Source organism: Mesoplodon bidens (assembly GCF_964165515.1).
Source record: "Mesoplodon bidens genome assembly, chromosome: 5".
Classification (NCBI taxonomy): domain Eukaryota; kingdom Metazoa; phylum Chordata; class Mammalia; order Artiodactyla; family Ziphiidae; genus Mesoplodon; species Mesoplodon bidens.
The window spans coordinates 106,187,835-106,259,923 of record NC_138161.1 but is presented as its reverse complement, the minus strand read 5'-3'; the positions used below and the strand labels follow the sequence as shown (position 1 = coordinate 106,259,923).

The 72,089-nt window shown below is 36.0% G+C and overlaps 1 pseudogene across 1 annotated transcript; it reads left to right on the top strand.

Moving 5' to 3' along the window:
• Positions 1-18,688: 18,688 nt before the first annotated feature.
• Positions 18,689-19,839, top strand: LOC308617960 (pleckstrin homology domain-containing family A member 3-like; annotated as a pseudogene). Its single transcript has 2 exons — positions 18,689-18,815; positions 18,935-19,839. The product of its transcript is annotated as a pleckstrin homology domain-containing family A member 3-like (transcript).
• The last annotated feature ends 52,250 nt before the right edge of the window (positions 19,840-72,089 follow it).

Here is a 72,089-nt window from a genome sequence, read left to right as displayed (position 1 = left end):
GTTTGGTTAAATGTCTGTTAACTATAGATGCTTAATAATATTTATCAACTCACTAGTAACTAATCTGACTAAAAAAAGTGTCTATGGATGAATACAGCATAGAAGTTTAAGCCTAGAGATTTTGAATATATCTGCCTGGATATAAACCCCAGCTTTACCACTCTTGGCCAAATTACTTATGTACTCTCTGCCTAAGGTACTTCTTGCATAAAATCAATATCTATGGCATAATATATTTTTAAGTGAATATGGTATAGAATATATAGCTAATTTCATTTATACATATATTTTTCTAACAATACTGTGCATGTACATAAAAATATATGTATCTGTGTACATATGTACATAGTGTCGTTACAAAATAAAATTCATATATTTATATAAATATGTATATGAGTTCATATATATTTACACATAAAAAATATACCTACATATATATGAGTTCATATGTATATGTGTGTGTGTGTGTGTGTGAAATACTTTGAACAGTAAGTACCTGTTTCATGGTAAATAATAGAAGTGTTAATATCATCACTAATATTCCCATTGTTAATGACTGTCTATGCTTTTAGCTAAGGTCACCATCTCCATTTGTACTTTAATGAACATCCACAGTAGCCTACTCCAGTTTATTCTGTTTTCCCTTTCCCACATCATCAGTTTTCCCCTCTCTACTGGATTTTCCTATCAATATTCAAACTTACCAAAATTTGTCCCACTTTACACAAAGTGTCATAGCAGTGGAGGACAAGGTGTTTTTATTATTCCAATAAGTGATGTTGGGACAGTTGGAAATCTATATTAAAGTAATTTTGCCCTGTACCTCATACTTACCAATTCCAGATGGATTGTAGACATATATGTGAAAGATAAAACAATATATGTTATATAGGAAAACAGGAGAATACCTTCATTACTCTGGGATGGGCAAAGATTTTTAAAGTAGAACACAATAAGATTCTAATCATAAAAATAAAAACTTGAAAAATGGATCTTTATTAAAATTTAGGCCTTCTGCTCATGAAGAGACATTGATAGAATGAAAAGGAAAGCCACAGAGTTCAATAAGATGTAACTCATATAACAACAAAGTTTATATTCAAATATATGATGAATTCCTACAATTCAGTAAGAAGAAAACAATAAAAATACTGGATAAGCACTTCAGAGGAGGATATTCAAACAGCCAATAAAGCTCTCAAATTGTGATCAGATAAAAGGAAATTAGAATCAAAATAAAATACTACTTCAAAAAGAGTCATGTACCACAACGTTCATTGCAACTCTATTTACAATAGCCAGGACATGGAAGCAACCTAAGTGTCCATTGACAGATGAATGGATAAAGAAGATGTGGCACATATATACAATGGAATATTACTCAGCCATAAAAAGAAGTGAAATTGAGTTATTTGTAGTGAGGTGGATGGACCTAGAGTGTGCCATACAGAGTGAAGTAAGTCAGAAAGAGAAAAACAAATACCATATGCTAACACATATATATGGAATCTAAAAAAAAAAGGTTCTGAAGAACTTAGGGGCAGGACAGGAATAAAGACACAGACGTAGAGAATGGACTTGAGGACATGGGGAGTGGGAAGGGTAAGCTGTGACGAAGTGAGAGAGTGGCATGGGCATATATACACTACCAAATGTAAAATAGATAGCTAGTGGCAAGCAGCCATATAGCACAGGGACATAAGCTAGGTGTTTTGTGACCACTTAGAGGGGTGGGATAGGGCGGGTGGAAGGGAGACGCAAAAGTGGAGAGATATGGGGATATATGTATAGCTGATTCACTTTGCTAAAAGCAGAAACTAACACACCATTGTAAAGCAATTATACTCCAATAAAGATGTTAAATTTTTTTAAATTAAAAAATAAGAATACTTCACACTGACCAACATAGGTAAAAATAAAAAGATAGACAATGCCAACTGTTGGTAAAGATGTGGAGCAACTGGAATTCTCATACACTACCAATGGGAATATATAGATACAACTACTTAAATAACTCTTTGTTAGTATTGATTAAAGCTGAACTTACATATACCTTATATCCAGTGATTATAACATACTATCTTTTACATTTTTATTTTGTTAATGTCTATTTTCTCTGATAGAACCATGAGGACAGGGGATTTTATATGTTATGTTTGCTGCTGAAACCTAAGTGTCTAGAACATAGCCTGGCCCACTGTATATGCTTAATAAATGACTTTCAATTCCTTTAGTAGCATCTGAATGGGAAGCTTTTTATTTGCTACACATTACCTTTTGCCCTTATGATTATTCTTCTGTGATTTTTCAGGACAAAGAAGTTGGTTCTAGCTAAAAATGTGATAAAATGAATAACTATATTGTATATAATAACAGTATAAAATGAATAACTATAACAATCTATAATAATTCTGATTTAAATAACCTCTTAGTCTCTCAAAACAAAAATGATAAAACATAGCATTTTTAATCTCTCAAGTCTTTTAAAGTAACTCTAGATCATAATTTTATTTTTATAGCACCTCAGTAATGTGAAGTGGACAGTGAAATTTTTTTATTATCATTAAATACAACTGTGACCTAGGTAATTGATTCCGGAGAATTTTAAAACTGAGTGGGTTTAAAGCATCATGAGAATGGTGTTGGGTAGATTGATTAATTGATTTAACTTTGCAGCCTCAGAGAGAAGATGCTAAAACTGTAGAAGGAGAGATTTATATCAGAAATTAGAAAGCCTAAAGCAATTAAGCCCTAACATAGACTTTTGTTATGGTTATGAAAATTTCCCTGAGAGTTTTTAAGAAAACAGCAAACAAATATTTGTAGAACAGCTGCAATGTAGATAAATTTAAGCTACTTTCCCCCAAAATTTAGGGCTAGAAAATATGAATTTTGGAGTTTCTTTGGTTTAGAATTCTATGATTTTGTATCTGACATAGCAGTCAATCCTTTACACAGCAGAATGGAAAATTTATCCTAGCAATTTTCATAAAATAACACAAATATTATTTTTTAAGTATTTGAAATTCCCTGAATACAAGTGTGTTTAGTATTATCTTAAATATGAATTTAATTCTGGTATATAATTGCATGTATTTTAAAATATAATTACATTCAATAATTTGCTAGCCCTAATTTCAATGAAATATTTACCAGCTTTGTGATGTAGATGATAATTAGTGGATAAATATACTTATTACTGAGAGACATTATGAGGTTATTTGTAGCTCCCTTAAGCATTCATTTCTGGATCCAGATAATGAGGAAAATGGCAATGACTATCTTATAGGGTAGTTTTGATGGTTACATCAGATCCTGTTGGTATAGCAGTTAGTGCTAGGTGTGGTACATAGCAGCATACAATGTTAGTTATTATTATTGTTGCAAATATTCATAGTTAGTATTTTAAATACTTTTCTTAATGACCAGGGCATATACTGTACATATAATGGACTATGTTTTGCAAGAAAAAATTCATGAAATCTGAAAAAGTATAAAATGAAAATGTCATATTTTAATAATGTTTACTAGCCCTAAACATACCGAGAATATAAATATGTTTTTTTTTTAAAAAGTGTTCTCCCTCCCCTAGGGAGCATTTATGATTCTGACATATAAAGATTTTAACACATTTGCCTAAAAATTGTTGCCAGTGTAATAGACTATAGTAACTAAAAATTAAATTGAAGCCACACACTAGAAAATACTCATTTTCTAAGAGGATAGTTAATATATCTTCGTTTTTTGCACAGGCTCCGGACGCGCAGGCTCAGCGGCCATGGCTCACGGGCCCAGCCGCTCTGCGGCATGTGGGATCTTCCTGGACCAGGGCATGAACCCATGTCCCCTGCGTCGGCAGGCGGACTCTCAACCACTGTGCCACCAGGTAAGCCCAATATATCTTCTTAAGGACAATTTTTGAAAACAATAAAAATCTCAAGAACATTATAGATATAAATTTTAAAACTGGTTTTATACCTAACAACTGTACCTATATTTATGGAAAGAATTGACCACATAATATTTAATAAACAAAACAACATAAGAATTACTGTATTATTGGTTTAATTTGCTCACAAATTGCTTTCACATTAGCTACAGGATATTTAACTATTTGATATGAAAAACAAGCAAGCATAATAGAGTCGCTTGAAAATTACATCTGATTCTCTCAATTTAAAAGCAAAGTTTTTTTCACTCTTACTTTTACTAATTTTCATTAGTTTAACCTGGAGAGAAAGTAGTTACAATGATTCAATATCATCTGATCTATAGAAGGCTTTCCATTTCCTAGGGAATAAGACATGAGTCTATCATAAATAAAACTGATGGACACAGTCGCAGTTCCTTAGCAATTAGTGGGGATGGGCACAGGGAGGGGAATAATTTGCCCCAAAATCAAATTTAGTTTTCAAACCTGTATTTATGATTTTGAAAAGAGCCAAGAACAGAAAAAATTTAAATAGTTATTAGGGGTTTTATGGAAACGGAATAAATGAATCGTTTCAATGGTAAGCCAAATATAAGTATAAAAAAAGATAACTTCGCACTAACAGGAAACCCTTAGATCTTAAAATAATACATTTCAAAATGAACCCATTTTTGAAAAACAATAACAAAGCCAATCAAAAATGATTTTCCCTTTCTAAGGCCTCTTAGAGTTTTAAGGCATTGCTTCTCTATTGGCTTTTTTCTTTTTTTGAATCTTTAATTTGACATTCAACTTTATAGTAGGTATAGAAGAATGTTCTACTTTTATTATTAAAGTACGGTTTAAAATCTTAAATATCCAGGCAGCTCCTTCTCTCTGTAAATTATTCTAATAATATATAACAATTTTATTTTGCTTGATTTATTTAAATAACATAAATTATTTATTCAGTGTCTATGCGACAGTCACTATATTAGGTGCTGTGGAAAAATAGAAGAATTAGATATGGTCATTGGCCTGAAGGAAACTCACAACCAAGGGGGAAGAAATGAATATAAAAATAAATTATATACATATAAATATCTGAATATATACATACGTAAATACATGACGAGACAGAGATGAAAGAAAAGAGGAAAACAGTGAAGTTGAAAAGAAGTTTATTAAGAAATAATACTTCAAACAGTGTCCTATAAAATATAGAAAAAAACTGAAGGAAGCAGTCAGAATTCTGGGGGATTTGGCCAATTCTAGGGATGAGAGATCTTATCACTAAGTTGGGGCATTATAAGGTGTGAGAAGTGAGGGGAAGGTCAGGACTGGTTGAAAACTATTTAAGGGATGCATACAATTCACTAGGGAACAAGAGAGGAAAAAAAATTCTGGTAACTAAAATAGCATAAGAAAAACATGATTTCCTTAAAGAAAATTAAGGCATATAAGAAACCTAGTACCATAATTTATTTTTTTTGCATTCTAAAAACTTCAAAAAAGAAAAAAAAACAACAAGCAAATGCTATTAGAAGAGTAGGGATTGAACATTTTTAAAAGTTGCATATTTTTTTAAAATCCCTTTGATTTTTTTTCAAAGTGATGCCCATAGGCTGGAAGGAGTCTTTCCCTAACATTTGCAGGGCTGGGGCAAGAGTACAGTGGAGCTCTACATATCATACAGGGAAATGTTCTACACTGAACTAGAAGACTAGGTAGAAATTTAGAATTAGCTACTTGCTGGAAAAGTGGCAATGCATGAAGAGCTGGCCCTGGCCCCTGAAGAGTCGACCACTCCCTTTTTCTTCACCCCAAATTTCATTGACTTGTCCTTTGAGCATCTGTGCACAAAGGTGGAAACTCCAACTCACACAACCAACTTCTCTTTATGTAGCTACAAAAAGGCACTTAGTAGTGTGATTCATCTTTGGGAAAAAGGACATGAGGAGGAGGCCCAAATAACCTTAGACAGTTTGGACAAAGAATTCCAAGGTCTTGTGTGCCCAGATCATGGTTTAGAAGTTGGAGTGTGTTTCTGGTTAGTTGTGTCTCCTAGGTCCCTCAGATTCCTCACCCTGTGGGAGGGGCATGGTTGGAGGAGGGCCAGAGTGGATGATCTCTAAAGCAGTACTACTCATAGAACAGTACTCCAACTGACACCATGAACTACTTGTTACTGTTCCATGATGAGATAATTTGCTTCACTAGAATGTAAATGAACTACATCACTAAGCATGTTATTTATTTTTGCTAACATTTTTCTTTAGACGGCTAGGTAAAGAAACCAATATTAATTTACATTCTGACACAAGCTTCTTATCCTGTCATGGATCCACTCATGAAGTGGTACTGCTCTAAAGTATGAGGCTAAAACTGGGACCACTCTTGACCAAGTCTAGAGAGTTACAAGAGACCAATACAAGCAAACAACTGATTTTTTGATGCACAACATATTCTAATGTAGGATTAACTAGCTCCACTGTCCAAGACAGTTCTGTCAGAGGCGAAGTCACTAATGAACTCACATTATATTCTTCCCAGTAACAGTATCAATTTAATTGGATTTAAAATATAAAACATGAATATTTTGGACACTAAATTTTTATTCCATAAAGTCAGTCCTAAGTTTGTATTCTGTCTTCTTCCAAGATTAGTGTTACTAGTTATAATTAAATGCAATGATTATATGAAAAGGATTTTGGTAATCTAATGTAAAACCATAGATGTGAAGAAATGAAAGTTTTCAACTCAATCTAATTACTTATAGCCAAATAACAAAAGTGATGAATTATGAGACTACTGTAGACTACCTGAACTCTGTAACTAGAAGTTTTTATTTCAGTACTATAGAAAAGATCAGATTGGAGGTATAATAGTTGGTCCAATATCTTCTAATTTAAAGAGATCAGAAGTATTAGCATTCAAATTTATAGAGTTGATTAATTAGGAGTTATCTCCCAATAACTAGAGTTCTTCTCTTAGGAATCACTTTAAGAGAATAATTTAATATATTTGTTTCTTTGTTTTAAACATGTAAGTAAATATTTCACAGAGAGGCTGGCTATCAAAGAAATTTAACCTCAAAAATAGTTCCTTGATGATTAATCAAAAAATGTATTTAATCTCAGAAATTGCAAGTTCCATCAGAAAATGGATTTAATTTACACACATTTATTTTACATACTTTTTAGAATACAGTGTTTTACAATAACAATACTATTGAAATGTTAGATTTAATAGATTATTATTTTAAAAAGAGAATTCCATCAGCAAAGTGAATGTAAGGAGATAATTTTGAAAGAAGTAATTTGAGCTCAACAGCTGTAGAGTACAATTCATTCTTACATGGGCTCAAGTGTACAGATCCAGGAAAGAACAATTAGGACCTCTTTAAATCCAATTTCTAACTCCTGGCCCTAAAACTCATTTGGCTCCAGGGATGATCCAGATGTTCAGGTTCATTTTAGCTCAAGACTGAATGAAATCTAAGAATAGAATTCAAGAATGCCCAGACTACAAGAGGTCATGAAGATTGGCTTGTTGATCACTTTCTTTTCATAGATATGGAAACTGAGTTCTGGCAAGAGTAGGTGACTTTTTCAAGACTCACAGAAAAATGAGGTCATGATTTTCTTTCCTAAATCAGGATTCACCCTTTACCACTGCTGCCCCTAAAACTAATTTTATTAATTACCTTCCTTTAGCTACCCAAGCTTACTGAGAATAATAACTTGTGATTAAGTAAGAAGCTCATTCTGTCTAGGATGGACCATCTAGTTTTGGATACATAGCTACATCATTTATTCATTCATTCAGCCAAATACATGCTGAATAACTTCTACATTCAAAGCAGAGCTGGGCATGAGGAATCACAGAGAGAGGATTAAAGCATGTACAGTACCCCTACTATCATCAAAAGTAGTAGTGACTGCTACTAGATAATAAGCTTTTGATAACAGTAAGGGTACTGAACATACTTTAATCCTCTCTCGGCTATTGGCAACAACATGGATGGGCCTAGAGGTTGTTATGCTTAATGAAATAAGTCAGACAAAGTAAGACAAATACTCTATGTTATCATCACTTATACTTGAAATCTAAAAAATAAAACAAACAAACATATATAACAAAACAGAAACAGACTCATATATACAGAGAACAAACTAGTGGTTACCAGTAGGGAGAAGGAAGGGGAGGGGGCAAGATATGGGTATGCGATTAAGAGATATAAACTACTATGTATAAAATAAATAAGCCACAAGGATATATTGCACAGTACAGGGAAATATAGCCATTATTTTATAATAACTTTAAAGGTAGTATAATCTATAAAAATCTTGAATCCCTATGTGGTATAATTGAAACTAATATTCAGTATAATATTGTAAATCAATTATACTTCAATTTAAAGAAAGAGAAATAGATGTAAATATCCAATGTGATTTTTATTCTAATACAAAAAATGTTATCTTCTTTGAAGGATCAGTTCATAGGTTATTAGAGGAAGTAAAGAGCATATCCAATGGCAGGGTGGTGAGGATAAAACTTCAAAGTGGAACTGGTGACTGGGACTCAAAGGGTTTCCATGAGAAAGAGTGGAGATGGAGGTGAGTTGCCAAGGAAAGCTGGCAGCTGAAGGATGGAGCAGAATTGAGTATAAGATGAAGATATCAAGCCTGGCTGAGAAGCAAAGTTGATAAAAACCTAACCAAGAGAAGGAAAAGGAAAGGAACCGGTTCACCACAGCTACAACCCAGGAGTGTCAGAGCTGAAATAATGTCAGAGTGAAATAGCTTCTTGGTCCAAACCATGTTTATTTGGGAAAGACTGGCAGGCTCAATAGTCTATTCTGGGTATATATGTTTAGAGTGGGGAGGCAGCGTTCAATGACTGCTGTAAAGACCTATACTTCTATTTTCTATCTGACAGGGTCAAACTATACAGTGCTTATCAAATGTAGACAGGTACCACTTGAGTTCTATTCTATTGAGATTTTTTTATGAGGTTTTCAAAGAAATTCATTGTAATATCTCGAAGATGGAACTCTAGGGATGGCAACAATCTATTAAATGATTTTATCTCTTCATCTTAATCATAGAGAATTTTTGAAAATATATAGAAAAAGGTAACAATCATCCAAAATTCAACAAAAAGGACCCAAAGTAACTATTGCTAAAATTTTGGTTTCATGTGTGAATGTGTGTGCATGTAGATATATATATTATATATATATATATATATATATATATATATATATATATATATACACATATATATATATATAGGATCTGATTAAATGATCCCTTTTAGAAAATGATACTGTTATATTGTATGCCTTGGAAACTCAAGAAGCTACACTTCACTAGTAGTCAAAGAAATACACTTAAAAGAATAAGAAACTATATTTCATTTAATAAATTAGAAATGTCTAACAATTAATGACAATATCCAGTGTTGGTAAAGGTTTAAGGATATGGGCACACATTGGTAGAAGTGTAATCGTTTTAACATCTGGTAGTGCAATCAGTCTATATCCATCAAAAGCTTTTGAGATAGTTTTTACTGTGACCTAGGAATGTATAAAAAGGAAGTGACATGAACATATATGAAGTTTTATGAATAAACATATTAACTAAAGTAATATTTCAAATACTACATGATTTTAAACAACATAATTTTCAATACTAATTAAGTAAGTGATGATGTGTCTCCATGATGTAAGATACAGCTATGGACCATCAGGAAGTGCAGTATGATGTAATTATGGTGTAAAATGTTAATGAAGTTTGTTGAACTTTAAAGGTTCTAAAACTGCTGTGTGTGTGTGTGTGTGTTACATCAAATCTTTTAGGACATACATATGTATTATTTGGTTGTGAAACAATTTTATTAAAATGATAAGAATTAAAATGTTATCTCAGAGATAAAGATGAAACTTTTAGTAATGTGGATAAACTACAGTTAATGTGAGACTACTCTTTAAGAATAAGAAGAGAAACCATGTGTGCAATACTCTAACCCTGCATTTTTGTCTACTATTTCTTCGTGTGTGTGTATTTATACAAGTTTCTATATTGGTGGATGAGTTTTTTAAAGGTACTTTTATTTTGGAGGCAGAATCAAAGCTGAACTCAGCTGCCCTTTTGCCAACTGCAAAGCAAATAGCAAACAAAAAGTCTTGCTGTATGGGGTTTCCATCTCTGTTCACATAAACTGTACTTCTATTGAAAAGTATATTCTATTTTCCCAAACTTAGAATCTGGGTTGGACTTGCCACTTACATTGATCAATAGAATACAACGGAATTGACCCTTTGGGACTTCTGAGCCCAGGCCTTAATAGTAGTTGTTGGATCTTCTGCTTCTGCTCAGGGAGAACCCAGACACAATATAAGATGTCCAGGTTATACATGCGAATTGAAGGAAAAGCCACATGAAGAAGAACTGAGGGCTCAGACATGTGTGGGAGCCTGGCTGATACCACAAGAAAAGAGAAGCCTAGTCCTCCCAACCATCCCAGCTGAGTGAGGCAATCTGGAACATTCTAACTGACCTGATGTTCTAGCCGAATGTAACTGAAGAGAGACCTGTCACTACGCAGAAGAGATAAGCTATCCTTAATGAGGATGTTTGAATATCTGACTGGCAGAGAAAAATGGTTGTCATTTTAAGTCACTAAGCTTTAAGTTGTTAATTATGCAGCATAGTTAACTGAACAGTTAACTATGGGTAGTTAAGTAAATTAGTGTGCTGTAAGAAACATAAGTAGTATCTAGGAAACTAACTCTAAACCAGGTAACTAGCATCCAGGAACATAATTCAGTAGCTAGAATTTGTCATTGAAGAGCTCTTTCAAAGACAGATTCTCTTGACATGGAAATGAATCAACATTTTCTATGTGTGTTACTTCTATATATGCTATTTCTTATAAGAGGATTTTACCTGTAAACGAATGTCTTATATGCTATTTCTTTTAACATTTTGCTTGTATGATTTTGTCATGTTTATTAATAACATAAAACATGTCCTATGGTTATGTTATATTCTCTGCATGGGATATAAGGTAAGTCATTTAACAAACTAAGGTGACATTTGGCTCTAATCGCAATTTATGGCAGGCTGAACATGCAGGGTTCATGAGAAAGAGGTTTGGATTGGAGAAAAATCCTGCTTCTCCCAGTGATTTGAAGGTGTAAGCAAGTACTTGGGCAAGATACTTACTCTTTCCCAGTCTTGGAGTCCTCATCTCTAAACAGAGGGGAGAAACCTGTTGGCATCTAAATTCCTATCTAATCAAACATTAAAAGTCTGGATTTAAAGTACTAAGGCACACATTTTAGATTGAACATGTATTTTACTTTCTTCTCTTAAACATGTTTCATAATGTAATGAAGGATTACAAATATAGTCCTTAGATTTCTAAAAAATTAATTTCTATGATTTTATGGGGTAACAGTGGGAGAGAAGACTGTCATGACTGAGATTTGGTGATTAATATTAATTCTTTTTATCTAGAAATTATTTCTAAAAGCTAGAATTATATGAGTAAACCCACTTTATAGGGCATCAAGGTTCTGCTTTATTTTGTAGGAGTATTTCAGTGCAACACAGACAAAATATTTTTTTAATTACCATAAGCACTTTTAAAAGATGAAAATTAAGCTGGGCACGTGCAGGAAAGAATGGTTAGGATGACAATGTACTTGAAATTATTAGGTGAAAGAATTGGAATATTTAATCCAGAAAAGAGATTGGGGAAGGATAGATTATTCTTTGTAGCTCTTAGAGGAAGAACAAGAATGGATGGGTGGAATTAAAGGGAGAAAAATTTGACTCTTTTATGTGGAAGAACTTCTTAAGAATTCCCTCATAAAGAAGTCGATTAAGCAGAGATTATACAATCATTTGAGAGTCTTCCAGGTAACTTCAAGAACTGGTTTCTGGTTATTCTAAGACTCTAGGAGACTAGTCTGTATGCATAAAGATACTTCTGATTTTAAAAAGAAGTTTAGGTAGAAATTTCTCCTCCTGGGCCTTGAGCAGTGAAAGGACAAAGGCTCAGGCTGCACTGTGGTGATGGTTTATAAGGCAAATCTCTTCAGAGACGGTAGCACCAACTCCCAGGCAAAGAGTCCCATTACAGGTCTGAAGCATTCACAAGGTTAGCCAACCTTCAAAGACAAGAACACATTTCTCTAAATGCTCCTGCACCAAAATTACATCAATGTGTTCTTTAACTGTTGTATTTTAAAACCCATGATTTTCTTGCAGTGGGTGCCTCCAAGCCATTGGAGACCTTGAGGATGAGGATGTGCCAAAGCCAATTGTGGCCTGGGCACATGTGCCAGCTGGATGGCCATGCTTAACTTTGGGTTTCTTATTTTCCTTCTTCCTGCAGCTTTGAGTAACAAACACTTTCTTGGTTTTCTTGAGTCACAAATACAGGACTCTGAAATGAAGTCATCTTTAGAACTCGGCTGTCATAGTGTACCTCTGAGGGAAACTAAATTTGTTTTCCTTTCTAAGCTATTTGACCAAAATTATTTTCCATCTCAGCGCCTCTGTTAAGGAAGTCAGAGCTCCCTTTCTGATCCTTCAAAGTTCTAAAAAAGAATAAAAGCTTTTCTTTGCCTACTTCATAGCTTGGATGTATGTCTTATTAATGTTATAAATGCCTGCCATGTCCATGTACTTTCAGATTCCTGGATAAACTGCTGATGCACTGAAACACAAGCTATAATTATATATAAGAAATTACCAGTATCAAAGTTTTATTAACATTCTGGCTTTCAGACTGGAATTTTAGTCCTTTTAATTTTCCTATATTCCCTGTCAAAAAATAGTAGAGACAAAAGCTGAAGAATTTAGCTTTGTAAAAATTTCCCCAGTTGACCTAGAATCATAGAACCTAAGGTAAGAAGGACAAACCTTTAAAATCATTTATTACAAATCCCCCAATTAATTGTTGAGAAGATATTTGCCTTGAGGTGTTGAATAATTGAGCATAGAAGGTAAGTATCATTATTCCTTTCCCAAGGCTCTTCCAAGCACAACCTACTTATTCATAAGACATGTACTCAGCCTCTGCAGAACTCCTAAGGCTGTGACTAAGTGCTTGGCCAGTATAATGAGAAAGGCTCTTTTTACAGCAGAAAGAGCCCAGAAGTAAGACTTACTGGTTGAACTAGATACCAAATATAGTGTTATGTATAAAATATCCAAATTTAAGCTTTCTCTCCCAAAATTTCAAATGGGAAAAATATCAAAAAATAAAATTATGGTGTATCCATAGCATGTAAGATGGGAAGAATGTTGTTTATAGCACATTTAAATGAAGGAAAAAATACAAGAAAATCTTGTTATATATATCATGAGTAAGGGTAGCAAGACAACTGTGAATGTAAGACAGACATGAGGTTCATTTCTATGTGTGGATTTAAGAAATCAGTTTTACATTTAAAGACATTTAAATAATTAGCAGCTTCATTTTGTGTTTTCTGAATATTCTATATAATATAAATTGCTTTCTAACATTCAAGTTTTATTTAATAATATTTTGGTGGTTTTCTTTCTACTGATTGAGATACAAATCATTGTTTTGATACACTTTTATGGCAAAGTTGAAACACTGATAGGGATTTTCAGTTGTTTACCTTAGGCCACCAATATGTGCGTTTAAGGAAATATGTATTTTTTGTCTTTGAAGGACAAGTTCAATTCACCACACATTTATTTAGTGCTACTTTATAATGGGCTATCTATGTTTAAGGGCTTAGACCTTCATAGTTAGGATTATGAAAAGAAAAAGGATGTAGGGACTTCCCTGGTGGTGCAGTGGTTAAGAATACTCCTGCCAGTGCAGGGGACAGAGGTTCGAGACCTGGTCCGGGAGGATCTCACATGCCATAGAGCAACTAAGCCCGTGAGCCACAACTACTGAGCCTGAACTCTGGACCCCACGCACCACCACTACTGAGCCTGCGCTCTAGAGTGCGCGAGCCACAACTACTGAAGCCTGCGTGCCTAGAGCCCATGCTCTGCAACAAGAGAAGCCACTGCAATGAGAAGCCCATGCACTGCAATGAAGAGTAGCCCCCACTCGTCACAAATAGAGAAAGCCCGCACATAGCAATGAAGACCCAACACAGCCAAATATAAACAAATAAATAAATTTATAAAATAAAATAAACTTACTAAAAAAAAAGAAAAAAGATGTAGTAACGTATATGCAGAACAATGTGATCATGTGCACACAGACTGAAAACTGCAAGAGTCAGGGATTTGTGAGTGGTATCTTGTGCCAAAAATCTTGTGCCAAAAATCTGGAGAGTGTCACAGGGAGGCCATATGGTGATGAAAAATCTAGAAAACTGAGTGAAGGGCTTGGATTTTATCCTGCCCTATGAAGTCTACTTCCCATCTTCCAATTTTTTTCAAAAATTGAGATTACAATATTAATACATTAAAAGAGTGTTAGGAAAAATAAACTTCTGAGGTAGATAGCCTGGGTTCAAAGCTCAGCTCCTATACTTCGTATGTAAGTTTGGACAAATGGTTTATCTTTCCATGTCTCAGGTTAGATATTTGTCAAATTGGGATCATAATATTATAGACTTCATTCAGTTTTTATGGAGTATAAATGAATGAATGAGTATAAAGTATTCATATTGAGTAAGTGCTCAATACATCTTGGGTATTATTATTAACATTGCATCTACTAGTATTTGGTATAACAAAACCCCATAATTTATATTTCAGTGAATCTTTGTCTTATCTCTGGAAAGATACTCCTTAAGGTGAAATATGTTTGATTTCAATACTATCCTCTTTAGAGACATATATTATTTTAAATGAATTTGTACCTATAGAGATAAGGTTCCACTCTGAAAAAGAGGATAGGAACCAACCTGATTAGGTCAGAATCTTGGCTCTACTAAATTCTAAGCATTTGACAATAGAAAATAATTTGAATTTAAATAGTTTAAATTCTCAGGGAATTGTTTCCTGAGCAGTAAAATGGGGATAATATTTCTTTTCCACAGTTATAGTTTTATAGAGGACTATCATTGACTGGGACTAGAAAAGTAAGTAGAAAGCAGACCAGGCAAGGTCTTGCAGATGGTGTTAAGGAATTTGGTCTTTGCCCTACAGGCAATGGGAAACTATATGAAGATTTTTAGTAGGAAAGAGAAATGATCAAATGTTAGTTTTTAAAAGATCAAACTGACAGCAATGTGGGGAATATATTGGAGGAAAATAAGAGTAGGTGGAAGAAGCCCTATCAGAGTTTATTACAAGTGAAAAATAACAATATCCTAGTTTAAGGTGTGGGTACTAGAAATGGAGAGAGATGTGTAGAATGAGACCTATCTTGGAGATAGCATTAACTGGAGAAGCTAGTTTGGGAGGATAGGGCATGGCAGGAATCAAAGATGACAAGCAGGTTTTGCCTTGAACATATGGATAGAAGGGGGTGCCATTGACTTGGCAGCACTGAGCAGCACTGAATGAAGAGCAAACACTATTGGAGAAAGAGGAAGATCACGAGTTAGTTTTAAATATCTGTTGAGTTTAAGGTGTCCGTGAAGCACCTAAATATAGATGTGAAGTAGACAGTTGAATAAATGACCTGTATCTCAAAGGAGAGGTGTGGCTTAATGGTATAGATTTGGTATCCATTAGAATATAGGTGCTCATTGAAATCAAAGGAGTGGAATAGATGCCATAGTCCTAGATGGAGACTGACGAGTAGAGGACAAGAAGACCTAGGACAGATCCCTGAGAAAATTCTTACAGCTCAGTATGGGAAGATGAGCCTTCAAGCAAGACTAAGATTATTTAGCCAGAAAAAAAGGAAAATTAAAATTCTTCAAGGTTTAGAAGCTAAAAGAACAGAATATTTTAAAGAGGAGAAAGCAAATGACTGTTTTGGAGATAATTAAGTGATCTAATAAGCTAAGGAACAAAAAAGTTTCTCCTGGATTTGGTGAAGTAGATGACATTGATAATAATGATGAAAGCAGTTTTGGTGGAATGTAACGGGAAAATCAGAGGGATGAGTAATTGTCTTGCAGGGTTAAGATCAATGATTGTGAATTCATAAGGAAAAATTTTTTTAGTACCTTGGGTACAAGCACAGAAAAATCAAATAGTCATTAATTTGGAGAATGCAGTTTGTTGAAAATGTGAAATGAAAAGAGAAAGGGGGCAGTGATTTTAGGGAAGAGAGTAGTTGCAATAATGACCATGGACTCTAACCTGGATAGAAGAAGAGTAAAGAGCTGACAGATGAGGGAAAGCAGAGGATTTAATAAATCAATGATTCCACTGAGGTTGAAGTTCAGCTGTACTGAGGGTAAATGATCCAATAAGATGGAATTTATAGAAGACTGTGGTCAGAATCTGAGATATTTTAATTATTGTTCTGAAAGGTAGAATAGTTTATGTGCTGACAAAAGAAGGTTTGCATTTTGGGAACTAGCTGTTTCTTTGTTATCAAAAGTGGGCCTCAGGCCTTGATATCAAGTACTCAATTATGCCTCCAAAGGCAGGGTAGGATTATGATTGGTTGAGAGCTAATGTCCCAGAGGAGACTCTAAGTAGAGAGCAATGGGGCCCTAAACTATACATAGAAAATTTGAATAACTGTGTCTGGAGCTTAAAAGAGAGGTCTGAGTTAACAGTACAGTTCTGATGTTTGTACAGGTAGTCAAAAGATCAAAAGGAATCATTTCAGGGTAAGAAAACCTATATTTTTTTTAGATTTCAATATATGTTGCATTTTAGGACACAGAATGTAATATTTTTTCTATTATAAACAAAATACATATTCAATATATTATAAATCACTGATCAGCCAAAAGAGGAAAATGAAAATAAACTATAATCCCACCATAAAATACTTACTTGACAATAGGTCTCTCTCTTAGAGGTATATGCATACCTATTTAATTTTAATAGAGGCTGGCTTGTATTGCAAATATTATTGTGTAATATTTTTTCACTAAGGTATATATCATTAATACTTTTCAGGTCACTACATATCTATATACCTCATAATTTTTAATACTCCACAAAGCAATACCTATTTGTCCAGCCCCAGACACAATAAAATATTCAAAGGATGTATTCTAGTTTTTACTTCCAAGTTGAAAAAGAGAAGCTTTCAAAACACTAACTAGATGTGTGATTTGTCTCTTCTCTCAAAGCCATAGTGTTGAAAGGATTGGATTAGTGGATCTGTAAAATTTCTTATAGCTCTATAATTTCTGTTCTGTTCTATTTTATTCTCTTCTGTTTTAAAACACTAACTGGTAACATCCTAGTAAATTCAGTATGTGGTCAATGTGTTCATCTGATTATACTTAGAAGAAAACTGGGACAGAGAATGTTAAGTGGCTAACACTGATTTCTTGGGAGAATAAGAGCCAGGGTTAGGAACAGAACCCCAAATGCCTGGCTCCAGTATGCTGTGTTCTCAGCTACTCAGCAGAACCAGGAAAGTAACCCCACCCTGCCACTCCGAAATACTGACTTACCCAATTTGAACCTCCGAGGTTTTTGAGGTTTCGGCATCACTAACCTTTATGGGCAAAAGCCTGCTTTCCAATCCCAGTGTGGCTTCCTTCTGGACATCCCCCCTTTCTAGGCCAGGATTCCAGCTCAGCATTGGCAATAAACCTCTGTACTCTGGATCCTGGAGTCGTATCTTGCCTTGTTGTCAGATCCCATTTTAATCTTTAGTGACTCTTCTGTTGGGTCACTCCACTGAATCTGATTCCAATATTATATTCATTTTGACTTTTATTTTGCAGACAGTTTTTGTCACAGTGTAATTTGTTTGGGGGCAGATTGGAGTGTGATTATAGACTAACATTACATTAGTCAGTGCAAGCCTTGGCATTTACAGCTGCTTCTCTTTTGTGGTAACCTTTTAAAGTTAAGTTTCATTAAACTTTTATGAATATATAATATTTATGTATGATCAACAGTAAAGGGAAAATGCTCTGTGGAATTCATGAGCAAAATCTGAACTCAAATTAGGGAAGACTGTCAATTTTCCTGATTAACATTTAAACCAATATTAAGATTGAAAGGATATCAGGAGTCTTCAGTGAATGAATCTAATTGGGAAGATTGTTTTATCCACGGTGGCACTTGACACTTAACAATCCTTATTTTGTGAAGTACATCAAGGTAGCTATTCCATAATCTTCCTGGCTTATGGAGGAAATATAAGTTCATTTGAAAAATCATCATATCTGTACGACATGTTCTGTTATTTGTACACAGGTAATACATGCTCATAAATAAGCTGGCAACTTTGTACAGAGTTGCCAAAAAATTGTTAAAGCCTTGCTTAAAATTTGGGTGAACAAAAACACCTAAGCAATTGCTCTTAGGATGTTTGCTGATGGATATTCAAGAAGCCTTTAAAGTATGGTAAACATTTCCCCTTTTGTTTATTTATTTTTAACATCTTTATTGGAGTATAATTGCTTTACAATGGTTAGTTTCTGCTGTATCACAAAGTGAATCAGCTATATGTATACATATATCCCCATATCCCCTCCCTCTTGCATCTCCCTCCCACCCTCCCTATCCCACCCCTCTAGGTGGTCACAAAGCACCAAGCTGATCTCCCTGTGCTATGCGGCTGCTTCCCACTAGCTATCTATTTTACGTTTGGTAGTGTATATATGTCCATGCCACTCTCTCACTTTGTCACAGCTTACCCTTCCCCCTCCCCATATCCCCTTTTAAAAATATGAAGACAAAGGGGGCGCAGAAGGGAGCAGCCGGGCGGTGGAAGCGCGAGCGGGAGGCCCCCAAGCACCAGGCGGCGGCCGCCGTCTCGGCATCTGAGGGCCGCCACGCCCCGGCAGCGCGCGCGGGCTGAGGGATGCTCGGTGCCGGCTGGGGGGCGCCGGGGGAGGGGCTGCCCTGGCCCCGCGTTTCCCCCTTCACCGCGGCCGGTGCCGGGCCAGGAGCATGCGCGGCGCCGGGTCCTGAGGCACGGAGGGAGTTCTGTACAAGTGGACCAACTATCTCACAGGTTGGCAGCCTCGTTGGTTTGTTTTAGATAATGGAATCCTGTCCTACTATGATTCACAAGATGATGTTTTCAAAGGGAACGAAGGAAGTATAAAGATGGCAGTTTGTGAAATTAAAGTCCATTCAGCAGACAACACAAGAATGGAATTAATCATTCCAGGAGAGCAGCATTTCTACATGAAGGCAGTGAATGCAGCTGAAAGACAAAGGTGGCTGGTTGTCTGGGGAGCTCCAAAGCCTGTTTGTCTGATACTAGGACTAAAAAAGAAAAAGAAATAAGTGAAACCAGTGAATCTCTGAAAACCAAAATGTCTGACCTTCGCCTCTACAGTGACCTCCTAATGAAGCAAGTTCATATGATCCGAGAATTTGTTCACCATGATGAGAATCATTCATCTCCCAGCATAGTGAACATGAATGAAGCCTCTTCTCTACTTAGGGCGACGTGTAATATCACAACGCTTGAGGAATGTGTGAAGATAGCGAATGCCAAGTTTAAACACGGGATGTTTCAGCTGTGCCATCTGGATCCCTTAGTTTCTCCTGTGTCAACTTCTCCTGTTCAAATGATGAAGTGTCCTGTCAGCCACCCTGGTTCTTGCAGTTCAGAGAGGAGTAGCCACTCTATAAAAGAAACTGTGTCTACACTTCACCGACTCTCCCAGCGGCGCCGAAGAACCTACACAGGTACAGACTCTTGTAATGATGTTCCTCTCAAAGACCCAGAGAGACCTGTTCACTGTTCAAGAAATACACTTAATGGAGATTTGGCATCAGCAACCATTACTGAAGAAAGCAGACTTATGGCCAAAAAAAAAAAAAAAAATTGAATCAGAAGTTCCTCTTCCATCCTTCTCTTCCTGAGGAAACGGAAGTGTCCACCTTCCTCTAAGTATTGCTCTGCAAAAGCTGCTGTAATTAAACTATGTCATAGGGAGTAATTTTTCCCTTAGGATTACTCTGCACTTTATAGAATATTGTAAAACAAACAAATAAAAAACAACCCACATACTTTGAAGTATTTTATCTTTATATAGTTTATTTGCAAGAGTATTTTCCTAATAACTTCACAGTATGAATGTGCATCTTTTTGTTTTTTGAACAAATGATGGTGTAACATTTTGACATCTGTAAGGACAAATATAGATATTTTTCTAAAAAACTGTGAGGGACTGACATCTTAGTCAGTGTGTACTGTAGCTTATAAACATGAAATCTTATAAACTTAAGGTTTCAGTTTGACAGAAGTGTGATATACGTAACTTGTGCCATGGACCAAATGGTCACTTTACCCAAGCTGAAACAGTTACGGTCGCAGCTTGATGGTGTTTGTTTTATATTCCTTTAAGCGAAAAGGAAACATTTAATATTCGAAATATTTTTACCCCAAATACCATGACATTGAGGATTTTTTAAAAACCAGATTGTGCTGTCCTTTGTATATGAAGTTGGCACTACTTATTTGTCAATACCAAATATTGGGTTAAAGTATTTAATTTTTACTTATTTATTTTTCTGTTGTATCAAAAAAAAGATTTCATCCTAACTTTTATGACCTACCAAATTTAAGATGTGTATACCTTGCTATTTACATTGTTCTAGAAAAGAGGTTAATATTGTAGTGACCTTGCTCACTTCCATCAGATAAATAAATGACTTGCAATGAAAGAGGATTTTAGTGCTTTTTTCCAACAATAGACATAAGCTGCTGTTGTAAGGTATTAATGTTTGCAGCTCTTTAGAATATCTAGACATTTTTTTATTTATGAATGTTTATAAAAAAGGAATCTGTCAAAGTGACTGCCCTACGTAACTTGAGAATGGCATTATTTAATTAAAGAACAAATAGCAGTTTTTGGTAGTGCCTGTCCATACCTATTGTCAGTGTTTGCCTTGTAAACTGTTTTTTCAGTTCACTTTGGAGTGATGGTTTTGTCCAAGGTTTTGGATGAGGAACACTTTAAAACAAACTGGTTTGGTGTTTTTAAGTTAATCATATATTTAATAAATATGTGGTTTTTGCATTCAGAAAAAATGAAGAAAAAATGTAATAAACTACTATTTTTTTTCCAGGGAAATTTCTTACTAAATTTTTTTCTTAAAAGATAAAAATGTTGGGAGCTTCCTTGGTGGTGCAGTGGTTGAGGGTCCGCCTGCCGATGAGGGGGACGCAGGTTCGTGTCCTGGTCCGGGAAGATCCCACATACCACGGAGCGGCTGGGGCAGTGAGCCATGGCCGCTGAGCCTGCTCGTCCGGAGCCTGTGCTCCACAATGGGAGAGGCCACAACAGTGAGAGGCCCGCATACCGCAAAAAAAAAAAAAAAAAAAAAAGGATAGAGAGAGGTTAACTTAGATCAAATAAACCAAAATAATTTTTAAAAGAAAATACTATTATGTTCAACTATAAAGGGAATTTTTCATATTGTGTGTGTGTGTGTGTGTGTGTGTGTGTTTTAATACACAGAACAAGGAATGTGTAAAATACTCAGAAGTAGTACTTCTATAAAGCCAATCAGAACTGATTAAACAGACAGGCATTACTTTGAGAAGAGCTAAAAATTATGTTATAGATGGATTTTTAATGACATGAAAAAATGTTCATGGCATAAAATCTAATAAAAATATTATAAAACAATATGTACAATACACACCTGTTTTAATTAAAATAAAGATGTGTGTGACTCTAAACCAAAGACCTAAGAGATGTATATCAAACAGCTTTACTAACAATAAAGCTAAAATTTGTATCTCTACCACTTTGTATCTATGCTCATATGTAATATTCTTTTCAAGTAAAGTTGTTGACTGATTTTGATACCAGGGTTATGCTGTCTCATAAAAATAGATGTGGAATGCACACTATTTCTCTAGTTTCTAAAGGAGCTTGTATAATCTTGGATTTTTTTTCCGTTAAATATTTGGTAGAATTCACCAATGAATCTGTCTGGGCCTGGAGTTCTCTATGTGAGGAATTTTATTATTATAAATTTAATTTATTTAACACACAGGGCTCTTCAGATTTTCTGATTCTTCTTATATTAGTTTTGGTAATTTGTGAAGCGAAATAAATCACATCTTGAGCAGGAGAGGAAGAGGGAACGAGAAGGAAGTGAAAAAGACAGGTACTCCTGTGATCCTTGTGAGGTGAGGTGTAAGGAGAGGCTAGAAATGTGAATTTGTTATCAAGTTAGTTATCTGCAGGTGGCACATATTCCTTGTGTACTGAGAAAAGACATGAAAAATGCCTAATCTGAAATGAGTTAAAGTACTTCCAATGACTTAAGAGTTTAATAGCTTCTGCATCTCTGATTTCCAAGATTGAATTCAACAATTACATGTCTTAAAAATAAAAATGGAATTTAATCTATAAAGAGAAGATCATATTACTTGCAACAAAGCATAATGATTCTACAAACCATCTATCTCAGTAAAACTGTCAAAAAAGTTAATTTGCATGTCCACTTTCACTAAATTAAGTTGTGTTTTAACATTTTATATGCTCTTCATAAGTGTGAAGTTTTACTTTTAGATACTGGCCAAGTAAACCAAACCAAACCAAGTACATCTATATATCTATCTATCTATCTATCTATATATATATATATATATATATTTATAGATCTTTATTATAGTATAATTGCTTCACAATACTGTGTTAGTTTCTGTTGCACAACAAAGCGAATCAGCCATATGCATACATGTGTCCCCATATCCCCTCCCTTTGAGCCTCCCTCCCATCCTCCCTATCCCACCTCTCTAGGTCATCGCAAACCACCGAGCCGATCTCCCTGTGCTATGATGCTGCTTCCCACCAGGCAACTATTTTACATTCGGTAGTGTATATATGTCCATGCCGCTCTCTCACTTCGCCCCAGCTTCTCCCTCCCACCCCATGTCCTCAAGTCCATTCTCTATGTCTACCTCTTTATTCCTGCCCTGCAACTAGGTTCATTAATATCATATTTTTTGTTTGTTTTTTTAGATTCCTTATATATGTGTTAGCATACAGTGTTTGTTTTTCTCTTTCTGACTTACTTCACCCTGTATGACAGACTCTAAGTCCATCCACCTCATTACAAATAACTCAGTTTCGTTTCTTTTTATGGCTGAGTAATATTGCATTGTATGTATGTGCCACATCTTCTTTATCCATTCACCTGTTGATGGACATTTAGGTTGGTTCTATGTCCTGCCTACTGTAAATAGTGTTGAAATGAACATTGTGCTACATGCATCGTTTTGAATTATGGTTTTCTCAGGGTATATGCCCAGTAGTGGGATTGCTGGGTCATATGGTAGTTCTACTTTTAGTTTTATAAGGGCACTCCATTCTGTTTTCCATAGTGGTTGTATCAATTTATATTCCCACCAACAGTGCAGGAGTGTTCCCTTTTCTCCACACCCTCTCCAGCATTTATTGTTTCTAGATTTTTTGATAATGGCCATTCTGACTAGTGTGAGGTGATACCTCGTTCTAGTTTTGATTTGCATTTCTCTAATAATAGACCAATGGTACAGGATAGAGTGCTCAGAGATAAACTCATGCACATATGGGCACCTAATTTATGACAAAGGAGGCAAGAACATACAATGGAGAAAAGACAGCCTCTTCAATAAGTGGTGCTGGGAAAACTGGAGAGCTACATGTAAAAGAATGAAATTAGAACACTACCTAACCCCACTTAACACCATACACAAAAATAAACTCCAAATGGATTAAAGGCTTAAATGTAAGACCAGACATTATAAAACTCTTAGAGGAAAACAGGGAAAACACTCTTTGACATAAATCACAGCAAGATCTTTTCTGACCTACATCCTAGAGTAATGGAAAGAAAAACAAAAATAAACAAATGGGACTTAATTAAACTTAAAAGCTTTTGCACAGCAAAGGAAATAAACAAGACAAAAAGACAGTCCTCAGAATGGGCGAAAATATTTGCAAATGAAACGACAGACAAAGGATTAATCTCCAAAATATACAAACAGCCCATGGAGCTCAATATCAAAAAACAAACAATCCAGCTGAAAAATGGGTGGAAGACCTAAATAGACATTTCACCAAGGAAGACATACAGATGGCCAAGAGGCACATGAAAAGATGCTCAACAGTACATCTGTTTTTTTTTTTTTTTTTTTTTTTTTTTTTTTGCGGTAAGCGGGCTTCTCACTGTTGTGACCTCTCCCGTTGTGGAGCAAAGGCTCCGGACGTGCAGGCACAGTGGCCATGGCTCACGGGACTAGCTGCTCCGTGGCATGGGGGATCTTCCTGGACCGGGGCACGAACCCGTGTCCCCTGCATCGGCAGGCGGACTCTCAACCACTGCGCCACCAGGGAAGCCCAGTACATCTATTTTTAAGAGGATTTGTCATATCTTAGAGTTCACCTGAATCCTACTAAGAATTATGGCAGAGGTGGGATGGGGAGGAGTAGCAATTTAGAAATTTGAGTGATGAGATCAAATAGAACATATTAGATTATATGTTAGTCCTGAAATTTGGATATAAACTTATGCAAAGGAAAAGTCACACATAAACATTTGTCATTTAAAAAAAATTCAAGTGCTCTGCAATGCTGTAAGTGTTATAGACATTTTTACAACCTCAACAGAAAATATTATAATAATCAAACAAATGGAAAATGCAAGTCTGGATCAATATGCAAAACTAATGGAAGCCATAAAGTTTTAGAGGAAGCATTTATGACTATCACAGTTTATTTGAACAGTATGTGTCTTGGCGCCCAGAGAACAATCCTCCTAGTCTCCTCCAGCATCAAGGTTCCTAGGTCAAAAATCAGAATTCTTACTTGAATGACAGTTTGACAATTTTGTATTTATCAAAAGGAATGAAATCTAAAGCGACTATGAAAGAATAGTTTGCATGTTCTCATTGAACAAACATTTGTAAATTGACCTCTGCTTATGTAAATTACCAAGTTGAGGGGTGGTAATAGGTTGGACAACTTTTATGCCAATTTAAAAATTCCCACCATCTTTTGGCTCTGGCTATCGCTGTGACAACCAGCAGTCTTCAGATATATCTTAACGGTTCCTCATTTCTTGCTTTTTGTCCTAGGGCTTCTCTTATGTCTTAATACAGGATGCTGTGGGAGCTGACACAGCCTTTCTGGAACAGCTAGAGAGATAATATATTGCTTGATATGTGGTAGACAGGAGTCAGGGGATAAAAATTCCTCTCTCAAATGTCCTTAGACTGACAGTTCTGAGACATATTCTTAGTCTTCAGAAACTCTGCAGGGAAATTTAGTTCTGGTTGTTCATAGCAGAACCAAGTCAATAATGCACCTTTGGATTAGTCTTCCTTTCTTTCCCAGTTTACTCTTGCAGTTCCACGACTCTGGTTCCCTAGGATCACTTCACACATGTAAGACTGTCTCAAGCTCTGCTTTTTGGGAGAACCAAAACTAAACATTATTTTAAAATGTGGAAGTTTCCCTTCCTACCACAAGAAACTCATGTGCTACATATATTTTTAGTTTGGCTCAAGCACAAGAAATACTGCTAGTATTATATCATGCAAAATAATTTTATGGAAAATAATCACTAACTGTATCACAAAACTTGTCCTTAAAGCAAGTGGCAGAGTTGGAATTCAAAGTCAGATTTGCTTACATCATCATTTATGTCTCAATAAGAGTAAGAGGATGTGCTCAAATAAGGCAATCAAGGAGAGTTGGATAAAGACATGTTTATCAAGGTATAGGTAGGGTTAAGGAAATCCAAAGAGGGATGGTAAACTGACCCTGGGGTCAGGAGAAGCAAAGAGTCATTATTACTCCTGAACTGAAGAGGAGAGAGGAGGAAGTAATCAACAGAATGTGGAGATAGTAGCTCTATGGAGAGGGCTACCTTTCAAAATCTGCCACTTTGAACACAAGAAAGCAACCAAGCCACTGCAACCTAGCAAGGAGGGATCTAGGGGAGCAAGTACCACACCACCCACCACACACTGGAGAGACAAGTCCACTGGGAAAGTAAGTAAAATCCTGTCCTAGCCATAATCCAGAGCTCCAATGGGATAAGACATTGTGGTCAAAACAGACTGGTTAGTGGGGAACAAATTCTGATAATGCTTGACCCACTAACCTGGAGCAGGGATGCACTATGAAGGACAAGGGAGTGTTATGGAGGCCAGCAGCCGCTGACAAAGCCAAAGAGGGCTTTGTTACTTCATCCTTGGTGACGCTGATGAAATAGAAAAGAAAGCAGGACTAACAACAGACAGAGGAATAATTTAACAGTGATTAGAGTCTGGGGCCCCAGAGAACCACAGATAGAAGAAGACTCCCCTCCAGAGTAGAATCAAAACCTATTTGATTCTGAGAATGCAAAGAACTTCTCACACCTCCAAAATAGGGACAGGAGGGTACTGTCCATGTTAAGATTGCTCAGGAGGATTTTTGAATTAACACAGAATAATGGTTGTTTTATGTCTCCTATTCTTCCCCTTTCTGAATCAGAGCTTGTGGAGTGGTTTTTCTGTCCCTGATTTTAACACTGTGTAATGCGTGTGGAAGGGAACAGATAACTAGTTTTATTACTTATTGTATGCTGGAACAGGAATCATGTTCAAATCTGAAGAAGAGGACAGCAAATCACCTGAAGATACTGGACTTTGAGAAGTGACGGGTATGTCTTTGGGATATTTCTCAGGGGGATATCAGCATGAAGAGAAGGAGAAAGTGGATATTTCGTGAGTACAATTATGGACTCTGGCACGACTGTCCCAATGCTGACCAATGTCTGTGTTTTCTTTTTGCTTAGTCCACAGCTAGACTACATTTCCCAGCTTTACTACAGAGACTTGTGGCCAAACAATAGGTCTCATCAATAAATGTGATTGTATGTAATGACTGCCATCCCTGAGGAATAAAGAGCTTTTTCCACACATGCTCTCTTTTCTTTGTCTGAAGCCTAGATACAAAGATCGTGTGAAGGACTCTGAAGCCCTATGTAATCAGAGGGGTTTGAGTTTGAAAATCATTTTGCAGAATGTAAGTTAATTGGCTATAAAGTGAGAAAGAAGGAGGTTTCTATTTTGGAAATTTACTGACTGGAGTTCTTTTTATTGGTGACAGTCAGCTTTATATGATTAATATAAAGAAAAAACATTCAATTTAATGTTATATAAAATAAAATAATTAAAACGCAATAAGTTAGAAGAAAATAAAGAAAACAAATCATTGCAGAAATTTTAAGATGTTTCTTTGAGGTAAAAAAAGTAAAATGAAACATTTATGACAAGGAAAGAAACTCACTAAAAATAATAACAGAATAAAAGGAGTATAGCTCTAGATGAAGCAGAGATTAACAATTAAGAAAACAAAATGAACAACTGTGTGTGCCAATTTTGAAATTTTAAATAAGTGAACAACTTCCTAGAGAAATAAAACTTATAAAAACTGGATCAAATCAAAAGAAGAAAATTGACATATTACTGTTAAATAATCACATGTTTACATGCACACTCTCACACACCCAGCTATTTTTCGAGTTGAACCATACCAAAGATTCAAGGGACAGAATTACAAAGTTTTCCAGAAAACAAAATATCAGAGATTGTTCCACAGCTTTATGAGACCAGTATAACTGTAATGCCCAAACAAGATTTGGATATAACAAGAGAGGAAAAATAACAAGTTAATCTCATTTCTGAACATATATTCCAAAAAAAGAGAAAAAAATATAAAGCAATATATTAAAAAAAAAACACATTATGGCAAGATTGTGCTTATCCAGCAATGTACACTGAATTCAATTTGGAAAAAAAATCATTACAAAAATATATTAAAGGGGAAAAACCATATAATAATCTCAGTATATTTAGAAATGTTTTGTTAAAATTTAATATTCATCAATGATGAATACTATGGTACACTAGGAAGGAGCTTAGGCTGAAAACAGGAAACTACAAAATACTTTCCATAAATGTCTAAGATACAGTCTTTTCAAAACTAAGATTAAGACAAAGGTTAACACTTCTAGTCAATGTTGTAGTGGGGAAGAAAAAAAAGAATAAAGATATGTGGACTGAAAAAGAAGAAAACCAGCATTTTAAGCACAAATGAAACACCATTTACATGAAAATCAAGAAAAAAAAACTATGTTTTTTGTAAATTGTTCAAATGATTAATAGAAAGAAGTAAGGTAGTTAGATATATGATAAAAATTCTGCTCCTGGGTATGTACCCCAAAGAAATTCTCAGAATACAAGGGTATGATATTAGGAATTACTGAAGCAGTATTTGTGTTGGGTGTTAGAGTATTGGAGACATCATGAGTCACTCATCCTTGAGAGTTGTAGATAGTAATGTAAGTGGAAAGACATGTGGGATATTATGAAACAACTGGAAGCAATTTATAGATGCAATGTAACAAAATTTGTGGAATGCAACTAATGCAGCACTGAAAGAGAAATTTGTAATCTTTAAATACTTATATTAACAATGAATACAATTTTAAAATTAATACTCTAAGCTTTTACCTTCAGAACCTAGAAACCCAAATATAAGAGGAAGAAAATAATAAAAAGTGGAAGCCAGTGAAATAGAAAGTAAACTAACAAAAAAGAAAACACATTCACATGTTAATAATTTGAAAAGATCATCAGTTTGGATAAAACCATAGTTCTGTAGATCAAGACAAAAGAGAAAAAGCACAAACTATCAATGTTAGGAATGAAAGAGAGAACATCCTTACTGATCTTACAAACATTAAAACACGATAAGGCAATTTTGTTGATAACTCTGTGCCAATACGTTTGACAATTTAGATGGAAATTTTTTTAAATAAATTTATTTATTTATTTACTTTTGGCCATGTTAGGTTTTCGTTTCTGCGTGCAAGCTTTCTCTAGTTGCAGAGAGAGGGGTTACTCTTCATAGCGGTGTGGAACACGGGCTCTAGGCAGATGGGCTTCAATAGTTGTGGCACGCCAGCTTAGTAGTTGTGGCTCATAGGCTCTAGAGCACAGGCTCAGTAGTTGTGGTGCATTAGCTTAGTTGTTCCGCGTCATGTGGGATCTTCCCAGACCAGGCTTGAACCCGTGTCCCCTGCATTAGCAGGTGGATTCTTAACCACTGAGACACCAGGGAAGTCCCATTAGATGGAAAATTTATTGAAAGACACAAACTATCAAAACATACCCACAAAGAAATAGAAAATCTTGATAAGCATGTATCTCTTAAACAATGTGTATTCATCACTGCAAACCTACCCAACATCAAAACTCGAGGTGCAGATAGTTATGGTGATGAATTCTATTAAATATTTGGGAAAACGGTAATACCATTATTACATAAACTCTTTCAGAAAACAGAAGGGAAGTATCTTTCAACTTTTTTTTGAAGCCAGAATAATCATGATACCAAAACAAGACAAGCACATTAAAAGACAGTTTAATTTATAGACCAATATAATTCATGGGCATAGATCCAAATATCCTTAACAAATTTTAGCAGAGAGAATCCAGAAATACATCAAAGAAATCAGAAGTGTTGCTTTTTGGGGTGTTACTATGGAGAAGAATCTAGGAAGCCACATAAGCAAATGTTCTAGAGGGATGGAAATGTTCCATATCTTAGGTGTGTGGGTTATCTAGATGTATGCATTTGTCAGAACTCATTGAACTCTATACTTAAGATCATTGTATTTATTATAAAGGAAAAAATAGTAATTTACAATGGAGAAATCTGGCAGACACCTCCTTAACCAAGTTATCAATATTAACATCACCAGTAAGAAGATATAGTGATACCATGCACTGAGAACATAACATTATTTCTGTGTATTATCTTTTTAAATCTATAATCTCAATCTAATGATGAGTAAACATCAGACAAACCTAAATCGAGAAACATTTTGCAAAATGACAGACTAGAACTCATCCAAAATGCCAACATCATAAAAGACAAGGAAAGAAGGAGAAAGGGAGGAACTGCCACAGATTAGAGGAGAGTAAGGAGACACAACAACTAAGTGCAATATAAGAACTGAAATTGGATCCTGGAAAAGAAAAAGAACATTAGGCAAAAGACTGGTTAAATTTGAGAAAGGCTTGCATTTAGTTAATAGCAGCGTAACAATGTTAATTCCTGGTTTTGACAATTGTGCTATGTTATTGAAGATGTTATCGTAGGTGAGGGGGAGGAATAAATTAGGAGTTTGGGATTAACATATATACACTACTATATATAAAATAGTTAATCAACAAGGATGTATTGTATAGCAGAAGGAACTCTACTCAGTATTCTGAAATAACCTATATGGGAAAAGAATCTGAAAAAGAATGTATATATATATATATATATATATATATATATATATATATATATATATGAATCACTTTGCTGTACACCTGAAACTAACACAGCATTGTAAATCAACTCTACACCAATAAATTTTTTTTAAAAAGTTAGAAAGATGTTACCACAGGAAACTGGTTGAAACTTATACATGAACTCTGTACTATTATTTCAACTTTTCTGCAAGTCTAAGATTATTTCAAAACAAAAAGTTTAAAACAATTAGTATATATTGAAAAGCTATACAGAAAGAAAGGATACAGGAGACCCATGGGGAAAAAATGCACAGATGAAAAATAGATCTATGAATAAAGGAGAAACTGTTATATAAAAACAGTATCATTTAGATCAGTGGAGAAGGGATGAAAAATTCAAAACAGTAATTTGCACCATATGCCTTTTAAGTGCAATCCAGAGACCACAGCCCAACTAACTTGTCTATTGGATTCTCATATTCTGGGCCACTAGTCACCTACCTTAATCACCCCAGGGTCGGGTACCAGAAAACTAGAGACCCGAGAGCCAATGGAATTATTCAAACTACTCAATCCTAAAAATGTTTAACCTGCCTTGCCTGTTCCTTCCCATGGAAACCACAGTAAAGTTGACATCCATAAGTATAACAAACTATATTTTCAATGACAGTTATCTCTGTTAGCCTTACCATTTCTAAATAATAATAAAACCTATTTTAAAACAACATGATACTATTATACATACATGCATTCTCCAGCTTAATTCCTACATGCAGACTCTGAGGAAAGTAATGAAATCCACTCCATATTTCATAAATAAAGAAATAGGAGCTTATAGAGATGAAGTAACTTCCCCAGAATTACATAGCAGTTAAGAGGCAAGAATCCAAGAATTAAACTCAGATCTACATAAAGTTAAAGTTCACATTCAGTATTTAGGGGATATGAATGGGATTTGCCCAAAATTGTACCAGTGCTCTTTTAGTTTAGGGGTTAGAGGAAACATCAGCTCTCAATGACATTTATGTAATGTCATCAAAGTTTAAAGATATCCCTCCATAATTTTGCTGTTTCCACTCTTTTTATGCTTAGTTTCTGGAATCACTGTTGCTTTTTCCTTGTTATCTGTATCCTTTCAAGGGTATTTTCATGGAGAGTTAAAGGGGGGTGGTTCTCAGATTCCATTACTCTTTATAATCCCTGTGATCCGTTTTTTACTTTTAAAATTTGGTTAATATGCCTGTGTTAGAATACACATGCACATCTAAATTAATTTCCCATATCTCCTAGCTCAGAACCCAAGAGAGGGGTTATGCACAGTCATTTGATCCATACCTTGATGTCACTAGCTGGAAGATATTAGATTATTTGTGGCCAAAAATCAGAGAGCTGTGTTAAGTCAACCTTCTGATATGCAGGCTATTATGACCTGAATCAACTGCACAATCAATCACCACATCACTAAGAAGGGACAATTAGACATTGCTTGTCTCCAAACACGATGCAGGATACATGGCACCACTTAAGAACTATTCTTTCAAAAACAAACAAAACATCTAATCCCAAATTTTAGCATACTTGTAGGGCCAATAATTAGTATATTAAGAATACTAAGGGACTTCCCTGGTGGTGCAGTGATAAAGAATCTGCCTGCCAGTGCAGGGGACACGGGTTCGGGTCCTTGTCCGGGAAGATCCTATATGACGCTGAGCAAATAAGCCCGTGTGCCACAACTATGGAGACTGCACTCTAGAGCCCACGAGCCACAACTAATGAGCCCACATGATACAACTACTGAAGTCCGTGTGCCTAGAGCCCATGCTCCACAACAAGAGAAGCCACCGCAGTGAGAAGCCTGCGCACTGCAATGAAGAGTAGCCCCCGCTCACTGCAACTAGAGAAAGCCCGCACCCCAAAGAAGACCCAACACAGCCATAAATTTAAAAAAAAGAATACTAAGGATAGAGAAACAAATAAACCAACATCACAAAGCAAACAGCAAAGAAAATTTAGAATGTTGGAAGTATTAGAGGGCATGTGATACGTTGTCTTTAGAAGATCAACAATATGTAATAGTATGGCTGTTTTAGATAAAAAGAGATGTAAGCAACATAACCATCTGGCAAGTGTGGACCTTACTTGGTTCCTATTTGAAAAAAATCAATTGTAAGAACATATTTCAAGACAATTGAAGAAATATGGTTATACAGGAAAATATCCAGATAATTTTTTTAAGGATATAAATACTGACTGATACAGGGTGAAATAACAAAGTTGGGGTTTTGCTTTAAAATAATTAAGACAAAAAAAAGATAGTATAGGTGAAACAAATGTAGCAAATCCTTAAAGAGTCACAACATGTTACAGTATAAAATCCTAAATAGGCTTTTAATGTTTCTCTTACAAAGATTGGGATAGAAGGATATTTAATCCAGAATTCACAGTTGATGAACTAGAATCCACTTCTTTTCCCCCAATATGAAGGGACAGTATAATTTAAAAAGTGTGTCCATTTTAACATTTTCTCACCTTTAGAAAATCTGGTATATAGTTCCTGAGGTTAGATTTTCTATCTGAGTTGGGAAAATGTAAACTTTGAAGAGAAAAATAATAACCTGATCAATTCCATGTATTTTTGTTTTTATAAACAATATTTGGCAAGTATTGGGAGCATGTAACAGATAATGTCCCTATTATATAATACCATAGCTTTATAATATATGATAATACAGTGACATTCAAATATTCAAATGTCAATAAAATGACCTTCAAATATTAATTGAAATAAATAATCAATGTGAAAGAAATAGAGTGAATAAAATGAAGAGTGCTGTCTACCTTAAACTCATTTCTTTTTCAGAGCATTTCTCCAACTTTAGGAAATAACAGATCTCTAAATTCCCTATGTCTTGTTTTCTATAATTATTTAATTCCAGTATCCTAAGAGGATTTCTGAAGGTTTTCACAAACAAATGGGTAATATTTTTTCAAAGAATTTGGTGAACAATTGTACAGAGTGATGTACAGAAAATAAACCACAGATTTGCCTCCTTTGGCATTTGTAGCTAAGGAGCATAAAGTCCTATTGCTCTAACCTCATTGTGGAGATCAAATAATGAGTGGAAGGGATAAATGATAAGCTTCAGGCTACAAGGATAGAGAACTGGTAATTTTTTTTTTTTCGGTACGTGGGCCTCTCACTGTTGTGGCCTCTCCCATTGCGGAGCACAGGCTCCGGACATGCAGGCTCAGTGGCAGGCAGACTCTCAACCACTGTGCCACCAGGGAAGCCCTGAGAACTGGTAAAATTTAAGTGTTCTATTTAGTACAGTTATCCTAGAATGTAAGGGATATATGAAATGTGAACATATGTGTACTTGATAGACAGTGATTTATAATAGAATAAAGCTTTCCAGTAAGAAGGAATATCCTAAAAAAAAAAAAAGCTAGGCAAGTACATTATCCACATGTTCTTGGAAGAATAGCTTTACTTGCACATAGCGTTCATATAAGGAAGCAGGAAATAATAATTTAGAAAAACATGGCATGGCCATATGGGGAAAACCTCAATTTTTCTTAAGAAAAGTGTATAATTCCCAATGTAGAAACACCATGGATTCCCTGGAAAGAAAATAGAGGTGATGCTCATCATAATATGAATTTGAAATTGGACTTGGTAATTAACCACAAGCAACAAGAGAAAAGGGAAGTTGAAATGACTCTAAGATTTTGAGGTAATCACAACAGCAACAAAAATCATAGCTTGTACCTAACTTTAAAAAAGAACAGCTTTCCTCCATTTACTTATCAAACATTATTGTGCTAAACAACCTCTGCTTTGAAATGTAAATATTGATATTTTATACTTTTCTTCTGTACTAAATAGTGGGAAAGAAAAAACAGTGCAGTTCATGTTTTCTTGCTGTTTTATTTTTTAGGTTTTTTTTTTTTTTTTAGTCAGAGGTTTTCCAAATATTTTTTGAAGGAATATGTAAAAATCCTGGAACATCAACTATCCAGATCTGGGTGCAGACATAGCAGATAGTTTCATTTCTTCCAATAATGACAAAAAAACCCACTAAATATTATGTTCATTTCTGTCTTTAATCTGGTATATGTCTTAAACAAAACTACTTAAAATCTGTGAGATTCATTTACTTCTATGGGGCTAATAATGGCTTAAGTTTATTTAAGGGATAAGTGAGACTTTATATATACACTGGCATAAGTCTAAGTAGCTTAGAGTCCAAACCAGAGTAGGTATAGCCTTCCAACCCACAGTAGATACTGTGCTAATGATAGAAGTGATGAAGTTGTAAAAGGGAGGTCAATGTGAGAAAATGTAAATGAAGTCAAAATTAAGCAAGTGGAATTTTCCTTCAGAAACCAAGCAAAGAGCAAGAGAGCTTTTGTACTAATAATCAAGAAAAATTTGCTGAACACTCTCCTCTTCCAGGAATGAAAATAAAATAATTTTAAAGGGCATGAGTGGCAGAAATGCAATTCATTAAATGAAAGTAGCATCAATGTAATGAACTGGAAAAGAGAAAGAAAGTGAAAAGGAGAAAGACTATGGAGTATCAGCAAGAATAGGATGATGAGAACTATTTTACACAATTCTCTAGGAAGACCAGGAATTCCATATTCAATAGATCTATCTGTAAACTCTATTCCCTCTCCCTACAAGACCAAACTTGAATGAGGAGAAAAAACAAACAAACAAGACTTAACTGAAATCTGTGAAACTCTTGATGTGAGTTTTCCATTACAGATTTCCTGAAATTTCACCTGGTTGTCCATTTGGACACCAGAGCCTTTTCTCAGAAAGAAAGACCAGAGACTAAACTCATTTGCAATGACTTCTGGCTTTTCCATTGACTATTGAGAACTATCACTAAAGAAAACAAACCTGATATTCAAGGAAGTCCATGATTATTCTCCAGTATGTGTTTCAGGAGGCATGTTCTCAGCTAACCTAAGCTCTTTCTTCTGAACCTTCTTTCCAATGAAAAAGGCAGCTCACTTACACTGCAAATCTGAATAATCTATTTGTGTAAAAACATCTGGGGCCTCAAGCATCATAGCTAACGATTTTAAATGGCAAGCCAGAGTTCTTGCAAATTAAAATATCGTGAGGGTACAACACATTTGGGCTAATAACTTGGAGACGTTTTGACCCTGCATTTATATGAGTATCTGAACAATGATTGCTTAATCATCACAAATTTTTATCAATAGCTGAGAAATAATTGTAGAATACAGATGAACAGTACTCACACAATTAGTAGCTGTGCCATGTTAGCAAGTGATCTAAACTCTCAGGGCTTTAATTGAATTGTCTTTAAAATGAAGACAGTTTATATTGTTGAAACTTTAATGCAATAGTTCCAAACAAAATTCCTTCCATATTTATATGTTATATTTGGATTTAGATATTACTATTCACTTAATTCAGAAGAGGAAGCTAGAGAAGAGATATATAAAAATAAATTGTTTGCATTAATAATATTATGGCATATAAATTGTTTGGAGTGGGAGCTGGATGTTATCATGTCAAAAAGCAAAAACTGTTGATTAGAAGTTATTTTGCTCACTCACTTTGCCTTTTTTGAGAGAGTTAATGACAGACATTAGCTTGCTCCAGGACACATAGCTGATATCAGAGATCAGGGATTCAGACTTAGAATCCAGTGGTCTTCCCACTTCTGAATAAAGTTCTTTAATTTTAACTTGGTCTTTAATTCAATCATCTAAGATGGTATCCTTGATCTGTAGCATCTCTGGCAGGGGCTACTGTGTTTGTCCTCAATTATTAATAGAACTTCAGGGTCTGCTGCTTACATATCATTCCTGGCTTCTCCTAATTTTATTTCTGATACCTGTGAAAATAATCATACTGCCTAAAATTTATTTAGAAAATATTTTAATTTCATAATTAAATGCTCCACATAATTGCTCTATGAGGAAGGTAAGGAAGATATTATCACTTCTGTTTCACTGAAGTTAAATGATTTTCCCCATGTTGCAGAGAGAACAAGTTTCCTGTTTCTAATTCTAGAGTGATTTTCAACACCCCGAACAGCTGCAGGGACAACAAGATGGATGACCTGCTTCCAACAACCTGACACGTAACCTCTCTGCCACCACAAACGGGCAAAAATTACAGAAAAGTTGGCAGCCTGAAATATATAGCCCCTTCTCTAAAGAACATAAACATAATTATATAATAAATTACACACTCACTTAAAAATCTCATTAAGGTGTTTTGAAATAATTTTACTATTTCCAAATAATGTCTGGTATAGCAGAGGATGGGGAAGGAGAGAGGTGATAAGCTCTTGGGTTCTCAGTCAGACAAATTCATCACAGAAGAACCAAATATATCTCTTTCCCCTTTGGGAGCTCCTTATCTATCAAATGATGCTAATTCAACTTGACTAATAACTTCATTCTCAAAGTATGTTGGTGAAGAATGGTAGTCCTCATGAAAGAGAGACAGAAAGGACACTGACTGCTGCTTTATACTCACTAAGTATGTTGTTTAACTTATTTAGTGGATAAGTAAGGATATTCAAGTTAATTCATATCTCAGAACTCTAATTTTGTTTTCTAAATGAATTAAGATTTGTGATAGATTTTACTTTATTTAAAAAAAATACTAAAAGTATACTCCTAACAATCAGTTTAAAACTTGAAAGTATATGTTGTCTTGTAAAAAGAATTTCACTTTTCTATTCATTTTTATTATTATTCCAGAAAGACTGTATCTGTATTTATTGTGGAACCAAAATTGTCAGGGGCTTCTCTTTCATATAATTTAATTTTCTCTGCTCATTCCCTTATGAACTATATGGTTACTCCTACACAAACATTGAAATAACGTGAAAAGATAATTTTGGTATTGAAAAAGTATATAACTGCACACAATCTGCCAGATCTCCTTGATTTTAATATGAGAGTTATTATGGATTGGGTTTTTCTAAATCAATGCCCTCCTAAATAGTTCATTGGCAGGAGAAGTTATAAAAAAAAACTAAATCAATTTCCTTGAAGATGCCACTTATTATGAATATGAGACTTCTTGAGGTTGAGTCATCCTGTTTTAATATCAGTGTACTTTTTATTTTTATTGTATTAATTTGGAAATATCATGATATTAGAGTGGTTCAATAGATTCCTGACCCTTCTTGGTGAGCATTTGACAAATTCTCATTAGAAGGATAAATGAATGAATGAATAAATCAATGGCTGAATAAAATCTTTACAATTATTTTTCTTTGAAGAAAAAAGTAACTTTTTACTGTGAGAGAAAAAGTTCATATAATGTTTATTGTTCTGCCTTTTTTTGTTATTATTTTTGCTTTTCCAAAAAAATAAGAATATAAGTTATGTCATAAGTCCAGATGTCTGAATTTATTCTAGGAATAGACTTTAAAAGCATTTTAGTTTTTCTCTTTTTTATTTCTCAAGTTAGTAAAACTTACAATCTACTGTTTAAAGTCAATCTGATACATTTTAGTAGTGTCAAAGAACATACAGAACAAAGACCCAAAAGGCACATAGAACTACATAGTTCATCTCTGGGACCTATGACAACGTGGGAAAACATAGTTTAAAACAGTGCCTTGTTTCTGGCAAGAAGAATTAGAAGCAAATTCTCCCCACACAAGTTCACCTGCATCACCATCTGTTTGGAAGAAAAGCACCTCCTGAGGAAAAAAACAGAGATTGAACTCTGACAGCCTGAACCATATCAGTGCTGTACCTACCACCATAGCGTTTCAAGGACATTCACCCATGACCGATGTGCTGGGGCAGCCCTGAAAAAGAACAAAGGGAAGGTGGAACAGAGCACAGGGAAGTCTCGGTAAAGGAAAAAGGCCACAGCTAGTCAGCACTAAGCAGAAAGATCAAAGGAGTATTGGGTTTGCATTTAGGAGAGTGCTCATAGAGAAAAAATTTCTGTCCCAGACACATTTGCAGCATATATGTTTGCTGAAGAATGATAGCTGTGTATGTAATTTTGAAAGACCTGAGAGTTGTAACACATCAATACTGAAGCACTTGCCTGAGCTTTGCTGGGAGACATTTAGGCAGGCAAACTGCTGAAATGTTCCCCTCCTGTCACCAGAGCAACATTGGCTTCAGCAAACTGATAAGTATTTGCACTGAGAAAGCAAGAAGCAGAAGTCAGCATGAGGGGCATTGCACAACCGGAACTCCTGGAATCACGTGTGGGCAATTGATCTGTGCTCGAAGACTAGCTGCTGAACTCATGGTCATCAGAGGAAGTGAGTTCCTGATTCACTGGCAGGTACAACTAATAGTGCAAAATGACCAAGACTTACATAAACATTCTTGAGTTTCATGGAACATGTACTAAGGAGAAGTCTGTGGAATACTGGATTTCTTATAAGTAGACCATACAAAACCTCAGTCATGGTAAAGTAGGCATTAACATACATGGGGCAGCATTAGTACTTGTGAAGCATGATTCATTCAGATTATATAGAGATATTAAGAGAAAATGGTAAATGACAAAGAAGAGTTATTATATCTTGGCCATATAAAAAGACTTTAGATGCAGTTGGCACTGAACCAAGGACACGCCCCCCTTAAAAAAAACAGTTAATTGACAGGCAGAGGTGAAGGAGACATATTTAGGCTGAAGTCTTAAATAAGCAAAGGTATAGAAATGGAAAGTGGAAAGGATATTTGTCAATGTCCAAAAATATTTGTGATTATCACAACTGGTGGGGTGGGATGGGAGAGTGTGATCTTGGTATCTTCTGAATAGAGGCCAGGGATGCTGCTAAAAATCCTTCAGTGCATAGGACAGTCCCCAACAATAATAAGTATCTGACCCAGAATGTCAGTAGTGCTGGAGTTTGGAAACCTTGTCCTAATGCATTCCCTTCCACTGGTATAATAAAATATGCTAGCTCATCAATGGGGCAGTTTTAATAATTGCACTTTTACTATATACCAGGGCTCTCTGTACACCACTTACCACCAGTGATGAGGGCATTATTGTGAGCTGGGTGGTGAGTCCTCACCATCTAGCTTTAAGATCCCATACTGGTGTCTACTTTTTCTGACCACTTCTGATGCCAAATGTTGCAGCCTGGGTTCCCCGGGAAGCATACTCTGACATATGGGTTATACAGAGATTAGTGTGCAGGAAGTTTATAAAGGAGTGTTCTTGAGATCAACCCCTGTGGAAGGGAAGGAAAGGAAGCAGGATTGGGCTGAGAGAGAAGCTAAACTCTGACAGTCTCCACAGAGGTTTCAGCCAAAATGCTTAAAGTTTGAAATTGAGATGAATGTTCAGAGCTGTCCTGAGATGAGGTGAGGAGAGAGGACTTTTATACTGCATGTAATTAGTTATTGGAAACACACTACTTAAGGAAGAGCACATGACTTTGGACTAGGTGACTCTTTTCAGACTAGACAACCTCTTTAAGGAGTTAACAGCTGAAGATTTTCTTCTGGCAGTATTTCCAGAAGTTGGAGGAGTGAGTTCCGTTTTCTTGAAGGGAGAATTAGGTTGTAAATCACTGTATCAGTGACTGTAGTCTTTGTCCTAGGTACATTATTAAAAGATGTTCTTTTCCTGTAAGTTTGTTTAAAGATAATTAAAAAACGTTAAAATAACAACCTTTGCTTCCTCAGTCTTCTTTTTCCTTTCCTAAATGCGATTCATTCAATACTGAATTCCTGCATTATGTTTACTCTTCTCTCTCTTGCTAAGGGGAGGGAGGGACCCATCTGAAAATTCCAACCATGTCTGATTAATCTCAAACTTATATTTCCATCTGTGATATCATGAGATCTTAAAACCCTTGGAATTTCCTAAATAATGGGACTGATCAAGGTGTCTTTTTTCATGTCAGATCTTTAGACTCCCACCTAAGAATGAGAGCTGGTTGCCAGAAGAACCAACCATATGATTAAAGGGTTGAAACTTTCAGTCTCACCCCACCCACACCTCCATCTCCAGAGAAGGGGAGAGGCTGAAGATTGAGTTCAGTTGCCAATGGCTAATGATTTAATCAGTCATGCTTATATAGTGACGCCTGAATAAAACCCCACAAGGACAGGAATCCGAGAGCTTCCAGGTTAGAGAACACATAGAGATTGGGGAGAGTGGTGCCTGGAGAGGGTATGGAAGTGCCACACTCTTTCTCCATACTTTGTCCTATGCATCTCTTCCATTTGGCTGTTCCTGAGTTATATTCTTTTATAATAAACTGGTGATATAATAACATGTTACTCTGAGTTCTGTGAGCTGCTCTAGCAAATTAATTGAACTCAGGGCAGGAGTCTTGGGAACCTCTGATTTACAGCTAGGTAGTCAGAAGTATAGGTAACCACCTGAACTTGCAACTGACATCTGAAGTTGGGGGCAGGGGGTGGAAGAGCAGGTGGCAGTCTTGTAGAACTGAACCCTTAACCTGTGGAACCTGATGTGATCTCCGGTTGTCAGAATTGAGTTAAATTTTGGGATACCCAGCTAGTGTCCTGAGGATTGCTTGTTGGGTGGTGAAGTACTCCCACCCACTAACCTTCTGCCCCTCAACACACTGACATTTGTACCAGAACCAATTTACTACCTTTGAACACTCTCTTATATCTCCAATTGCACTGAATCTTTTTATACTAGTGAAAGAAAGAAAGAAAAGGCAGCCCCAGACATTCAGAAGCTTGCCCGGCACTCACAACCAGCCATGTTATTCTATTAAATATAAACAATTTTACTTATCATAACCCCCAGAGAAGGTTACATTCAGACCATGATAAAATGAGAAAAAGTATGGTTACTTCATAATTATGTATAAGCACAAACAAAAGTAAGGTGACTGGGCCACCCACAAAATACCAAATTTCCTCTTTCTTGGCCTAAATGAATAATTGCTGTTTCTTTACCAATCACAACTGTATCATCATTCTAGTCTCTTTTCTATATAGATATGACTTATTAAGGTACAATAAAAGAACTGCTCTTCTTACTAAAAATCCCCACTTCTTCTTACCCTCTCCCAAGTCTTCCTCCAAATCAAAGCCTAAATCCTACACTTTAAGATTTTTTTCTACTACCCTCTTGAGGCAAACCATGATTCCTCATGGTTGTATTCTCCTCCATTGTGATAAGTAATAGAACCAACTTGTTCAATACAAGTATGTTCCTAGTGGTCTTTGGCTGAAGAGAAATGACAATGGATAATTTGCTTATGTCCACTGATGCCAAAACCTAAACTGATAATATAAGTCCTTAAGAAGAGGAACATTTTTATGTCAGAAAGACCACTGAAAGTAGATTCAGAAAATCTGGCTTTAGATTCCAAGAATATATCCAAAAAACCAAAAATACTAACTTGAATAGATATCTGCACCCCCATGATCATAGCAGCATTATCTACAATATTCAAGACATGGAAAAAACACAAGTGTCCACTGATAGATGAATGGATAAAGAAGTTGTGATATGTATGTGTATATATATATATATATATATATATATATATATATATATATATATATATATATATACACATACATATATATATATATACTCACACAATGGAATATTATTCAGATATAAAAAAATGAGGAAATCCTACTGTACAACAGCGGTGGTATGCATATGTTCAAAAGGAATCATTTCCCTATCTGTTCATGTTTCTGAGTTTAGAACAATAAAATGAATGTAACAACTTTAGAGAATCTTTGGATAACTTTATCCTTTACCATCCTCTTCTCAATCTTATAGTTGGTAAACTTTCTGAATATGTTGAAAAAATTGAGCTTAGCATTCTACCACTGATTCCCTTCTAGAAAGAAATGTCTTGAAGTTTAATGTGTATTTCAGATTCTTCTCTATTCTAGTAAATGAATAGATATCTAATGTGAAGGCTTGGAAATGTGTACCACATAAAATGGCTGAAAAAATTCAACAATGAAATAAGAGCTAAAGAACTCTCCATAAAGAGAGAAAGTTACATGGCTGGCATTTCATCATATTCTTTTCTTTCTATCTTGACTATTTTTCTTGAGTTCAACTCTGGGGTTTGCTGAGAGAATCATGTTATTTACATTGACTCTCCTGTTCCCTTCCACAGCTAATTCTATCTGACACAATAACGTGACTTTTTTTTCCAGAGCAGCAAGAAGTAGTTTAGAAATTTCCCTCTTAACTTCCACTGCTTGTTTTCTCAGAATCTGAAATGTATTTTGCATGCAAGAAAGATTAAACTTTATTAGAGTTGGCTGCCCTCATTATTTTCTTAAAAACAAAAGAACACTTGAATGTTCCATATCCTTCTAACTTTCCAGATGTTTTACTACTGTCTTCCTTTCTTTCTTCTTTTATGTTACTTCTTATGAACTCCTCAAAATAGTAAACAGGAACTTACCCCCAGTGATCTTTCTTATATACTTTTAGAACATCAATTAATATTTGTTGCTGTTATTTTTAACCTACTATATGTCTGAAGGTTGTGCAGTTGGATCTAGATGGATTAGTAGTCCCTAAATCTGGCTGCATCAATATAGGGTGAAGCCTAAAATGTTTTAAGCTCCCAAAGTCCTTTTGATGTGGAGAAAGTCATAGGAACCAACAGACCAGAGGACTTTTAGGTTCCTTTCCAACTCTGAGATTTTATGATCCTAAACTCTCAGCCTATGGCAGGGTTCATTTTAAAACATAAAATTATTCTTTACTGTGATATACCAGTTTATGACTTCTCTTTCAGTGGGGGATTGCATAGTTTCCTGGGCATCACAATGTTTTGAAACAGGTACCTCAAAGTGCTTATGATGTATATGTTTTAAAATACTAACTGGAACACAGTTCTGAGTTTAATAGTCACTATATCTTGTTAATGCTGTGATGGTTCATTTTAACAAATACTTTCACAGTTCAAACTCCTTGTATGCAAGGAATTACAAGGGATGGAAATTGGGGATAATTTAAAAGAGACAAAAATCATAAATTTAAGATAATTATTTTATGTTTTTGAGAATGCTCAGATATCCTAATCCAGCCACTGTAAGTCAGCCTTTGCCTAAATTTAATTTGTTTATTTACAACGGTTATTTTATTCTTATTAAAATTTATGCAATTAGACATTTGAAAAGCTTTTCAAAGTAAAATTTAGTTCTGTATGGAAACCACCCCTAATCTCCTCTGGGATTTGATTTCTCACTCAAAACTTCAGCATGAAAGTGCGCCATAGTCCATACTCTCTTTTGACATGCTTACCTCACTACATTGCTTTACTGGTACTGGTGGGCCTGACTTGCCTTCCTTCTACAGAATCTGTTCTTTAAAAAAAGGCACAATCTCAACATTTAATCCCTGGGTTCAGTTAAACTAAAGCAGGAGCCAAGTTCTCATCTGAGTATCTGAGTTCTGTCAATAATTTCCTGTGACGCTCTAAGAAGTTCATTTAATACATCAGTCAAGGCTTTTTTGTCTTGCAAGCAGCATAGATTTAATATGACTAACTTAAGCTGAAAAAAGAAATGACAAAATGATATTTGATAGCTCCAAGAAAACTGGAGATCTAGTTTTAGAGACTATGAGGCCAAAACAAGCCTGAAGTCATGTCACAGAATGATTCTTATGAATATACTGTGAGAAAACACAGATTCTAACACCATCAGTACTCAATATACTCCCACTAGGACACCTCCCTTGCAAGAATGGATTCCTCATCTTTTTCATAGAATTAGTTCCAGAGTCCAGACTTGGATCAATACTTGAGGTCCTGTGCTCATACTTTAATCTCTTTAATAAGGAAGCCTGAGGAAATCTGTATTTAGGACTTTTTTGGCTTCCACAGCAGGAGAAGTTTCTGCTTTATAAGAGGGAAGGTTTCCCAGACATAGGAAAGGAAATATGATTTGGGGTGGCAAAAAAAACTCTACTTTAGACATCCACCTTAACTGTCCAAATTTAACATACATAGTTTTTTTCAAAACAAAAATACCGCATCCACTATAGTGCGTCTATACCTTATGCAGCAATACACTTCTGCTTTATCATCTAAATTCTATTTTCAGTTAGGATACTTTTGGATATGAGTAACAAAAAACTCAATTGGCATAAACCATAGGAATTTATAAATTTATAGAACAATAATTTTGGAGAATAAGCTGTTTGTTAACTCAGTAACACAATGATACAAGGTAGAGAAGAGAGGGAGAGAGGGAGGAGGAAGGAGAACAGTTTTACCTTCCTTATCTCCTCATGCTTTCTTGTGTAAATCATTGACCAAGACGATGTCTTCTGCATGTGCCTAAATTAATCACTGGCAAAGGAAATGGGATTACAATGATTGGTTTAGACCCCTGGGGAAGTAGAGGGTTCATCTTTCCTGAGCATATTGATATTTGATAAATGTAAACAAAAAAATAAATAAACCAGAGTTCTGAAAGGTAGAATTGCTTCTTTGTAGGCAGTTTCTGCCACAATTGACCTTTCAGTTTTTACAGTTTCTTAAATTATAAAAGAAATATCTGGCTTAAGTTATCTCTAAATTTTCTTAAATGCTAATTTAAGCAGGGTAATTAAGAAAAATACATGAATATTCTCTTTAAAGCTCATGAGTATATAAAGAGGGAGATAGAGGGAGATAGATTTATAACTCCAATTCAAGGCAGAAAGAATTACGTACTTTATAGAGACACTAGTTGTAATGGGATCACACTGAAGTGATATATTAATTGCTTGTATGTAGTAATTACTCAATACATATGGACTAAAGTGAAAATTTAGAGACATAATATATTTCCATTAAGTGTATAGTATGAAAATCTAATAAGACACTAAAAATTACTGACTTGATTTGGATAAAGGATATTTTTATGTTTTCCATATTTTGCATTTATAAAATAACAGATGACAAAAAGGATTTTTTTTTTGCCACAAGTATATTTCTTAAAGTTTACATTCACACACTCAAGAAAATCTAACCCATGTTGCAGACTGTTCACAATAAATTTACACTTACAGTGGTATATTATATTATACATTTGAGTATCTAATGATTCTAAGACTTTGGTTTTATTTCAAAATAATAACTTCATTCCTAAGAAATTTGTAAAAGACTTTAGAGTTTACAAACTGCTTTCCCATTCACTACTTCATGTACATTTAAAACTACATTGTAAGGCTGAGAAGCTGATACTTGGTTTTTTTTTTTTAATTTTTTATTAGAGAGGACACAAGTAAACCAAACCTCAGGTCAAATAACTAGTAACTCACAGAGTCCAGTGATTAGAACTCAGGTCCATTGACTCCTCACTGTGCCACCTAATTTTTTTTTTTCCAAAAGAAAACAACTTTCAATACCAAAGGCTTCAATTTGAAATTCATAAATAGCTGCAGCTGGATGGGACTTTGCCTTTCCTAGTACAGTGTCCAAAAAATCAATTATCTATGTTTCACCTTAAAAATAAAGCAACCTAGTAAAATAATTTTCCTTAAAGGGAGTGTTAAATCAGTTAAAATTATGATTAACAAAATATAATCTCTAAAACTCACCAAGGTGATTACTAGGTTGATACTGTAGTATGAAGGAAGATATCTTGGACTGATTGGCAGAAGAATGAGGTTCACACTAGAGTCCTTCCACTGACCATGTGAAAGTCATTTTCTTTCTCGTGTTAGACAAGGAGTGTAGCATTAGATAGATTGTTGTTGTGTAAGACAAGATTGTCTTTAAGGTCCTTTATAGGTTTCATAGCTGTTTCCATAGATATAAATTGAATAAAAGAAATCAAAGATTCATAGAATATTGAAACCAAAAGGGATTTTCCAGATAATTTATTCCAATCATTATTTTAGAGATAAACATACCTTTGTCTGGAGAGGGAAAGTGACTGATCCATAGTCACATGGAAAATTAGCATGCTTTATTCATCTATTTATAGCTGGCAGAAGTAGCTCAGTTTCTTAGTAGGTGTTACTTGTTCTTCTCTCTAGACTAGGCACATATCTAAGATAAACAGAAGTTATTAGTCTAGTGGTAAGTGTTTATTCCTAGGAATAGGGCCATTGGTTCTACTTCAAAGCAACTAACCAACGGTATGGCCTTCGACAAATCATTTATTTGTCTTGACTTCAACTTCCTCATCTGTAAAAGAAAACACTGGAATAGATTAGGCACATATATGATAAGAATTTTTATGAGAATTCCATTTATTCATCTATTTATTTAAGAAGTATTTATTGAGTGTCCAGTATAAGCCTGGATTGTTCTTGGCTCTGTTCTGGGTATTGGGTTTGCAAAAGCAAGCACAGTACACACGTTCTCAATCCTGGGAAGATGCAATCTCCTCTGAAAGGAGGAATTTTTTTTTTCAAATAAAGATAAAGAAATAAATAGATAAATTCAGAGCATAATGCTAGATATTTTAAGGGGCATCAAAATGCATGGGTCAAAGATTTGTGACTCATGAGGAATTAAAAGCTACTAGAGGGCTTCCCTGGTGGTGCAGTGGTTAAGAATCTGCCTGCCAATGCAGGAGACATGGGTTCAAGCCCTGGTCTGGGAAGATCCCACATGCCATGGAGCAATGAAGCCCATGTGCCACAACTACAGAGCTTGTGCTCTAGAGACCTCAAGCCACAACAACTGAGCCTGCATGCCACAACTACTGAAGCCCATATACCTAGAGCCCATGCTCTGTAACAAGAGAAGCCACCACAATGAGAAGCTCACACACCGCAGTGAAGAGTAGCCCCTGCTCGCCGCAACTAAAGAAAGCCCACGTGCAGTAACGAGGACCCAACGCAGCCAAAAATAAAATAAAAAAGAAATAAATTTATTTTTAAAAAAAGCTACTAGAGAACAGAAGCTCAAAGGAGGTTTTACATTGCTTTTATAGAATATTGTATTGCAGGAAATTAGCATATGCCTGCAAATAATAAGTACCAAACAAAAGATTAACAAGTGAATAAATGGAAGAGAAAATAATATTTAAAATGTTTATGATCACAGCTGTTCTTCCTATATTTAAGATTCCTTTTATAAAGGAAGTAAGCTGTTGAATTTGTGGTTTGAAAGCATTAGTTAAACTTTAAAAAGGATAGCTTTACTGCTTGAGAAGTAGACCTGGAGAAGTAGAAATAAAGGACAGTTTTTTATGTTCTTATTTTATATCCATATCTATCTCTACATTTTATTCATCTCTTTCATCAGAAATATTGATGTTTCGGGAAAGGTTATTTGCCTTGAATTTGTTCCATGCCATTTTGTTTTGTCTTGGCAGAGGGGTGAGTGCCTTCTGATGATAAAAATATTAACTAAAAGCAAGAATGAATCTCTCACTCAAAGACCATGATATTAACACTTTAGGAAATTTGTCATGCATATTTGCAAGGCAAGACATATTTTGTTCCTTTGTGATAACTGGAACTGCTATAAATAGAGGAAATATCCTTCATTGTGAGATCATAAAAGTTTTGTATATTTGAAAAGTTTAAGTAGAGGAATAAAGTATAATAAAAGGGGGAAAATAAGCACATAACCATACTCATTCTTATGCAAATTATAAACCACAAAAGAAAAGATCAAGTATCTCATAAATAGGGGAAATCTCAGAGATTTGCCCTTGATATTTACTATTTATTATTTAATTAATACTTTGAAGCATGTAAATTAAGATATATATGTATATGTGTATCTATCTATCTACATTCCTAAAGTGCTACACCTTTTAAGCTTTTGTTAAGCCACAAATTTTCCTTAAGCCATGAATTTGAAGGAATTTAAGTTTCATAATTAGAATTTCTCAGAGTACACACTGTTGGTTCAAAAATTCAGGAGTTCCACATGAAATCTGAAACTGTGAACCTCCCCGCCCACCCAGCCCCAATGTGGAAGGCAAGGAAATACAAAGAAAGAAGCAGATTACTCCAAATTTGTAGGTAACAGGTTTAATAAGCAAGGGAACTAACGTACGCAACTTGTCTTGGGCGAAGCAAAACAAGCAGATCTCTGCATCAGCTGGACAGAATCTTAAAAGTTTTTATAGAGAGACCTTAACTGGGTTCAGTCACATACACAGTCCAGATGGTCTCAAGAACACATTGCTCTCTCAAGGCTGTGTCTTTGAAAACTGCTCCCATTATGGGAACACTGGGTCGGATGTACATCCCAAGGGGGGAAGAGATGAGGAGCTTTGGATTGCCTGGGTCCAGCTCTCAGGTCAATCAGAGGTCATGTCCTGTTGATGACCTCCTCCACCATACACTTCAGATCAAATATAAGTACAGCTTTTCAAAGCGTATTGTAATTGTGATTAAGCCTTTTTCATTTCTAACAATACACTGTTATCACCCTCAAATTTCAAAGCATTTATTAAAACCAAGGGTACAGGAGGAGGAGTTTCAAGATGGCGGAAGAGTAAGACACGGAGATCACCTTCCTCCCCACAGACACATCAGAAATACAACTACACGTGGAACAACTCCTACAGAACACCTACTGAATGCTGACAGAAGACCTCAGACCTCCCAAAAGGCAAGAAACTCCTCACGTACCTGGGTAGGGCAAAAGAGAAAAGAATAAACAGAGACAAAAGAATAGGGACAGGACCTGCTCCAGGGGGAGAGAGCTGTGAGGGAGGAAAGGTTTCCACACACTAGGAAACTCCTTGGTGGGCGGAGACTGCGGGTGGCGGAGGCAGGGAGCTTTGGTGCCGCGGAGGAGAGTGCAGCAACAGGGGTGCGGAGGGCAAAGCGGAGAGATTCCCGCACAGATGATTGGTGCCGACCGGCACTCACCAGCCCGAGAGGCTTGTCTGCTCACCCGCCGGGGCGGGTGTGGGCTGGGAGCTGAGGCTCGGGCTTTGGACGGAGCACAGGGAGAGGACTGGGGTTGGCAGCGTGAACACAGCCTGAAGGGGCTAGTACGCCACGGCTAACTGGGAGGGAGTACGGGAAAACGTCTGGAGCTGCCGAAGAGTCAAGAGACTTTTTCTTGCCTCTTTGTTTCCTGGTGCGTGAGGAGAGGGGATTCAGAGCGCCGCTTAAAGGAGCTCTAGAGACGGGCGTGAGCCACGGCAATCAGCGGGACCACAGAAATGGGCATGAGATGCTAAGGCTGCTGCTGCACCACCAAGAAGCCTGTGTGTGAGCACAGGTCACTATCCACACATCCCCTCCGGGAGCCTGTGCAGCCCGCCACTGCCAGGGTCCCATGATCCAGGGACAACTTCTCCGGGAGAACGCACGGCATGCGTCAGGCTGTTGCAACATCATGCTGGCCTCTGCCGCCAAAGGCTCGCCCCGCACCTGCACCCCTCCCTTCCCCTGGCCTGAGTGAGCCAGAGCCCCCGAATCAGCTGCTCCTTTAACCCTGTCCTGTCTGAGCGAAGAACAGATGCCCTCAAGCGACCTATAAGCAGAGGCGGGGCCAAATCCAAAGCTGAACCCCGGGAGCTGTGCAAACAAAGAAGAGAAAGGGAAATCTCTCCCAGCAGCCTCAGGAAAAGTGGATTAAATCTCCACAATCAACTTGATGTAGCCTGCATCTGTGGAATACCTGAATAGACAATGAATCAGCCCAAATTGAGGAGGTGGACTTTGGGAGCAATGATATATATATATATTTTCCCTTTTTTTATTTTTGTGAGTGTGTATGTGTATGCTTCTGTGTGTGATTTTGTCTGTATAGCTTTGCTTTTACCATTTGTCCTAGGGTTCTGCCTGTCCGTTTTTTTTTTTTTGTTTGTTTGTTTTTGTTTTTTTTTACTTACATTTTTTTCTTAATAATTATTTTTATTTTAATAATATATTTTATTTTATCTTCTTTCTTTCTTTCTTTCTTTCTTTCTTTCTTTCTTTCTTTCTTTCTTTCTTTCTTTCTACTTTTTCTCCTTTTTATTCTGAGCCGTGTGGATGACAGGCTCTTGGTGCTCCAGCCAGGCATCAGGGCTGTGCCACTGAGGTGGGAGAGCCAAGTACAGGACACTGGTCCACAAGAGACCTCCCAGCTCCACGTAATATCAAATGGTGAAAATCTCCCAGAGATCTCCATCTCAACACAAAGACCCAGCTCAACTCAATGACCAGCAAGCTACAGTGCTGGACACCCTATGCCAAACAACTAGTAAGACAGGAACACAACCCCATCCATTAGCAGAGAGGCTGCCCAAAATCATAATAGGGCCACAAACACCCCAAAACACACCACCAAACGTGGACCTGCCTACCAGAAAGACAAGATCCAGCCTCATCTACCAGAACACAGGCACTAGTCCCCTCCACCAGGAAGCCTACACAACCCACTGAACCAACCTTAGTCACTGGGGACAGATGCCCAAAACAATGGGAACTATGAACCTGCAGCCTGCATAAAGGAGACCCAAAACACAGTAAGATAAGCAAAATGAGAAGACAGAGAAACACACAGCAGATGAAGGAGCGAGGGAAAAGCCCACCAGACCTAACAATTGAAGAGGAAATAGGCAGTCTACCTGAAAAACAATTCAGAATAATGGTAGTAAATATGATCCCAAATCTTGGAACTAGAATGGAGAAAATAGGAGAAATGTTTAACAAGGACCTAGAGAAAGTAAAGAGCAAACAACCAGTGATGAACAACACAATAAATTAAATTAAAAATTCTCTAGAAGGGATCAATAGCAGAATAACTGAGGCAGAAGAATAGATAAGTGATCTGGAAGATAAAATAGTGGAAATAACTACTGCAGAGCAGAATAAAGAAAAAGGAATGAAAAGAATTGAGGAAAGTATCAGAGACCACTGGGACAACATTAAATGCACCAACATCCAAAGTATAGGGGTCCCAGAAGAAGAAGAGAAAAAGAAAGGGATTGAGAAAATATTCAAAGAGATTATAGTTAAAAATTTCCCTAATATGGGAAAGGAAATAGTTAATCAAGTCCTGGAAGCACAGAGAGTCCCATACAGGATAAATCCAAGGAGAAACATGCCAAGAAACATATTAATCAAACTATCAAAAATTAAATACAAAGAGAAAATAGTAAAAGCAGCAAGGGAAAAACAACAAGTTACACATAAAGGAATCCCCATAAGGTTAATAGCTGATCTTTTAGCAGAAACTCTGCAAGCCAGAAGGAAGTGACAGGGCATATTTAAAGTGATGAAAGAGAAAAACCTACAACCAAGATTACAGTACCCAGCAAGGATCTCATTCAGATTTGACAGAGAAATTAAAAACTTTACACACAAGCAAAAGCTAACAGAATTCAGCACCACCAAACCAGCTTTACAACAAATGCTAAAGGAACTTCTCTAGGCAGGAAACACAAGAGAAGGAAAACACCTACAATAATAAACCCAAAACAATTAAGAAAATGGAAATAGGAACATACACATTGATAATTACCTTAAATGTTTATGGATTAAAGGTTCCAACCAAAAGACATTGATTGGTTGAATGGATACAAAAACAAGACCTGTATATATGCTGTCTACAGAAGACCCACTTCAGACTTAGGGACACATACAGACTGAAAGTGAGGGGATGGAAAAAGATATTCCATGCAAATGGAAATCAAAAGAAACCTGGAGTAACAATTCCCATATCACACAAAATAGACTTTAAAGCAAAGACTATTACAAGAGACAAAGAAGGTCACTGCATAATGATAAAGGGATCAATCAAAGAAGAAGATATAACAATTGTAAATATTTATGCACCCAACATAAGAGCAAGACAATACATAAGGCAAATACTAACAGCCATAAAAGGAGAAATCGACAGTAACACAATCATAGTAGGGGACTTTAACACCCCACACTCACCAATGGACAGATCATCCAAAATGAAAATAAATAAGGATACACAAGCTTTAAATGATACATTAAACAAGATGGACTTAATTGATATTTATAGGATATTCCATCCCAAAACAACAGAATACACATTCTTCTCAAGTGCTCATGGATCTTTCTCCAGGATAGATCATATCTTGGGTCACAAATCAAACCTTGGTAAATTTAAGAAATTTGAAATCGAATGAAGTATATTTTCCAAATGCAGTGTTATAAGACTAAATATCAATTAGAGGAAAAAACCTGTAAGAAATAAAAAACACATGTAGGCTAAACAACACACTACTTAATAACCAAGAGATCACTGAAGAAATCAAAGAGGAAATCAAAACTACCTAGGAACAAATGATAATGAAAACACAATAACCCAAAACCTATGGAATGCAGCAAAAGCAGTTCTAACAGAGAAGTTTATAGCAATACAATCCTACCTTAAGAAACAAGAAACATCTCAAATAAGCAACCTAACTTTACACCTAAAACAATGAGAAAGAAGAAGAAGAACAACAAAAAAAACCCAAAGCCAGCAGAAGGAAAGAAATCATAAGGATCAGATCAGAAATAAATGAAAATGAAATGAAGGAAACAATAGCAAACATCAATAAAACTAAAAGCTGGTTCTTTGAGAATATAAACAAAATTGATAAACCATTACCCAGCCTTATCAAGAAAAAAAAGGAGAAGACTCAAATCAATAGAATTAGAAATGAAAAAGGAGAAGTAACAACTGACACTGCAGAAATACAAAGGATCATGAGAGATTACTACAAGCAGCTATATGCTAATAAAATGGACAATCTGGAAGTTATGGACAAATTCTTAGAAATGCACAACCTTCTGAGATTGAACCAGGAAGAAATAGAAAATATGAGCAGACCAATCACAAGCACTGAAATTGAAACTGTGATTAAAAATCTTCCAGGAAACAAAAGCCCAGGACCAGATGACTTCACAGGCGAATTCTACAAAACATTTAGAGAAGAGCTAACACATTTAGAGAAGAGCTAACACCTATCCTTCTCAAACACTTCCAAAATATAGCAGAGGAAGAAACACTCCGAAACTTATTCTATGAGGCCACCATCACTCTGATACCAAAACCAGACAAAGATATAACAAAGAAAGAAAACTACAGGCCAATATCACTGATGAACATAGATGCAGAAATCCTCAACAGAATACTAGCAAACAGAATCCAACAGCACATTAAAAGGATCATACACTATGACCAAGTGGGGTTTATCCCAGGAATGCAAGGATTCTTCAACATATGCAAATCAATCAGCATGATACACCATGTTAAGAAATTGAAGGACAAAAACCATATGATCATCTCAATAGATGCAGAGAAAGCTTTCAGGAAAATTCAACACCCATTTATGATAAAAACCCTCCAGAAACTGGGTATAGAGGGAACTTTCCTCAACATAATAAAGGCCATATATGACAAACCCACAGCCAACATTGTCCTTAATGGTGAAAAACTGAAATCATTTCCACTAAGATCAGGAACAAGACAAGGTTACCAACTCTCACCACTATTATTCAACATAGTTTTGGAAGTTTTAGCCAGAGCTATCAGAGAAGAAAAGGAAATAAAAGGAATCCAAATTGGAAAAGAAGAACTAAAGCTGTCGCTTTTTGCAGATGACATGATGCTATACATAGAGAATCCTAAAGATGCTACCAGAAAACTACTAGAGCTAATCAATGAATTTGGTAAAGTAGCAGGATACAAAATTAATGCACAGGAATCTCTTGCATTCCTATACACTAATAATGAATAATATGAAAGTGAAATTAAGAAAACTCTCACATTTACCATTGCAACAAAAAGAATAAAATATCTAGGAATAAACCTACCTAAGGAGACAAAAAACCTGTATACAGAAAATTATAAGACACTGATGAAATAAATTAAAGATGATACAAATAGATGGAGAGATATCCTATGTTCTTGGATTGGAAGAATCAATATTTTGGAAATGACTCTACTACCCAAAGTAATCTACAGATTCAGTGCAATCCCTATCAAACTACCACTGGCATTTTTCACAGAACTAGAACAAAAATTTTCACAATTTGTATGGAAACACAAAACACCTCGAATAGCCAAAGCAATCTTTAGAGAGAGAAACAGAGCTGGAGGAATCAGGCTCCCTGACTTCAGACTATACTACAAAGCTACAGTAATCAAGACAGTGTGGTACTGGCACAAAAACAGAAAGATACATCAATGGAAGAGTATAGAAAGCCCAGAGATAAACCCACGCACATATTGTCACCTTATTTTTGATAAAGGAGGCAAGAATATACAATGGAGAAAAGACAGCCTCTTCAATAAGTGGTGCTGGGAAAACTGGAGAGCTACATGTAACAGAATGAAATTAGACCACTCCCTAACACCATACATAAAAGTAAACTCAAAATCGATTAAAGTCCTAAATGTAAGGCCAGACACCATCAAACTCTTAGAGGAAAACATAGGCAGAACACTCTATGACATAAATCACTGCAAGATGCTTTTTGGCTCAGCTCCTAGAGAAATGGAAATAAAAACAAAAATAAACAAATGGGTCCTAATGAAAATTAAAAGCTTTTGCACAGCAAAGGAAGCCATAAACAAGACGAAAAGACAACCCTCAGAATGGGAGAAAATATTTGCAAATGAAGCAACTGACAAATGATTAATCTCCAAAATTTACAAGCAGCACATGGAACACAATATTGAAAAAACAAACAACCCAATTCAAAAATAGGGAGAAGACCTAAATAGACATTTCTCCAGAAAAGCTATACGGATTGCCTACAGACACATGAAAGAATGCTGAACATCATTAATCATTAGAGAAATGGAAATCAAAACTACAATGAGATGTCATCTCACACTGGTCAGAATGGCCATCATCAAAAAATCTACAAACAATAAATGCTGGAGACGGTGTGAAGAAAAGGGAACCCTCTTGCACTGTTTGTGGGAATGTAAACTGATAAAGCCACTATGGAGAACAGTATGGAGTTTCCTTAAAAAAGTAAAAATAGAACTACCATATGACCCAGCATTCCCACTACTGGGCATATAGCCTGAGAAAACCTTAGTTCAAAAAGAGTCATGTACCAAAATATTCATTGCAGCTCCATTTACAATAGCCAGGACATGGAAGCAACCTAGGTGTCCATCAACAGATGAATGGATAAAGAAGATGTGGCACATATATACAATGGAATATTACTCAGCCATAAAATAAACGAAATTGAGTTATTTGAGGTGGATGGACCTAGAGTCTGTCATGCAGAGTGAAGTAAGTCAGAAAGAGAAAAACAAATACCATATGCTAACACATATATAAGGAATCTTAGAAAAAAAAAAAGGTCATGAAGAACAGAGGGGCATGTCGGGAATAAAGACGCAGACCTACTAGAGAATGGACTTGAGCACAGGGGGAAGGGGAAGGGTAAGATGAGACAAAGTGAGAGAGTGGCATGGACATATATACAGTACCAAACGTAAAATAGATAGCTAGTCGGAAGCAGCCACATAGCACAGGGAGAGCAGCTCGGTGCTTTGTGACCACCTAGAGGGGTGGGATAAGGAGGGTGGGAGTGAGGGAGACACAAGAGGGGAGAGATATAGGTACATATGTATATGTATAACTGATTCACTTTGTTATAAAGCAGAAAGTAACACACCATTGTAAAGCAATTATACTCTAATAAAGATGTTAAAAAAAAAACCAAGGCTACATGGATCACTTACTCCAAATCTCATAAGATCATAAATTATTCTTTCCATATTTTCAATTCAATTTGACTGTTATACACAAGGCATGTACTAGGCAATGTGAAGGATACAGAATTAGTGCTCTGTTTTACATGGGCTCATGGTATATTAGTTTTTACCTACATCTCTAATCTTCTAAACTTTATCTCTTGTTTTTCCGTTTCACCAGTTAAATTTATTATATGTTCCCAACCTGCAAATTGGCCAGAATAGGATTTAGTGTTACTCAAAGTCAGGTGACGTAGAGCAGAAAGTTCTACAACCTCTACACTTCATGTCCTATGTTGTGTTGTTTCATGTTTAAAGCAAAACACATAAAATGAAACCAAAAATCTCCTAAGATTTAATACAGGGAGTGATAGCACATCCTTATAAAATTAACAAAAATGTAAGCAGAGTGTGAAGCAAACCATATGAATTAATATACTACGTGGGAAAAATCCATAAATACAATATTAAAACTACTTAATATTCTTTAAAAAGCTCACACAATATTAATGTAAACTTTCGTTAGAGCTAAGATGGAGTAACAGAGAGGAGATGTATCTTTATATTTAAATAACTTGACAATTGGACAAAATACATGAAACCGTGCAGAGCTGTGATCCCTGACAGAAGGGAAACAAGGTAAGCTGTAAAATTTCACCAGCTTATATCTAGAATATGTGTCTAGGTGACACTCAGGATAACGAAACCAAACAGAACCTGATGTTCTTACTGAATTAAGGACAGAATTTAGTCATTTAAACAGATATCAAAGTTCAGAAAGATCAAAGTGGTTAGAGTTTGGGGGCAGGATAATAGAAAAGAGAGCAGTTGCACAGATGGAAGTCATAGGAGATATTCAGAGAGGTCCTCATGGTCTTCAGCTGAGTATTATCTGTACACGCATCAGAGGACACAACCAGAGGCTAGGAGAAAACAACCTAAAGGGGAAAACAGAACAATAGCAAGATCCCATAATGGGCTGGGAATAATCTTGCTCCCCCAAAGTGACTGGAAAGAACTTGCACTTGGAAATGGATGCATTAACCAATTTAATTTTATAATAAATTTATGAGTTGATTATTTATTGAAGCAAATTTCCTCCCATTTCACACTCAAAAGTGTCCTGGTTTGGACATTTATGTGGTCCCTTCACTCACGCAGAACTCTATCCCTAAGGGCAGGAAGTTGCAATAAAGCAAAACAGTGCTATAATGAAGCAACTATGGCATTCAGTATATATATCGGGAGGGCTTAGAAGACAGGATCTTTGAATAGAGATTGCAGCTTTACCTCAGGATTGGTTCTATTATCAATTACTTCTGATCATAAGAACCAAATACTGTTAGAGTTAGAAGGGACTCTTGAAATTACCTAATCCAACAGACCTTAACTTTACGTGTAGATGGGCCTAAAGAGACCATAGATAATATTCAGGGATTTAAAAATTCCCCAGCCTTGCAGGCAAACTTTGGAATATGTTAATATATGGTCTTTTTTTTTTTTCCTTAGCAAATCATCCTCAGTGTTTTAATATATTATCAGTTAGGAGACATTTATCTGGGACAACCCATAAAACGCTGAGTACCATAGGGAAAAAGTGAGTATTTTTACACAGCTAGTCAATGACAAAGACAGGACTAATATTTTGTCCACTTTTTCTTATACCAATAAAAACCACTAAAAAGATGTGCTTTTGTATTTTAATGTTTGATCTAGGTTATTTAACCAAAGAAAATGTGAACAGTGAATGTGAAATTTAAGGAGTCAGAGACTGCATTAGTTTTATTTATAGTGTTCCCTGTACAAATAACATAGCCCGACACAGGTAGGCTCTCAGAAAACATTTGTTGAGTAAATTAATGAATGACAACTGGTCTGACTCACTGGATTGTTGCAGTGTTGGATTTCTGAGAACAATGCACATTTCAACCACATGGTGGTGCCATTTTACAGTTTATTTGAAAGATGGAGCTGAGGAGAAAAACAAATAACCCAACATATTACCTTTCCTTTGAGAAGGCAATTTAAATCCAGAGTATGAAATGAATTATTTAAATAATTTATCTGGCTATTCTACTCACTTAGAAACCTGTAAAAGGTAAAATGGCCTCAAGACATGAATTACTAGTAGAGGATATTAACATTGCTGATGAGCAGTTTTTGCTTATGCTGGTTTAGCATAGGGAATGTCTTAATCCAAGTGACATCTTCTTGGTAGCTGGTAAGTGTCACATTACAGCACTCTTTTGGTCACTAAACACACTTGGGATTGACAAAAGCATCGACAAGATAGCTAGATCAAGATAGAGATCCCGGGCTTCCCTGGTGGTGCAGTGGTTGAAGAGTCCACCTGCTGATGCAGGGGACACTGGTTCGTGCCCCAGTCCGGGAAGATCCCACATGCCGCGGAGCGCCTGGGCCTGTGAGCCAAGCCACTGAGCCTGCGCGTCCGGAGCCTGTGCTCTGCAACGGGAGAGGCCACAACAGTGAGAGACCTGCGTACCGAAAAAAAAGAGAGAGACATCCCACCTGAAGTCTAAAAGTGATGACCTGTGAGCCACAAAGGTCTCAGGAGGAGAAACAGAACTGGAACTTCTCCAGAAGTCTTTGTTTTATCTCAGATTAAAGTAAATCAAGGGACTTGGATGAAGAGAGGCAGAAAATAGAGCTATGGAAATGGGGTTGGGTGGTGGAACCATAGGGAAGGGCAGTTATGAAGTCTACCTGCAATGTTCTCAGGAGAAGATGATTCTCATTTAGTTTAGTTTTCACATTCAGTAATGGGGAGGGGGGCAGGAAAGAGATGAGAATTCTTGCCCTGCTCAATACCATTTCAGATTTGACTTTATGTTTTTTCTTTCTAATGCTTTCAGATTGTCTCTGCACATTCACTCTACATCTAATACACACATATCTTCTTCTTCTACACACACACACACACACACACAAACACACACCACAGATATTGCCTTCTGCAACTGTGGCCATGAGCCTCACCCTCTGCATAGTGCCCTACATTTCCAGCTGATATGGGATCAACTATTTAAATACCACTTTCCACATGTGACTTTTATCTGCTCTTTTATTCTCATTTAAGTGACCCATCATTCTGAATCTTTCCAAGACAGATGTATTTTGAATACTGGGACTACATTCTTCCTATAAATTATCCATGATGAACTAGTAAAAAGAAACATAAAAACAGTCCTAGGACAAGGAATAGAGCATAGCTGACATAGACTCCACGTTATAGATTTTCTTTGGCTCTCTTCAATAGCCTGTTATAAACCCTTAGACATACTTCCTTACATTCTCTTTTTATATTTTTATTTTCCCAACTCTAAACGTCTTAATGACACCTCATTTTTAGTCAAAACTCTAAGATATACATGCCAGAATCTTGCTGCATCAATCTAGTAAATAATGTCTTAAAGTTTTGCATCTTTCCTCCACCTAACCATATGAAAATGGTGTTTTCTCAAGACTCACAGTATTATATTAGAGCATCCATCCCATCAGTGAAATCCCCTTAACCTTCTTAGGGGTTTTCCAACTCAAGAAATTCCATTTAGGCAATTGGAGGAGGATGAGAAAGTGTGTGTGTATGTGTGTGTGTGCAAGATGACATTATTGAATTACATTCACTCTCTTCTTTAAAAGTTTTACCAAAGGATAGGAGAAGATCATCTGTGGCTGAGACAAACAATTTCTGTAATGGATTGCAAATAAGAGCATACAGAAAGAAGTAGTGGCTGAGAAGCCTGCTTCCAAGGACACTCATATTAAGAGTTAACACCTAGGAAGTTCCAGGCTTAAAGTCAGGTATGGCTGCCAAGGTGAAAGAAAAAAGAGGAGGAGAAGGGGGACAAGAAAAGGAAGGAGAGAGGAGGTGGAGGAAAAGGAGGAGAAAAAGAAAAAGAAAGGAAAATAAATAAATGGAGTTTTTCATGGTAAGCAGTTATGAGGAGACTGGTACGTTTATGACAGATTAAAAGCTAAACTGAAAGCCAACTAGCTGGCCAAAGAGAACCATAGAAATAGATGGCTCAAAGGAGCCCTCTTGGGGTCAGAACAACCCTCAAAGACTAGTCTCAAAAACTACTTTTACTTGGATTTATTTGAATCTGACTGTAATCCCATTTATGTTTCAGGACATTATTGAAAACAATAGAGCAATCAGCCTGCAATTAAAGGAGCCTAAAATCTGAGGGAGACATCAAAGTAAACAGACAATTTAACAGAGAGTTTAGAGAAAGTGACAGTCAAAGAGAATCTTGATAAAATCACTGTCCTCCCAGGGTGAATGTGCATGCCCAAAGATGCAACCTTTGAAGAGCAATATCAGAGGGTTCATGCTGATATAAAAATATACTTCGCTAAAATAATCTAACCAATTCGCTAAACAAACTATCAAGCAAACACAAAAAAACAAGCACCAGAAAGGGGTAAGGAGAATCAGTATCCAGAATTGCTACAATATATTTCCCAAAATATCAAACTTTCAGAAAAATATTATCAGACATGCAGCTAAACAAGAAAGTGTGACACATACATACACAAACAAAAAGCAGGCAACAGGAAATGCCTGTGAAATGACCCAGTTGTAGTATTTGATGGACAGACTTCAAAGCAGACATTATAACTATATGCAAATAACAAAAGGAAGCTGTTTAACAAAGTAAGGAAAGCTAAGATGACAATATCTTATCAAATACTGAACACCAATAAAGAAATAGAAATTATAAAAAAGAATCAAATGAAAATTATTGAAATTACCAGATTAATTTCAAATATAATTCAATAATCAAAATGAAATATTACTAAAGTAGGTTTGAGTAGAGTAGGTTTGACCTGGAAGAAGAATCAATGAACTATAAAGTAGAAGACGATTATGCAATCTAAAAAACCAGTGAGAATAAAAAATGAAAAATTAACAGAGCTAAAAAAATTAGAGAAAATGTTGGTGAAAAATTCACATCTTTGATGAAAAACATTGATCTACACATTCCATGAATTCGAAGTAGGATGAATACAAAGAGATCCACACACAGACACATCATGGTAAAAATGTTGAAAGCCACAGACAAAATTTTGAAAGCAGCAAGAAAAAGAGGACTCATCACATACAAGAACCCTAATAAAAGAAGTAGCTCACTTCTCATGAGAAACAATGGAGACCATAAAGCAACAGGGTAACAGATCCAAAGGGCTGAAAGAAAAATACGGTCGACCAAGAATCTTACATCTAAGGCAGATTGATTCAGGATGGTGGAGTAGAAGGATATGTGCTCACTCCCTCTTACAAGAGCACCAGAATCACAAATAACTGCTGAACAATCATTGACAGGAAGACATTAGACCTCACCAAAAAAGATACTCCACATCCAAAGACAAAGAAGAAGCCACAGTGAGATGGTAGGAGGGGCACAATCACAATAAAATCAAATCCCATAACAACTGGGTAGGTGACTCACAAACTGGAGAACACTTATACCACAGAAGTCCACCCACTGGAGTGAAGGTTCTGAGTACCACGTCAGGCTTCCCAACCTGGGGGTCCAGCAATGGGAGAAGGAATTCCCATAGAATCAGACTTTGAAGGCTAGTGGGATTGATTGCAGGACTTCAATAAGACTCGGGCTAACAGAGACTCCACTCTTGGAAGACACACACAAAATATTGTGCGCATTGGGACCCAGGGGAAGGAGCAGTGGCCCCATAGGTGACTGAACCAGACATACCTGCTAGTGTGGGAGGGTCTCCTGCAGAGGTGGGGGGTGGCTGTTGTGCACCATGGGGACAAGGACACAGGCAGCAGAAGTTCTGGGAAGTACTCCTTGCTGTGAGCCCTCAGAGTCCACCATTAGCCACACCAAAGAGCCAGGTAGGGTCCAGTGTTGGGTCACCTCAGGCCAAAAAATCAACAGGGAGGAAATCCAGCCCCACCCATCATCAGACAAGCAAATTAAAGTTTTACTGAGCTCTGCCAACCAGAGCAACACACAGCTCTACCCATCACCAGTCCCTCCAATCAGGGAACTTGCACAAGTCTCTTAGATAGCCTCATCCACCAGAGGGTAGACAGCAGAAATAAGAAGAACTACAATTCTGCAACCTGTGAAAGGAAAACCACATTCCCAGAAGATAGACAAAATGAAAAGGCAGAGGACTGTACCAGATGAAGGAACAAGATAAAACCCCAGAAAAACAACTAAATGAAGGGGAGATAGGCAACCTTCCAGAAAAAGAACTCAGAATAATGATAGTGAAGATGATACAGGACCTTGGAAATAGAATGAAGGAAAAGATCGAGAAGATACAAGAAATGTTTAACAAAAACCTAGAAGAATTAAAGAAAAAACACATAGAAGAATTAAAGAACAACAACAAAAAAAAAACCAGACATGAGCAATAAAATAACTGAAATGAAAAATACACTAAAAAGAATCAATAGCAGAATAACTGAGGCAGAAGAACGGATAAGTGACCTGGAAGACAGAATGGTGTAATTCACAGAACAGAATAAAGAAAAAAGAAAGAAAAGAAATGAAGACAGCCTAAGAGACCTCTGGGACAACATTAAACACAGCAACATTCACATTATAGGGGTCCAAGAAGGAGAAGACAGAGAGAAAGAATCCAAGAAAATACTTGAAGAGATTATAGTCAAAAACTTCCCTACGTGGGAAAGGAAATAGTCACCCAAGTCCAGGAAACACAGAGAGTCCCAGGCAGGATAAACCCAAGGAGAAATACACTGAGACACATAGTAACAAAACTGACAAAAATTAAAGACAAAGAAAAATACTGAAAGCAACAAGAGAAAAAAAAACAAATACATAAGGGAACTCCCATAAGGTTAACAGCTGATTTCTCAGCAGAAACTCTATAAGCCAAAAGGGAGTGGCAGTTTATATTTAAAGTGATGAAAGGGAAGAAACTACAACTAAGATTATTCTAACCTGCAAGGATCTCATTCAGATTCAAAGGAGAAATCAAAAGCTTTACAGACAAGCAAAAGCTAAGAGAATTCAGCACCACCAAACCAGCTCTACAACAAATGCTAAAGGAACTTCTCTAAGTGGGAAACACAAGAGAAGAAAAGGACCTACAAAAACAAACCAAAAACAATTAAGAAAATGGTCATAGGAACATACATATCAATAATTACCTTAAATGTGAATGGATTAATTCTCTAACCAAAAGACACAGGCTCATTGAATGGATACAAAAACATCTATATGCTGTCTGCAAGAGACCCACTTTAGACCTAGGGACACATACAGACTGAAAGTGAGGGGATGGAGAAAGATATTCCATGCACATGGAAATCAAAAGAAAGCTGGAGTAGCAATAATCATAACAGATAAAGTAGACATTAAAATAAAGAATGTTACAAGAGACAAGGAAGGACACTACATAATGATCAAGGGATCAATCCAAGAAGAAGACATAAAAATTATAAACATATATTCACCCAACTTAGAAACACCTCAATACATAAGGCAACTGCTAATAGCTATAAAAGAGGAAATCGATAGTAGCACAATAATAGTGGGGAACTTTAACACCTCACTTACACCAATGGAAAGATCATCCAAACCAGAACTTAATAAAGAAACACAAGCTTTAAATGACACAATAGACCAGATATATTTAATTGATACTTATAGGACATTCCATCCCAAAACAGCAGATTATACTTTCTTCTCAAGTACACATGGAACACTCTCCAGGATAGATCACATAATGGGTCACAAATCAAGCCTCAGAAATTTAAGGAAATTGAAATCATATCAAGCATCTTTGCTGACCACAATGCTATGAGATTAGAAATCAATTACAGGGAAAAAAATGTAAAAAACACAAATACTTGGAGGCTAAACAATACGTTACTAAATAACAAAGCTATCACTGAAGTAATCAAAGATGAAATCAGAAAATACCTAGAGAAAAATTACTATGATAAAAGGATTATCCAAAACCTATGGGATGCAGCAAAAGCAGTTCTAAGAGGGAAGATTATAGCAATACAAGCCTACCTCAAGAAACAAGAAATATCTCAAATAAACAATCTAACCTTACACATAAAGGAACTAGAGAAAGAAGGACAAACAAAACCCAAAGTTAGTAGAAGGAAAGAAATCTTAAAGATCAGACCAGAAATAAATGAAATAAAAACAAAGAAAACAATAGCAAAGAGCAGTAAAACTGGGCTTCCCTGGTGGTGCAGTGGTTGAGAGTCCACCTGCTGATTCAGGGGACACAGGTTCGTGCCCCAGTCCAGGATGATCTCACATGCCACAGAGCGGCTGGGCCCATGAGCCATGGCCACTGAGCCTGCATGTGCGGAGCCTGTGCTCTGCAATGGGAGAAGCCATGGCAGTGAGAGGTCCGCGTATCACAAAAAAAAAAAAAAAATAGCAATAAAACTAAAAACTGGTTCTTTGAGAAGATAAAATTGATAAACCATTAGCCAGACTCATTAAGAAAAAAAGGGAAAGGACTCAAATCAATAAAATTAGAAATGAAAAAGGAGAAGTTACAATAGTCACCACAGAAATACAAAGCATCCTAAGAGGCTACTACAAGCAACTCTATGCCAATAAAATGGACAACCTGGAACAAATGGACATATTCTTTGAAATGTATAACCTTCCAACACTGAAACAGGAAGAACTGGAAAATACAAAACGACAAATGACAAGCAATGAAATTGAAACTGCGATTTAAAATCTTCCAACAAACAAAAGTCCAGGACCAGAAGGCTTCACAGGTGAATTCTATCAAACATTCAGAGAAGAGCTAACACCCATTTTTCTCAAACTCTTCCAAAAATTTGCAGAGGAAGGAATACTCCCAAACTCATTCCATGAGGCCACTATCAACCTGATACCAAAACCAGACAAAGATACTATGAAAAAAGAAACTTACAAACCAATATCACTGATGAATATAGACGACAACATCCTCAACAAAATACTAGAAAACAGAACCCAACAACACACTAAAAGGATCATACACTATTATCAAGTGGGATTTATCCCAGAGATGCAAGGATTCTTCAGTATACGCAAATCAATCAATGTGATACACCATATTAACAAATTGAAGAAGAAAAACCATATGATCATCTCAATAGATGCAGAAAATGCTTTTGACAAAATTCAACACCAATTTATGACAAAAACTCCCCAGAAAGTGGACATAGAGGGAACCTACCTCAACATAATAAAGGCCATATATGAAAAACCCACAGCAAACATCATTCTCAATGGTGAAAAACTGAAAGCATTTGCTCTAAGATCAGGAACAAGACAGAGATGTCCAATCTCGCCACTATTATTCAACATAGTTTTGTAAGTCCTAGACATGGCAATCAGAGAAGAAAAAGAAATAAAAGGAATGCAAATTAGAAAAGAAGAGGTAAAATAGTCACTGTTTTCAGATGACATGATATTATATAAAGAGAATCCTAAAGATGTCACCAGAAAACTACTAAAGCTAATCAATGAATTCGGTAAAACTGCAGCATACAAAATTAAGGCACAGAGATCTCTCACATTCCTATACAGTAATGATGAAAATTCTGAAAGAGAAATTAAAGAAACACTCCCGTTTACCACTGCAACATAAATAATAAGATACCTAGGAATAAACCTACCTCGGGAGACAAAAGACATGTATGCAGAAAATTATAAGACATTGATGAAAGAAATTAAAGATGATATAAAGAGATGGAGAGATATAGCATGTTCTTGGATTGGAAGAAATAATATTGTGAAAATGACTATACTACCCAAAACAATCTACAGATTCAATGCAATCTCTGTCAAATTAACAATCGCAATTTTTACAGAACTAGAACAAAAAATCTTAAACTTTGTATGGAGACACAAAAGACCCCAAATAGCCAAAGCAATCTTGAGAACAAAAAACAGAGCTGGAAGAATCAGGTTCCCTGACTTCAGACTATACTACAAAGCTACAGTAATCAAGACAGTATGGTACTGGCACAAAAACAGAAAGATAGATCAATGGAACAGGATAGAAAGCCCAGAGATAAACCCACGCACATATGGTCACCTTATCTTTGATAAAGGAGGCAGGAATGTACAGTGGGGAAAGGACAGCCTCTTCAATAAGTGGTGCTGGGAAAACTGGACAGGGACATGTAAAAGTATGAGATTAGATCACTCCCTAACACCATACACAAAAATAAGCTCAAAATGGATTAAAGTCCTAAATGTAAGGCCAGAAACTATCAAACTCTTAGAGGAAAACATAGGCAGAACACTCTATGACATAAATCACAGCAAGATCCTTGTGGACCCACCTCCTAGAGAAATGGAAATAAAAACAAAGATAAACAAATGGGACCTAATGAAACTTCAAAGCTTTTGCACAGCAAAGGAAACCATAACAAGATCAAAAAACAGCCCTCAGAATGGGAGAAATTATTTGCAAATGAAGCAACTGACAAAGGATTAATCTCAAAAATTTATAAGCAGCTCATGCAGCTCAATAGCAAAAAAAAAAACAAACAACCCAATCCAAAAATGGGCAGAAGACCTAAACAGACATTTCTCCAAAGAAGATATACAGACTGGCAACAAACACATCAAAGAACGCTCAACATCATTAATCATTAGAGAAATGCAAATCAAAACTACAATGAGATATCATCTCACACCAGTCAGAATGGCCATCATCAAAAAATCTAGAAACAATAAATGCTGGAGAGGGTGTGGAGAAAAGGGAACCCTCTTACACAGCTGGTGGGTACAGCCACTATGGAGAACAGTATGGAGGTTCCTTACAAAACTACAAATAGAACTACCATATGACCCAGCATTCCCACTACTGGGCATATACCCCGAGAAAACCATAATTCAAAAAGATCATGTACCAAAATGTTCATTGCAGCTCCATTTACAATAGCCCAGAGATGGAAACAACCTAAATGTCCATCATCCGATGAATGGATAAAGAAGATGTGGCACATACATACAATGGAATATTACTCAGCCATAAAAATAAATGAAATTGAGCCATTTCTAATGAGGGGGATAGACCTAGAGTCTGTCATACAGAGTGCAGTAAGTCAGAAAGAGAAAGACAAATACCGTATGCTAACATACATATATGGAATTTAAGGAAAAAAATGTCATGAAGAACCTAGGGGTAAAACAGGAATAAAGACACAGACCTACTTGAGAATGGACTTGAGGATATGGGGAGGGGGAAGCGTAAGCTGTGACAAAGAGAGAGAGAGGCATGGACATATATACACTACCAAACGTAAGGTAGATAGCTAGTGGGAGGCAGCCGCACAACACAGGGAGATCAGCTCGGTGCTCTGTGAACACTTAGAGGGGTGGGATAGGGAGGGTGGGAGGGAGGGAGACACAAGAGGGAAGTGATATGGGAACATATGTATATGTATAACTGATTCACATTGTTATAAAGCAGAAACTAATAAAAAAAATCTCTTAGAGGAAAACATAGGAAGAACACTCTTTGACATAAATCACAGCAAGATCTTTTTTGATCCACCTCCTAGAGTAATGGAAATAAAACAAAAATAAACAAATGGGACCTAATGAAACTTAAAACCTTTTTCAAAGCAAAGGAAACTACAAACAAGACGAAAAGACAACCCTCAGAATGGGAGAAAATATTTGCAAATGAATCAACAGACAAAGGATTAATCGCCAAAATATACAAACAGCTCATGCAGCTCCATATTAAAAAAGCAAACAACCCATTTCAAAAATGGGCAGAAGACCTAAATAGACATTTCTCCAAAGAAGACATACAGATGGCCAAGAAGCAAATGAAAGCTGCTTAACATCATTAATTATTAGAGAAATGGGAATCAAAACTACAATGAGGTTTCACTTCACCGCAGTTAGAATGGGCATCATCAGAAAATCTACACACAACAAATGCTGGAGAGGGTGTGGAGAAAAGGGAACCCTCCTGCACTGTTGGTGGGGATGTAAATTGATACAGCCACTATGGAGAACAGTATGGAGGTTCCTTAAAGAACTAAAAATAGAATTACCTTATGACCCAGCAATCCCAGTAGTGGGCATATGCCCAGAGAAAAACATAATTCAAAAAGACACATGCACCCCAATGTTCATTGAAGCACTATTTACAATAGCCAGGTCATGGAAGCAACCTAAATGCCCATCGACAGATGAATGGATAAAGAAGATGCGGTGCATATATACAATGGAATATTACTCAGCCATAAAAAGGAACGATACTGGGTCATTTGTAGAGATGTGGATGGATCTAGAGAGTGTCATACAGCGTGAATTAAGTCAGAAAGAGAAAAACAAATATTGTATATTAATGTATATATGTGGGACCTAGGAAAATGATACAGATGAACTGGTTTGCGGGGCAGAAATAGAGACACAGAGGTAGAGGACAAACTTAAGGACACCAAGGGGGGAAAGTGGGGTGGGGGATGAATTGGGAGATTGGGATTGACATGTATACACTAATATGCATAAAATCGATAACTAATAAGAACATGCTGTATAAAAAATAAATAAAATTAAATTTAAAGAAATGATCTTACATCTAGGAATAAAAAATGAAAGGTGAAAAAAAGACTTCCAAGTAAACACTGAAAGAATTATTTTCTAAAAGAATCACCTAATGTTAATTCAAATTCACACAGAAAAAGGGTGCTGTTAATGGTTATCATGTATTGGTAAAAGACCATATACATATATATTTCCTTTTTTTCCCTTAACTTATTTATAAAGTAATCATATAAAATAATATGTATATAACATAATGTTGGACCTGCTACATATGAAAAAGTAATATATTTTACAATAACAGCACAAAGGTGGTGCTTGTGAGAAAAAGCAGTTTGGAGAAGGAAATATCTTGAGATGGTAAATTGAATCCAGAGTAATAAAAGAAAAGACCAGAAATGGCAAATAAGTAGATGAGTATTACAAACTCTATAAATACAAATTTTCTTTTCTTTTGTTTAATAAATATAAAATTATAAAAATTAATAATTATAGCAAGGTATTGTTGGGTTTATAACATACATAGATGTATTACATATAACAATAATAGCACAGAGGGGAATATTATAAAAACTGTATGCCAATAAATTAGTAACTTAGATATTATGTACAAATTCCTAGAAAGACATAAATTATTTAAACTGACTCAGGAAGAAAGACAAATTATGACTGATGTAGAACAAATATAGATATTGAAATAGTAAGAACAAAACTGCCCACAAGAAAATTCCATCTAGTGGCCTCTCCCCATTGTATTATCTTAGCACCCTTGTCAAAAATCAATTGACCATAAACGTGAACATTTGTTTCTGAATTCCCAGTTGTATTCCATTGATAGATATGTATGGTTTTAATGATTTGACATAATAGCATGGTACTGCATTATGAATAGACATATAGATCAATGAAATAGACTTGAGAATCCAGAAACAAGCCCTCACACTTATGGTCAACCGACTTCTGGCAAGGGTGCTAAGATAATACAGTGAGGAAAGAATAGTCTTTTCAACAAATGATGCTGAGATAACTAGATAGTCAAATTCAAAAGAATTAATTTAGGCTCCTGTCTCACATCACATAGTGAAATTAACTCAAAATGGACCAAAGACTTAAATGTAAGTGCTAATACTATAAAACCCTTGGAAGAAAACAGTCATATTTTAAGAAGAAATTGTGCTTCAAAGGTAACCATCAAGAAAGTGAAAAGACAACACACCAAATGGAAGAAAACATTTTCAAATCATATATTATAAAAGACTTTGATCTAGAATACATAAAAGAAAAACCCTTACAATTCAGTTATAAAAAGACAACCCAATTAAAATTGGGTAAAGGATTTGAAGAGACATTTCACCAAAGGACAAATACAAGTGGAGAGTAGGCAAATTAAAAGATGCTAACATCATTAGCCATCAGGGAAATGCAAATCAAAACCACAATGAGAAACTACACTCTGCCAATGAAATATCTATTATCAAAAAGACAGGGCAGGGGCTTCCCTGGTGGCGCAGTGGTTGAGAATCTGCCTGCCAATGCAGGGGACATGGGTTCGAGCCCTGGTCTGGGAAGATCCCACATGCCGCGGAGCAACTGGGCCCGTGAGCCACAATTACTGAGCCTGCGCGTCTGGAGCCTGTGCTCCGCAACAAGAGGAGCCAAAATAGTGAGAGGCCCGCGCACCGCAATGAAGAGTGGCCCCCGCTTGCCACAACTAGAGAAAGCCCTCGCACAGAAACAAAGACCCAACACAGCCATAAATAAATTAATTAAATAAATTTAAAAAAAAAAAAAAGACAGGGCAATTGTTGGTGAGGGTGTAGAGAAATTGGAACCATCATGTACTGCTGGTAGAAATGAAAAATGGTGCAACCATTTTAGAAAGCAGTTTTCCAGTTCCTCAAAATGTTTTAAAATATTTACCATACAACCCAGTAATTTCACCCTTACCTGTATACCTAAGACAATTGAAAATATGTCCAAGTGAAGACTTGTACACAAATGTTCATAGCTGCATTATTCATAATAGCCAAAAAGTAAAAACAATCCATATGCCCAACAACTGATAAATGGATAAATAAGATGTGATGTAATCATGCAATAAAATATTTATAGTTAAAATAAATGAAGTACATACACATGCTACAACATGGATTAACCTTGAAAATATTATGCAAAGTGAATACAGTCACAAAAGACCACATATTGCATGATTCCATTTATATGAAATATCTAGAATAGGCAAATCTATAAGACATAAAGTAAAATAGTGGTTATCTAGGACTGGAGGGATTGGAGGAACATAGGGAAGCCTGCTAGTGGGATGGAGTTTCTTTATGAGGTCATGCAACGTTTTAAAACATATTTAGGTTACGGTTGCACAATTCTGTGACTGCACTAAAAACCATTAAATTTTACAATTTAAATATGTGAATTGTATGGTATATGATTTACATCTCAATAAAGTTGTTATTTTTTAGTAGCATTTTCTCATGAAATTTCAGAGAAACAAGAATAATTAAGAAACTTTTAAATGCTTTCAGAGAGGCAAAAAAGTTTACCTATAAAGGAATAAGAATCAACATGGCATTTAAAAAATCTCAGTCACACAGAAAGAGACAAGATTTCAAAATTCTGGAGAAAAATTTCAATTTGATTTTTATACTAGAATGTTCTCATTCAAGTATAAATAGTATATTAGTTTCCTATTGCTGCATAACAAATTATACAAACTTAGCAGCTTAAAACTATCTACATTGACCAATTTCTATGTGTCAAGAGCCCATCCTGACTTAAACTGGGGTCTCTGCTCAGGGTCTCACATAGGAACAATTTAGGTGTCAGTTAGGCTATATTCCTTTCTGGAGCTCCATGTTCTCTCCAAACTCACATGGTTGTTGGAAGAATTCAGTTCTTTGTGGTTATAGGACTGATGTCTCCTCTTTCTTCCTGGGTCATCTGGGGGCTAATTTCAGCTCTTAGAAGACCCCTTAGTTTCTTGCCATGTGGCCCTCTCATAGGCTCTCTTACAAATGGCAGCCTACTTCTTCAAAATCAGGAGGATAAACTGTCTATTCGATCTTCTAAGATGTCATCTTTTAGTCTCTAAAGTGACTATGCCATCAACTTTTCTAGAAACAAGTCACAGTTTCCCACCCACACTCAAGAGTAGGGCTCTATACAAGAATTTGACTCATTTGAGGGTCATCTTAGAATTCTCCCTACCATACAGGGCATAAGTCTCAGAAAGTTTATTCTCCTTATGCCTTTTCAGAGAAAGTTATCTCAGATATATTCTTACAAAACATGGCACAAAACAAAGAAAGAAGGAGTTGTGATATAAAACAGTGAGATATACCACAAATACCATATTGATAAGGTTACAGTCAGTGGACTCTGGTGTCAGTTCATACCTGCTCACAAGAGCTGACTGTTAACTTTTTAAGAATTAAATTACATAAATTTACAATTAAGTAAATTATATTTAAGAAAAGAGATAATGAATACTCAAAACTTATTACTTCCTAGTTATTTTATTGCAGTTTATTGTTACCTATGCTCTTGAGGTTACTTAAATATATTATATCTCTATGGTAGAAACACTAGATAATAGTGAACTACAGCTCATCTCCTTCCAATCCTGCATTCAGTGAC